Raw genomic sequence first — 72,089 nt, forward strand, 5'->3', positions numbered from 1 at the left:
CTTCTGGTTGCTTAAAAAAGAATTTGAAGCCCTGGTGGACGCACGAATGTACAGAAGCCAAAAAACTCCAAAACAAAGCCTGGGGTATCTTCCGGAGGTACCCGACGTACGATAACCTCATCTCCTTCAAAAAGGCGAAAGCGAAAGCTAGATATGTTCGTAGGCAAGCCGAGAAAATCTCCTGGCAAACCTACGTTTCATCCATAAACAGCTCGGTCACATCCAAACGAATGTGGGATCAGGTTCGTAAGTTCAATGGCAACTACGCTGCCTATACCATCCCCTTTCTTTCAACAACAGGTACTCAGACATCCCTACAGGAACAGGCAGACCTATTAGGGCTTCACTTTTACAACATATCTAGCTCAGCAAACTATTCAGAAACGTTCTTAAGGCACAAGCAATCTATAGAAAAACAAAAGCTTCCTACAGCAGGTTTCTTAGACTTGCCATACAATGCGCCTTTAACCATCCATGAACTGAACACAGTACTCTCTACAGGTAAAAAAACAGCTCCTGGTCCAGACACAATACATTATGCAATGCTCGCCCACCTGTCGCCAAAAACAGTCGAGGCCCTTCTGTTTTTCTTCAACGTTATTTGGCAAACTGGTCGAATGCCCACGGATTGGAAGAAGGCCATTATAATCCCATTCCTAAAAACGGGAAAAGATTCTACATTAGCAAACAGCTATAGGCCAATCGCACTTACAAGTTGTCTTGCAAAAACCTACGAGAGTGTCATTAACATCAGGCTTACGTACGTCCTCGAAACAGAAAACTCACTAGATATCCACCAGTGTGGGTACAAAAAAGGTTGTTCAACAATTGACCACCTAGTTCGGCTTGAAAACACAATACGAGAAGCTTTCTTACACAAACAACACTGCCTAGCAGTCTTTTTTGATCTTCAAAAAGCCTACGACACTACTTGGAGGTATGGTATTTACGAGACTTGGCGGATCTAGGAATCCGCGGCAGAATGCTTAACTGTCTCTCCGACTTTTTGTCCAACCGAACCTTCCAGGTCCGCCTTGGCGTGACACTCTCTCGTGTATTTACTCAAGAAAACGGTGTACCTCAGGGGTGCGTTCTGAGCACTACACTTTTTGTTGTGAAAATGAACTCTGTAAACAAAGTTATACCATCCACACTGATGCATTCTCTGTACGTTGATGACCTCCAGATTGCGTGCCGCGCGTCTAACATGGTGACATGTCAACGACAGATTCAAATCACGTTGAACAAACTAACACAATGGGCGGAGAAAAACGGCTTCTGTTTCTCCGGGGAAAAAACAGTTGCCGTAGTGTATTCTCAGAAAAGAGGCTTGCAGCCGGACCCAATTCTTGAACTGAATGAAACAGTCCTACCAGTTAAACAAGAGCACAAGTTTCTAGGAGTCATATTTGACAAGAAACTTAACTTTCTATCACACATTACCAGTCTAAAAATTAAGGCGACTAGGGCACTCAATGTCCTCAAAGTTCTGTCGCGGAAGCGGTGGGGCGCTGACCGTAAGTGCCTTCTGCACATATATCGTTCATTGGTGCGTAGCAAATTAGATTATGGAAGTGTAGTTTACGGTTCAGCGAGACAATCCTACCTCAAGAGACTCGACCCCGTACATAACAAAGGGATACGCTTGGCAACCGGTGCATACCGGACCTCGCCGCTTCCCAGCTTGTACTCCGAGAGTAACGAACCGGCACTGGACAGCAGACGAACGCAGCTAATGCTTACATATGTCCTAAGAGTTCGCTCATCGCCAAACCACATATGCTACAACATTATCACACACTGTGACAAACGACTCCATTACACAAACAAACCAACGCAATAAGGCCACTTATACTCAGATTCGAAGAAAAATGTCGCGAGTGTAACGTCCCTACAGATGCCCTTTCTGTTACTAAAAGGCCAAGAAGGCTGCCTCCCTGGAAAAACTTTACGCAATTCTTGACCTCTCATTGACACATCTCAAAAAACAAGGTACACCACGTGAACACATATTGCAAGAATTTCGCATCGTTCAAGAAAGGTACAGCACATACAAAGAATTTTACACTGATGGCTCCAAAGCGGCTAGCTATGTCGGTAGCAGTGTCGTCCAAGGTGCGTGGGAGAAACAGTCAGATTACCACAGTTTGTTTCAGTTTTTACTGCTGAATGTTATGCCTTGTGGATGGCAGTAAAAAGAATTGAAAGTGCTAGATACAAGAAAGCAATACTTTTTACGGATTCCTTGAGTGCATTGAAGGCCCTCCATATACGCTCTCAATACGAACCCTTCATCGGCGACATTTTAAGCGTATTATCGCGTCTAAGTGAAGGACAAAATATCCGGTTCTGCTGGGTCCCAGTCACGTCGGGATACCCGGAAATGAAAGGGCAGATCAGTGCGCAGCAGCAGCAAAGAACTTAAGTATCTCGCAAGTAAATGTTCCCGTTAGGGATAGTATCCGCGCAATCCGTACAGCGCTAACATCTAAATGGCAACGGGAATGGAATATGACAGGCAACAATAACTTCAACTAATCAAGCCATTCCTAAGTGAATGGAAGTCATGTTACCACCAAGAACGTTTTATCGAAGTAATCCTGTGCCGTCTTCGAATTGGTCACACGCACATCACCCATAATTACTTGTTAAAACAAGAAGAACAGCCAACATGTGATAAATGCGATGAACCTCTAACAGTGTTGCACATCTTGCTTACATGCGCACATTTGAAGCACATCGAAGAAAACATTTTACACCTTGTACAAGTTACGCATTCCACGTCACCCCATGTTCCTTCTAGGAGATGATGCGCTGATACCCCTAACTGACGTTGTCAACTTCCTGGATGACACCAAATTTCTAAATAAGTTATAAGAAGCACGCCATCGTATTTGTACGGTACAGATCTGCAAGATTCACGAACCTGTGTGGCCACAGCACGGCCTCTTGCGAGAGGTCAGTGCTGTGACAGCTTCTTTTGAACACAGCACTTGCCTCCTGGTCCTTGCGTACAAGGACACAGGTGAGGCGGGAGTGCTGGAGCGATCCCTTACATTTTTGACAAAATCACCTCACGCACATACCATACCCATTGACCACGCCATGTACCATGTCCATAATTTTAAAGTATATACATTACGCGATTGGTTTTAGGTCTCTCTACAGCCGCACAACATTATTCATTCTATTCCATTAGTCATCGTTAACCGCGCATTCATAGTCATGACCATTGTAAAGGAAAAATCACTTGGACGACGAAGCACAATTTTCCCTGACTGACGGATCTACTCCCTCAGAGAAAATAGTTTTTCAATCAGACTTTCACAGCACAATGTATGCCGAGCTAACTAGCGACGTTTTCTTTTGCTCTTTTTTCTCTCCTTTTTTTTTCACCATGTGGCTGGCGCAGCATAGCCTTAGTTGCTTTTGCGCCACTAAACCCAACATAACTAACTAAATTGTCTGCACATTCCACCTGCACATTTCGACAGCTGCGCAAAGCAGGTCCAAATTGCACGTTTCTGAATATGAGGCTGCCTCAGCAGCGTTAGTGGCCCGACTGTCACTGCGAAATGCGCAAAGTCACTGTCACTGGTACGCTGCGAAATGAAGTTAAATGAAGACAGATTCTTATGTAGTAGGTTCAATCTATCCAAACTCAATGTATCTCGCTCTCTCTTAGCCCCTAGTTAATACAAGGAGCAAAAACAAATAATGTACACAATCGTGTACATAGCGCCTCAAAGGGTTAATGTACCCTTTTTTTTTTATCTCATTTGTTCTCACTTTGACGTACCCTTAGTGAATCGTGTGTGGCCTGTGCGCACCTTCAAGCTGTGATCTTTACAAAGTACATGTGATGCATAGTGTTGCTTGATGTACCCTTAGTGATCGTGTGGGGCCTGTGCGTGACTTCTTCGAGCTGTGATCTTTACACAAAGTACAAACTGATGTGATATGCTGTTGTTTTCCTCACTACCTCATGTTGGTGCTATCCACTTCAGTGCAATAAAATGTTAGCACACCTGCTTGTCTTTTTGATGTGCAATTTTTGCACCTTTTTTCTGCATGTAGCCGTACCAGCATAGCCTGAGTCGTCTCAATGCTCTTCTGTATGTGGTGTGAAACGACAAAAGAAGCACTCTTAACATTAAATTTTCTTTGACATTCTGCACTATGTCATCAACACTGCTGATCGAAGGCTTGCCTTGGTCAGCTGTAATATTGGCAGAACATCAACAACAACATACACTTCAGCATTGCATTTTATTTAGCATCTACCACGGCAGTGTCATGAGTATTTATTTAGCAAAACGTTTTCTTGGGCTTGTTGGTTCATGACTTCTGAAGAAGTATCGTAGCACAAGAAGACACAAGGATGGACAGGTACAGCACCAGTCCCTTTGCACAATGGTTTTACCTTCAGAAATACTATTTATTCATATGCACTCGGGGACAGGCATTGCATAGTGGAGTGGGACATACTTAAAGCTCAACACAGGCTTTGTTCTGCTAATACAATGTTAGCTAAAAGTACGAGTATCACGATAAGCCAGAACAAGTCAGGCAATTCAATGAAAACACTGGAAGTGGGAAAGTATAACAGAGAGCTGAGCTAGTTGGTACGTGTTCATTCTAAAAGAGACAGGGCGTGCAAACACGGACACAAGAAAGAGATCAGGACACCACAAACGCCGGGAAAGTAATTGTACATAACACCAGTAAAAATAGAGGAGACGAGTTTTGCCTTCAAGAGTAGACCGCAGTAGCATAATTGGGCCCAGCTTTCATCACCTTCTTGGTGGTCACCTCAACCGTGTTACAAGGAAAGGAATGCCTGTACGCAAAACATAGGCCGTTTAAAACTATCCTAGAATGGCAACTACAAGAAAAGTTGCAAAGTGCCCACTATGCCATAACTGATGATTCTCTGAATTAGTGAAGTGCCCACTACGTGTCTGAAAGGTAATGCATATCTGCACGCTTTGTTGGGGCTCGTGATGATGGATTAATGATGCCTGAACGCTCTGTAATGGGTAGACCACTTGCTCTTTGTGCAATTCACACGATGCGACGCCTCGTGCGCTTCTACCATACAATATTACACGTCAATGTGGCTCCTCGCACTGTACAAAACCTATATGGTTTTCTTTTCCGAAACAGTTGCAAGCACTGGCATGGCTCTGTAGTCTAACATCTGCTTCCAACACTGGAGGCCTGGGTTAGGTTCCAGTTTGGACGCATGACTTTCTATTATTAACATCCGTCATAATTTTTCGCGGATAAAAAATGCTGATTTTTGCTCACACTGACTACAGGACTGACACAGTTCTCGGTTGAACCTTGTGAACTTAAAATCATGGAGGCTAAGGCAAGTTTGTAATACATGATTGAATAACTACACAGGGCCAAAGAACGAGGACACAGGAAAAGAGCAGACAATTATCTGCTCCTTTCTTGTATTCCCGTTCTTCGGCATTGTGAACTTGTTCCATCTTAACTTCAAAAATCAAGTCATTTTTCACATATTTTTGCTGCAACACCATTATCTCAATTCAATAGAAATAGAACTCTTAGTGATGAAGCCTATCAAACTATGCAGTTTGACCTGCCGCGATGGTCTATGGTTATGGTGCTTGACTGCTGACCTAAAGGTCACGGGATCGAATCTTGGTCGCAGCGGCTACATTTCTATGGAAGCAAAATGCTAGATGCCCATGTGCTTAGGTTACAGTGCACGTTAAGGAACTGCAGATGGTCCTGCAGTATTCCAGTACGGCATCTCTCATAATCACATTGTGGTTTCGGGATGTATAGCGCGAACAATTAAAATTAAACTCTGTAAGTTGTGGAACATTGCACGATAGAAACTGCAATGTCCATAAGCGCATTGAATGCACATTACTGTCGCCAGTGAATGGTCAATCCAGGTTACGTTACAGTGCGCGACTGGTATGGCAACAGTGTATTAAAGTAAAAGTTATCGAGCATACCTCGTAGAATTTCTCCATTCATGCTCATCGAACCTTACTCTTTCAATTAAAATAAAAACTCCTCCATAGACAACAAAATCACCATAGCGCAACTGCGATACACCCATCTGACCAAGCTGTTGATGATAATACTGGTGGTCCCTCTTTAGCTTTGGTACACCATCCCTGATTACGGAACAGAATTCTGTGTTCTCGAGGGCAGATGCCTTGTGATCACGTAACGAGTACGGACATTTGATTTCCACACCATGGGATTGTTCCACTGGATCATAAACAATCCTGTCTGGCGACGCACCCAACCAGGGAAAGGCTGGGTTCACCAGCAGTCCACAGCTGCTAACGATGGGAGCATGGCCCAGTCGGCGTAGAGCATCCTCATAGCGCTGGGCGGCAAGTGGTTCCATTTTGATGCCGTAACTGGAAAAATGTAATGTAAATAAACTTAGTATGAATATCTTTAACGTGAACATATTTGAATATCTATACAAGATGACAATAGAGTACTAACTTGATTGCAGCAACTCTAGATAGGTCTCTGGCAGTCGTGAGGTTCTGGAGGCCCTTTACAGTCCAATCCTTCCTATTTAGGACCACACCAAACTTTGAAGATGTTGTACGAAACCGTCGTTGCTGCTGCCATGTTGCACTGTTTGACTGCTGGCGGGTGTCTTTTTTGAGCACTTGGGCTTCCAAGGGTGTCACACATATCTCCTTTGTGTAGAATATCAGAGAGACATGAAAATTAGAACATTGCATGTTTCTTGCATACAGTGCACGCAGTGTTTTAATGAATGTTTTACACCTTAATATTCAGGGGGTTACTAAAGCTAATACTTTACTTAGACCTAATAAATGAAGTACAATCGCCCAAGCATCATTTTAGCTGAAATTTCACATCTGTCCTGATACCTAGTAAACGGATACCATGTGAATCTGCACACCTATGTACACCAAACAGGGGATCCAAGGCAATTAGGATATTAAAGACGATAGTCTTTCTTGGGGAACTTAAAGGGGCCCTGCAACACTTTTTGAGCAGGCTCAAAAAGCGCTGCCAATCGGTAGTCGAGGCTCCCGAGAACATTCGAGCCAAATATTATAGCGAAGCGAGCGGCCTGGAATTTACAATAAATTCTCAAAGTCAGCTGAAAATCGCCCCCTCTTCTCTCGACAAATGAGTATTAGTCCACAATATATGACGCGATTGTCGGCAGTTCCACAATTGGCTGATGTTATAATCACGATAACACCCTCATTATTACCTTCTTTGTTAATTTTGAGTTCAATAAGTAATATATATGTTTATATTGTGTTATGCCGTTAAGACACCGAACAAACATAATATCAGCACTTCCGGTCTCACCGACAGCTCGTCTGCTCGTAGTTGCGTGGTTGCGTTTTCTTCACCATGCGCAGTGCCGAAATCGTGAATATTACTGTGCTTTTCACCATTGCCGGTTGACGTTGAGAGTGGCAGCCGTTCGAGTGTTGCCTCGTCAGCTGGAAACTGCATCATCGGCACGTTCTCACGACCGACCGAGGCGGCGGTGCAGCATTTCTCCGATAACAATGCTGGCGCCGGTTAGTATAGGATACCTGTGTTCGCTGTATGGCGAGAGTCCCGTTCGCTGTCTGTTCAGTATGTCATCGAGCCTTACCTCGGCGTATCCTCCCCGTAGTCTCACGTTCCCGAGAAACCGCAACACAGCAACCAAGCAGACTGGCATTTTCACGGTAGCTGCAGACAGCCGGGGGATGGGTCCGCGCCGGCCCGATGCCCCACGATCCTTTATTCTAGTCTTTAGTTCTTTGTTGTCAGCCCGCGCTCGCTGTGCGCCCGCATTCGAAGAGCAAACAGCATCGAAGTAGCGCCACTGGGAGAAGGGTGCACGCAGCTTTGCTGTGTTGAATACGATCAAGCGCGAGCAGTGCGACGAGGCGGTGTATCGGAGTGTGGGTCGAAACTCATCTCAGCTGTCATTCGTTCCAAACGCGCACGCAGGTTTGCGTCCATGGTTGGCAGAGCGATGAAAACACTACGGCAGTTCGGGGTGCACACCCAACATTACCAAACCGACTCGCAGTTTTCAAGCACTCGCGATACACGGTGCGATGGGCTCCGCTCGACGACGACCACGCAAGCCGACCGGAAGTGGCGCCACAGACCACGTGGTTGCGCCGAGACGCCAGAGAAAAAAACGAAGAAAAAAAATGCCGCCAGCGCTGACGTAACTCTTCGGCGCCTCCTCGCACCTCCGCCCTCCCTCCCTTCACACGCCCCCGCGCAGCTTTCCGTGCGCTCGCGGCGTTCAGTGGAGGGAGAAAGCTGCGCAACGTGATCTCTATAATTTGGTAACACCACTTAGACTTGACGGATTCGAAAAATTTTGGCGGCATATGACTCGCGAAGAGTCATACGTCAATAATGAGACCATTCCAATATAACTAAGAAAGGTGTTGCAGGGCCCCTTTAAACGCAGAAATTTTGGTCTGTCTGTTTGTCTGCCACCCGATTCAGCCACCCGGCCAATGTTGAACCACTTCCTTACCTCCCACCCATCTTGAACTGGTACGGCTGTTCATACTTGTGAACGTTGTCGATCAAAAAGTAAATATTACGCATATCTGAGGCGCAACCTCACTAAGTATTAGGTGGTGTGTTCCTTTAATAGAAAATACATAGATACGCAATTTTAAAGACCCTAATTTCTTAAGCTGTGCTGAAAATGCGGCGCTATGCACGCCGACGAAAGCCGTCTGCCACGGAGGAAGGAAAGAACTTGCCTTCCTCCGTGCCCTCTGCGCAAGCTCATTGTTGTGTTTCGGTTTCGGTTCAGTATTGCACTGTACGAATGCCAGGGGCGCCGCTCTAGCATTCCTGTTTTACCCAGGCGACGTGTAGACAGATTTCTGTCGAAATGTTTACATTTAAGATAAAAGAGTGTGCGGAGAGTACTCGTTGAGTGCGGACGTTTTTTCTTCGGCGCTTCGCGCCAAACCGCGTGTTCGGGCTGGCCGGCGTCCCCGCCGGTCGCGTTGGTCATCGGCGGTCTTCGCCTGCTGCTGCGCCGGAACTACCAGCCCGCAACACAGCACTCATGTTTCCCGACGTATTGCCAGATGGCGTTCATATCTCACGCAGCCCCTCCTCTATCGTCTTTAGACGACATTTGCAGCGAAGCACGCAGATACGCGGCCAATTTTATATGTGATGACACAGTAGTGATACTTGGCTCAAAACTAATTTGCTCATGGGTTTGCAACCAACACACCGCACTTAAGAGATTCAATGCAATTACTAGCAAAAACATTGACCAGCCTCTGACCTGCATTATGCTGCTTGCCTGAAGGTGTGCCGGAGGATTCCAGGCTGCGCAGCTGTCAAAAAATGTCAGTCGGGATGGTTTCCTGGTAACACTCATCTGCTGGCTGCAGCCCTGCAAGGAGGACAGCGAAGCCGTGTGGCAGCAGGGACTGCTGGTAACTGTGGCGCTAAGGAGGACACCAGCCCGAACCGAGATTGCACCGTGTCGCCTTCGTCGGTCAGCAGGAGCGCTTTCGCGAAATCGTTGTCCGGGTCAAACGAAAGTAATTCCTGGGCGAACTTTAGCTTGACCTCCTTTTGCTTCTGCCGATTTCTAGGGCGTACACGGCGCTCCTTTGGCACGGCGAACTTTGGAGCGCTTATCCTTCCTTCACTTTGCGCCAGTCCTAGGACTGAAGAGGGCATCCTCTGATGTTTCTCCTGCGGGGAATCCTCCACTGCTGAGGCAAGTCCGTGCAGGAGAGCTCCGAAAATCCCTTCGACTGAAGCAGCATCGCAGTTCTTAGGACCGCAATCAGGTGGTTGCAGGCGAGCTTTCCTGCCGGGCACTCGCAGCTTCCGTCGATGATTCGTGTCGCATCCAGCGCAATCATCACGTTATACGGTGGCGCGTTCTTTTTTTTTTTTTACTGCGGTGACAGGGTGCCTTCAAGAAGACCCAGGCAGCGTTGTAAATAAAAACATGCTAAGCTTCTTCATCAAATACTTCAGACAAGAAAATCAACTGCTGCACTAACTCATCTGTATATTAAGTCTTCCTAATACTAAGCTTAAACAAAACAATGTCGTAAGATTTCCTTAAAATTCAAAGAACGGCAAAGCGTCTTATGACAGGTCGAAGATTGAGACTATCGCCTGTTTACATGCGGTGTAAACAATGTTCACCTGCTTTGGGTAACATTGGTCTTCAACGAAGACACGTCGACGTAGGACTCCACGTGGAAATTGTAGCTCCGTTCAAGGCTGCGCTTTGTAGTCGATCTTCTTTAGTAAAAATCCCGCACGTTCCGATTCGAGAGCGGAGGTAGCACGCAGTGCTCAGTTTCGTGGGAGTTTCACTTCTGCCGAGGTTTGCATCGAATGATAACAACGTCGGATCGCAAGTTTGTCACCTTGGATTTTTAAGAGCTCCCTTTGACAGCATAATGATACACACTAAACATTTTACACCCTTAAGGGTGTAAATCGGCTTGTCGCCAGACGGGCACCCTTAGGGCAAGTTCACACAGCCGTCAAACGCTCCGTCACGTCAACGTCACGGCGCCGATTTCCGTCAAGGGAGAGGGTTTCCGAGACGTTTTCTCCGAAAAAAACGGTTGACGGCGTCGTAGAGCAATGCTCTACGTTTCCGTCGCCGGCACGGGGACGGAGCCCCCCCCTAGAAAACGGACCAATCAGAAGTTTACGTTTGGAGTTCCCAGTTCTGAGAAGAGCCACGCGTCTAGCATACGGCCTCCGGGTCCGTGGCCTTGAAGCACTGAACGCGCGCCTGACTGAATGGGCCATAAAACGGGGGGCCAAGTGGTTGCTTTTGTGTGTGTGTGTGTGTTTGTGGTGCGAGGAGGAGCGCCCAGCGGAGTCGGGAGAGCGCCAGCGAAGCATTTGAGTTGCGTGGACAATTCCTATTTTGGTGCATCAGTCGTTCAACACTGCACAAAAACGTGCTGCTGTCGACGCTGCAACCGCCGTCGTCTGTTCGTACACTGCTACGTCGCGTCTGCTGTACGTTTTTTAAAGACGATAGTCTTTCTTGGGGAACTTAAACGCCGAAATTTTGGTCTGTCTTTCTGTCTGTCTGTCTTTCTGTTTGTCGGCACGTCCCTCGATTCAGCCACTCGGCCAAAGTTGAACCACTTGCCCAAGGGCCAGCCATCGTGAACGGCTGACTAGGTTCATACTTGTGTACATTGTTGATCAAAAGCAAACATTACGCATATCTGAGGCGCATCACTAGGTAAGTATTAGGTGGTGTTTTCCTTTAATAGAAATACATAGCTACGTAATTCTAGAGACCCTAGTTTCTTAGCTGCGCTGAAAATGCGACTGCGCCGAAACTTGGCTTCCTCCGTGCCCTCTGCACGAGCTCATTGTTGTGTTTCGGTTTCGGTTCAGTATTGCACTGTACTAATGCCATGGCCGCCGCTCTAACATTCCTGCTTTACCCGGGCGACGTGAATATAAAAGAGGGTGTGGAGAGTACTCGTTGAGTGCGGACGTTCTTCTGCTTCGGCGCTTCGCGCCAAACCACGTTGTTCGGGCTGGCTGGCGTCCCCGCCGGTCGCGTTGGTCACCGCCGGTCTTCGCCTGCTGCTGCGCCGGGACTACCAGCCCGCAACACAGCATTCACGTTTCCCGACGTATTGCCAGATGGCGTTCATATCTCACGCAGCGCCTCTTCTATCGTCTTTAGACAACATTTGCAGCGAAGCACGCAGATACGCGGCCAATTTTTTGACGTGACGGTGACACGACGTGTGGTTTGACGCCTGTGTGAACGAGCACTTAGGGTGTTATTGACAACACCCTTCAATTAGGGTGTTAATTTAACACCCTCGAGAAAGGGTGTTCAGCAAGAATTTTGTGGGGTGTTAGCTCTTATTAACACCCTTTTGTATGAGTGTTGGAAGGGTGTACACCATTCATTTCGCGTGATGTTTAATGGCCGAAACAGAAGCTTCAGGTGGCCACAAAGGGCGTCATGCATGTGTTCCTGTGGATATCATGAATTCGGGGTGTATTACCGAGTCTGTTTCCTTTGCACCAATGCGTACTCATATTGGTTTGTCAAAGGTCGTAGAAGGCTCGGTTGGAAAGACACCAAAGACACCCCGAATTAGTGAAATCTGCAGTGATCCATGCGTGAGCCTCGTGTGCACATCTGAAGCTTCAAATTCGGTCATCCCCCACTTGTGCTGTATATTAAGGATCATGAAATAAAAATATGTATATACAACATCATGTACGAGCATATGTTCAAAGCAATGCTTAATATGGCTTGCACATCCAGTCACACTGGTCTGCAAGACAACGCTTGATTTTCAAAAAAAAAATCTAAAATATTTATTGCCTGCTGTGATACAGAAGAGGTATGAAAAATTGGGAAAAAAACAGACACGGGTAATTATCATTTTTTACGCATAACAAAATTCGCATGTTATGTGCACTTTGACAACAAACAACGTAAGCTGATCGAACCTGCCATCAGGGTGCCTGATACTTGAAAACAATTTGTTTGTGTGTGAAAAAGAAATTTGAAAGAATGTAAACTTCAGTTTTTATGGCCTTGCAAAAAAACCACAATGGAAACGTTAACGAAGGCGAATAGCAAAACTCCAATTGTAAAAGAGTAACTGAATCCTACTATGCATTTTTTACATAACATTGTATTAAAGAAGCCATTGTGAAACCCCGCAGGGGCGTCTGCGCAAGCAGGCGTTGGTGTGTAGCGACACCACGGACCCGAGCTAACGGGGGGTTTCGACCCCTCCCACGCCTAGCCTGTGCGTGGCTTTGCCGTGTCCGGGGAAAAGGGGATCCTGGGGTTGAGCCGACGCCGGGTGATTGGACCTTTAAGGCCCCCCGGCAGAGGCAACACACCTCTTTGGCCCCGGCTTCACGTAGACGGCACCCCTGGGCTGACCCACCCAGGGGAAATCGGCAGTCGCCTTTTCCTGTCTCCTCTCTCCCTCACATCTTCGTCTTTCTCTCTCACATTTGCATCTTTTCTGTCCTCTCCTCTCTTCCATTTACTTCCGTTTTTTCTTGGCGGCGAGGGTTAACCTTGTGTATGTGCCCTCTCTTGGGCACATTATATTTGGTTATAGTAGCTGTGTACAGCTGGCGTTGGCATGCCTTATATCAATATAAGTGCTGTTGCGTCCCCATGTTGGGCTCCATGGTGGGCGGCTGACATGGCTGCCGAAATTATACACATCTATGGCCTCATTCTCCTTTCCACGATTGAACGATCGCCCTGTCACAAAGAGAGGGCGCACCGAAGACACCTTGAATGCTTGCTTAAACCAAAAGAAATTTTTCCACGCTTCCACGTCATCCACTGCCAAACACTCGAAAAGAATGCAAGAACAATCTCTCCCTTTGTTGTGTCCAAATGCCTCACCGAAACTCTCGGCCACGGTTACCAGGCAACTAGAATGGCTAGCGGAGACCTTCTCCTTGAAGTACAAAGTAAAATGCAATATGAAAAACTGTCCAAACTTGTTTCGTTGGGAACCACACCTGTCTCAGTCACCCCGCATCGCTTTCTGAACAGCTCGCGAGGTGTGGTGTCAGACCAAGACTTGATCGACCTCACAGAAAGTGAACTCCTCGAGGGCTGGAGCGACCAGCATGTGATCAATGTGCAGAGAATTAAATCAGGCGTGAAGATAAAGAAATCCAGACAAAACACCTCATTCTCACATTGCCACAAGCACACTGCCAGAACATGTCGAAACAGGATACTTGAAACTAAAGGTCAGACCCTACATCCCCAACCCGCGACGCTGCTTCAAGTGCCAGCGTTTCGGTCACGGCTCTCAGAGTTGCCGTGGCCGTCAAACCTGCGCCAAGTGCAGTTCACATGAACACCCTGCTGACAACTGTGTTGAATCTCCACACTGCGCAAACTGCGACGGTGGGCACCCCGCCTACTCTCGTGCATGTCCTTCGTGGAAAAAAGAAAAAGAAGTAATCACACTCAAGGTTACAGAAAACATCTCCTTCAGGAGGCGCGAAAACGCCTTTCTTTTGCGCAGGGACCTTCATTCGCGGACGTGGCACGCAAGGGGGCAGTGCCACAAAGGTTCGTGGCGGCCGCGCGTACCACGCAAAGTGGACGGGCGGCAGCGCCATCCGCCCCCTCAGCGGAAGCAGCCTCTGCTGCTCCGCAACCAAAGGGCATGCAGGCCTCTGTATCTGCAGGCCCAGGGCCTTCTGCTCAGGCAGAAAGCCCCAAACTCTGACACCCGTGCGCGTAAGCCGCGATCGGCATCCAGCGCCTCTGCCGAGGCGATGGAAACAACGGCAAGCCCAACGGCGTCTCAGGCGCCGAAGGAACGGCGTAGCTCCTTGGAGCGCGCCAAAAAAGAAAAAGCCCGCATCACAGGGCCTGGAAAGGGCTCTGTGACTTAAGGCAATAGTTCTTCCAGTACACACAGCACTAACTTACACCAAAATGGACACACAAATTATACAATGGAACGTTAGAGGTCTTCTAAGAAACCTTGACGATATCCAAGAGTTGCTACACGAACACTCGCCAAAAGTGCTGTGTGTACAAGAAACACACCTAAAAGCTAAGAACACCAATTTTCTACGCCACTATCTTATTTCGAAAGGACCGGGATGATGCTGTAGCGTCATCTGGTGGCGTAGCCGTTATAGTTAATGAAGGAGTAGCATGCACACGTTTACCACTACAAACGTCCCTCGAGGCAGTGGCTGTTCGAGCGGTTTCTTTTGAACAAACTCGTCACCATATGCTCTATCTACATACCTCCACACTACCACCTTCAGAAACATGAATTCCAATCACTAATAGATGAACTTCCTGAACCATATCTGGTACTTGGGGACTTTAATGCACATAGCTGTCTATGGGGTGACTCTCGCTGCGATGCGCGAGGTCGTCTTATTGAACGTTTCCTTTTCTCTTCCGACGCATGTCTTCTGAATCAAAAAGAGCCAACATATTATAGCCTCGCCAACAATACCTACTCGGCCATAGACCTCAGCATCACATCTCCATCACTTCTACCCCTCCTCAAATGGAAAGTCATTAATAATCCTTACGGAAGTGATCACTTTCCTGTAGTTCTCAGCACACCAATAGTAAATGAATGTCCTCCACAGGTTCCCAAATGGCAAATTGAGAAAGCAGATTGGGAACATTTTCGTAAAGTGGCTCTCCTAAGTTGGAACGACATGTGTGCTTTAAGCATGGATGAAGCTGTAGAATATTTACTGCTTTTTTGATTGATGCTGCAACTAAGTGTATACCACAAACAAGTGGACTGCCCGGCAAAAGACGTGTGCCGTGGTGGAACACTGAGTGCCGAAACGCGCGCAAAAAACAAAACAAGGCATGGAGGCTGCTTCGGGACTCCCCGACAGCTGAGAATCTGGACAGTTTTAAGAACATAAAGTCCCAAGGCAGGAGAACGCGCCGACAGGCAAGAAGGGAAAGTTGGCAGAAGTTTTTATCGGGTATCAATTCATATACACAGGAGGGCTAAAGTCTGGAACATGGTTAGTAGGGTAGCAGGCAGACAAGCACATTCACTTCCTCTAGTTAACACACAAGGCGACAGCTTGGAAGACCAGGCAAACTTCCTCGGCGCACACTTCGAACAGGTGTCGAGCTCGTCGCACTATACTGAAGCCTTCCAACGATACAAAACAAGAATCGAAAGACAGAAACTAGAGCGCAAATCCACAAATAACGAAGCATACAATGAACCTTTCTGCATAGCTGAGCTACAAGCATCGCTTAATTGCTGCAATAATTCCGCCCCAGGCTCCGACCGTGTTGTATATGAAATGTTGAAACACCTGCCGTCTGAAACCCAAAAAACCCTCCTTTCCTTGTATAATGCTGTTTGGCTTTCCGGCGAGATCCCCTCTGCCTGGAAAGAAGCTATTATTATTCCTATTTTAAAACAGGGCAAGGACCCATCCTCAGTTTCCAATTACAGGCCTATAGCCCTAACAAGCTGTCTGTGCAAGGTTTTCGAAAAGATGATAAACAGGCGACTCCTACACTTCCTTGAAACGACTGTCTACTTGACCCATACCAATGCGGGTTTCGAGAAGGTAGATCCACAACTGACCACCTGCTACGTATCGAGGCACAAATCCGTGATGCTTTCGTCCACAAACAATTCTTTCTATCTGTGTTCCTCGATATGGAAAAGGCCTATGATACCACATGGCGCTTTGGCATACTTCGAGACATCTCACATTTAGGTATACGAGGTAGGATGTTCACCATAATCGATAGTTACTTGTCCAATCGGACATTCCGTGTTCGAGTGGGCAATGTTTTGTCCCGAGTATTTGTCCAAGAGACAGGAGTTCCGCAAGGTGGTGTATTGAGCTGTACACTTTTTATTATCAAAATGAACTCGCTGCGACTGTACATCCCGCGTAACATGTTCTATTCTACGTACGTCGATGATGTGCAGATTGGCTCTAAGTCTTGTAATCTTGCTATGTGTGAGCGGCAGGTTCAGCTTGGTTTGAACAAGGTTTCTAAATGGGCAGAGGAAAACGGGTTCCGACTAAATCCACAGAAAAGCACGTGCATCTTATTCTCCAGAAAGAGAGGCACTCACCCCGATCCAGACATCAACCTGTATGGTCAACGTCTGTCGGTAAATACAGAACATAAATTCCTAGGGCTAATCTTAGACACGAAGCTTACCTTTATACCACATATCAAGTACATCAAAAACAAATGCATAAAAACCATGAATGTTCTGAAAGTGTTGTCACGCACTACCTGGGGAAGTGACAGAAAGTGCCTGATGAATCTCTATAGAAGCCTCATACGCACGCGCCTAGATTACGGGGCGATAACCTATCACTCTGCAACACCAAGCGCCTTGAAGATGCTTGACCCTGTCCATCATCTAGGCATTCGCCTTTCTACGGGTGCTTTTCGTACTAGCCCCGTAGAAAGCCTTTACGTTGAATCAAACGAGTGGTCGTTACACCTCCAGAGGTCCTACCTATCTTTTGTATATTTCCTCAAGGTGAACGCGAACAACGAACACCCGTTACACTCTACTATAAATGATTTGTCCAGTTCTGTCCTGTTTGAAAACCGTCCTGCCATGAGAAAGCCCTACGCACTTCGTGTGAGGGGCCTATCTGAAGAAATGGGTGTGCCACTTCTTGAACACCGTCTGGTGGCTCCCGCTGCATATCCCCCGCCGTGGCAGTGGACACTCGTAGACTGCGATATATCATTCATGGAAGTTACTAAGCACGCGCCTGCTGCACATATCCGTACACACTTCCTTGAACTCCAGCACAAGTACACTTTCCCAGAATTCTTTACCGATGCCTCGAAGTCTCACACTTCTGTGTCCTACGCAGCGGTTGGCCCATCCTTTTCAGATGTAGGCGTTCTGCACCCCAATACAAGTATTTTTACAGCTGAAGCATACGCGATATTTGCGGCCATCAAACATATTAAAGAAAATAAACTACAAAGTGCAGTGATATACACTGATTCGCTAAGCGTAGTGAAAGCTCTGAAAAATCTTAAAAAGCACAAGAACCCTGTCCTAGTCTCGGTTTACACAACTCTATGCACGGTCTACGCACTCAAACAGCATGTCGTAGTGTGCTGGGTGCCAGGGCACCGCGACATTAGAGGAAACGTCTTGGCGGACCAGCTAGCTGCTTCTGCCCACGAAAATGCTACCGCCGATACATCCATAGCTGTCCCTGCACTCGACCTAAAACCCTTCATTAAAAGAAAGCTCCGAGATCACTGGCAGCGGTCGTGGGACACGCAAACACAAAATAAACTTCATCTTATCAAGCCACATATCGCGTATTGGCCGTCAGTAACACAGTCACGCCGCACAGAAGTAACACTTACCAGGATAAGAATAGGACACACACACAGTACACACTCACACCTTCTATCTGGTGGTGATCCACCCATGTGTGAGAGATGTGGTGAAGCACTAACCGTAATTCACATTTTAATACAGTGTAAGGGACTAGAAACGCTTAGAAAACGACACTTCCTACTACCCTACCGGCAACAATTACCACTACACCCATCAATGTTCGTCGGTAGGGAAGCCGTTTTTAAACATCAGTCACTGTTCGCGTTTTTTAAAGACGTCGATAGTTTTCACGTCGTATACCCAGGGAATCCGTAGCACGACCTCTGAAAAGAGGTTGTTGCTACGGTAGCTATACTGGAGAAAGCACCTGCCTCCCTGCCTTTGATCTCAAAGGCCTTGAGGAGGCATTCGTGCTCCCACCATATCACTATTGTTTTACCATCATGACCACTTGCCATTCATTCTCCATGTCCATGCTTCACGTCGCTCTCATTATTTTATTACATATATGTTTTACCCGCCTTTAGCGCGAGGAATTTTAGGCCGCTATACAGCCAGGTAACATGACCATTGTTCAGTTTCGTTATCATGTCTTGGCGCTCTTTGGCCATCAAATGGCCCTTGCGCCAATAAGCACCATATATCATCATCAAAGCCATTGTGAAAAGCAGGCCAGTAGCCAGGAATTTTTTCGAGGGGGGGGGGGGGGGGGGAGGCATTTGCTGAAAGCCCTGAAAAACACCCATTTTCATATTTTTTTCGGTATAACACCCCCTCCATCAGAATTTCAGGAGGAGGGGGGCATGGCCCCCTCTGCCTCCTGGCTATATACGGGTCTTGTGAAAAGTATGTGATGCTTTGATACTGAATATAATGGAGAGGACGAAATAGTTTTCCAAGAATACAACTTTGCTTCAAAAAAGGTTTTCGAGCCAGTAGCGTAAGTTCAATGTAAATATTATGTTGAGTAGGTTGATCCCCTCAATTGAAATCTTGCACCAGCATTTCCACACTATATCACTTCTAAAATTTTTTCTAACATCAAACGCACAACTACAATATAAAAAATCACGTCAACTGTGGGGAGTTGTACAGTAAAACGACAGCTTTACGTCACTATACCAGTGTGTAAAGTTATGGTTTTCTTAAAATTCAGCACTGGAAAGAATGTGAAAACCACCTTTGCAGACATGTATCCAGGGGACACAAAGTGAAACAATTGTAATTGGCTGTCAGCCACCAAATTACCTAAGATTCAATACTGAACATTCTAGTGACTGCAGCAAGCGGGCACGTTTGTACGGAAAGTTGGGAGCAGTCTCTTTTCTAAACGGTTTCCACTAGGAAGAATTCCAGCATGTCCTGTGCTCGAGATATCTCGCTGCAGTTTGATGGCGGATTGCATATCACGCATGCAGGGCGGTGTGGAGCGGCGCAATCTTCCTCCGTGATGTGACGAGCAGTAATTGCTTGCTATCGCCAGCCGGTAGTAACAGCGTGGGGGGAGGGACTTTGCGCCAGCGCTCCAGTCTTGCTTGTGTAATAATGCAAATCGCAATGAAATTTTGCAGCAAGATATCTCGCAGCAGACATGCCAGAAGAATGCTTCCAAGTGGAAACTGCATAGAAAAGCGACTGCCTCAACTTTTCAATACAGAAATGCCCGCTTGCTGCAGTCACTAAGAAGTACTCTTCATTCAATCATAGTTAACTGGGCGGCTGACAGCGATAATTATTGTCTCACTTCTGTGACTCCATGGATACATAACTTATCAGCAAAGGTGATTATAACGTACCTCCCGGTGCTGAGATAAAAAAAAAGCAATAAAGCTGACTTCTGAACACCCTGTATTCTGCTCTTGATGAAGTGAAAAATCAACCCAAGATCAACCAGGAAGGAAGGAAACAGAAAAGCAGAAGGCAGGGAGGTTAATCAAACACTTCCGGTAGAGCACAACTGCACTTAGCCCCAGTAAATATAAATCACCAAACTTTAAATTTCTTGCATAAAGTTGTAGTAATGTAAGTTTAACGCCTCTTTCAAGTGGTACAAAATACTGAAATTATTGGGCGAACATTACTAGAGGTGACAGGAGTTGAAGCTTTGTTTCTGGGTACTGCGCTGCTTTTAGCGAAAACCTATACACAGAGGCACAGAAAGACATAACAGCTGCTGCTGCTGAAAAACATTTATTTACAGATGTTATTTACAGGGAGGGTGGGAGCGGTCCTTAAGGGCCGCCCCGTACAAACACTAGGTGGGCTCCCTCTTACGGGAGCCCATTGGCGATGGCCGCGGCCCGGGCCCGCTCGACCAAGGCCCGTTGGGCCGTCAGGTCAGAGCAGCCGAGCAGGGCTGCCTCCCAGTCCTCCCGCGAAAAGTTGGGTAATGGGGTAAGGTTTGGGGTTTTTTGGCAAGCCCACACCATGTGGAAAATGTCACAGGAATTTTCCTCACAAGCGGGCACTTCTTCCCGTGCAAGCGGGGTCAAAGTGTTTTAATAATTGCCGGCACAATAAAGTTTGGTATAAGGCGAAGGTGGATTCGCTCCTCCGCCTTCGTGAGACCTCTACAGGGTTTTGGATAGATATTATGGCCGGATTGATAAAATTGTGTGACCTCCTTAAAGGTGTAGGCGGATTGGGTTCGAGGTCCGGATCGGTATGGGACGAGGATGGTGCCCGGAGAGTGAGCGCGCGGGCAGCGGCATCGGCCGTCTCATTACCATCGAGGCCCGTGTGAGCCGGAGCCCATACGATCGTTCGGTGCGCGGGGGCACCTAGGTGGCTGCTGTTCTGCAAGATTTTATAGGCAAGGTACGGAATGCATCCCTGTTCTATATTGCGACAGGCACCCCTATTGGAAAAAGTCAAATGGTGGACATGGTGGAAACCACCATCCACCATTATAGTGGATTAATGTAGTGGGTGGATGGTGGACGGTGGTGGGTGGATAGTGGACGGTGGTGGATGGTGGACAAGGTGGGTGGATAGTGGACAGTAGTTTAGGTGGGCAGATGTGGACGGTAGCCTTGGTGGGTAGAAATTATGATGTAATAAAGGTACGTGGCAGGTACGGAGATGGCGGGCATATTGTCAATGAACTATTTCCCATTCAATGCTATTTCAGTTAGATTTCAAAACATATTTGCCTGTTACACAAGACATTCAGGTTAACCACAGAAAACCAATTGGTAACTCTCAGCTTTGGTTCCAAATGTGTTATCAGGCAAAACAGGCACCATAATACCATGTTTGCACTAAGCAAAAAACAGAATGGCTCAGTGAATAAGTTTATTCCCTTTTCTACATTTGTTGGCGTTATGCTTCCTCCATTGCCTCGACAAGCAGCTTCTGCAGAGAACCCTTGTAGGAAACCCTCACCACTACATCACGGTAGTTCCTCGGTGGCTATAATTGAAGCGGCTAAAAGAGGTTCATTTCTCCAAGCAACCTGAAAAAATATTTAAAAAGCACCATTAAAAAATATAAAGGATTTGTTTAGTAATCAATATATTGATGCGTCTTACACTGCTCCTTTCAATCAAATAATAGATACTATAGTGAGTCCTTGTTGCAAGTATGACATGTTGTTGGGCTAGTTGGTTCATAGATACGGCAGACACCTTTAAACTGGGCGAAGACAACACGTTAGAACACAGAATAAGCAGACACACACGAAGCGCACGGTGTGTGTGTTCTCTGCGCTTCGCTCGTCTTCGCGCAGTTTATACGTGTCTGCTGAACTTACGACTAAGTGAATTTTTAATTAATACAGTAACATTGCACTACAAATCACTACAGCTGGTGAGGTACTACCGGCTGTTACATTATTTTTTCGCGAGTTGCCGTAAGCGAAATAGCGCCGGCATTCTGTGCGGGGACAATTGCCCTCGCAACAGGCCAGCAGCGTTCACGTGATGGTAGCCCTTGAAATAAATCTTATTAAAACCACAAGTGGGTCAGTTCTCGCGGCAAATTACCTACCCCTCGCTAAATGAACGCGCGATTCGCTAGCCCGCGTTGAGCAAGAGAAAAAAAAAAACACACCGAAACCACAGCCTATAACTTTCAAACGTTGCACCAGCAAAAGAAATCAACATTGCACGATGCCAGCGGCCAGCCAACGGGGATACACAGCCGGCAGTTGACGCTATCGCTGGAGTGGCGAACCCCCACCCCCATTTCGCCTTCCCCAGAAGCCCACCTACCACATTACATCGTCCTTCAGGGGTGGTTTCTGAACAAATGCCCGTTATTTCCGACGTAAAAACTTATGAGTGCACAAGGGTGCTAGCAAATCAGTGTTCTTTATTGCATCACCAAATGCAACTTATCGCGCCTCACCTATTCCCAGTCACAGCACAACCCGGTGGCAGTAGCAATAAGTATTTAATTTGGTTATTACAAATGCAGTGACGATTGTTAAATACCTGTGTAAGACGAGCGCCTTTCTGTCGAAAATTTCATCTATGCTTTCAGTTTTACGGCGGGTAGTGCGCCGTCTCACATATCCAAGCACTCTGTAACAGTAGCGATTAAGCTGTTCTCAAACGTCAGGCGGGAGCAGCTTCAACACAACTGCAAAGACATTCAGCCCACCGTAGTCAATATCCCTTGGCAATACACACACAGCAATAATAATGCATAACGTGCACAGAGTAGCACTCAAGCCACCTACCTTTCTCAAGAAAACATGCAGCGTACACGTTGCGACGTCCGCCGGTCTTAAGGTGATGTGACGAGTCGGCGTTTGGCTGACAACCCCCGTTTGCATGCATCCGTCGGTCTAGAGGCATATGGTGAGTTCCCGAGTGCACGAACTGTCACGTCGATTCTCCATGCCACAGCGCGCGTTGCGAGAAACTATTCCGGCACTCTTCATCGTTGATCACCACAAAGGATCGTACTTGGCAAGCTGGCGCCTGCAGCTCACTTAGTCAGCCGTGTACCACGCATCATACTGATTCAAGATGTTCGGCCTAAGTCAATGACCGCAACATAAAACACAAAGCACGGGCCCGCACAAAAATCAACCGCAATCAGCACAAACACAATCACCACGCCATGACCACGTTGTATGCAGCGCGCCGCCATGTCAGGAAAGAAAAATCTGGGAGGACGACAGCGGCGACGCAAGTGGCCACGGCCTAAACAAATTTCACTTTCCGACGCTGCCGGACGTGACGTCATCGTCGCCATTGAGACAGCGCATATGGCGAACACGGCCTCAGAGGCGGGCAGTAGACCATTAATCCTCGGAGGCGAGGTTGTAAGGTGCTACCAGCGTCTCCGCATACTCGCAGCGAGGAGGGAGCTGGGAAGCAGCTGCTCGGCTCAGATAATAATAACTGCTGGGGTTTCACGACGTCTCAAAAGCACGATATGATTTTTGAGAGACGCCGTAGTGTGGGGGCTCCGGAAACTTCGACCACTTGGGCTCTTTACGTGCGCAATTGCACCTTGCCCCCGTCGAAATGAGGTTCTCGGCTCAAGCCGCAAATTGTCAATCTATTTACGCGAGGTGATTCGGTTGCAGCATGCATTTCACGGACCTTTTTCTCAACGTTTACATCCGTAGCGCACATGATGTTGATGTTTACTTTCAGCCTTATCATAAATGTGAGCGAGCAGCAAATTCAGCGCGAATGTTAAGCGCAACAGACGTGGTCTCGGGTAGGTACATCCCACGGAAGTCCAAAAAATTAACTGCTATGCAGTGATCACTAATTCTGCGTTTTCTTCGTGCTCGAATCAATATTCTCAGCCAGGAAAATCGTATTAAAATTTACTAATAATTAAGCAATACACTCTTGAGGCATTTTTTCGCGATCAATACAATAGGTGGACTGCAAACAAATGTAGCATTGAAAACGAAAGCTCAAAGGGCTCGACCACTCACCACAAAAATGTAGATTTATTCCTGTGAGTCAATAAGAAATAAAGAAAACGCATGCTCACAAGGGGTGTATTACAAATACAAAACAAGTTCGATCCTGTCTATTGAGTTTTACATTGCTCCATTAGGCATTACCAACTCGCCCAAAATGCTGTTCATTTGCACTGCAATAATATTTCACATTATACTATTCATAGTTGCCAACTGCTTTCGAGTATAATGATGGTGTTTGGCGCAGCTTCTCCAGCATGGTGCAGCATGGTACACCATCATTTTCCTCACCCACCATTCCCTCGCTGCTTTCCACCATTCGCGCCATAGTGGGCGCTGTCTCCTACCCCTACCCAGTATTTTGCTGCTACTCTCCACCATCGTCCACCATCCTTTCCACCTTACCCAGCTAACGTACACTTGCACCCACCACTCTCCACTATAACACCATGATTTCCATCATACCCAGCATTATTTCCACTATATCCACCACCTTTCCAGTATCCACCATGGTAGTTTTTTCCGATAGGGACCCCTTGAGTCGGTGATGATGACCCTTGAGTCCTGATCTGCGGCGGCTAGTGTGATGGCGATCTTCTCCGCGTGCGTAATGTTATGTCCACGGAAGGTGACTCCGTTTACAGCGGTGTTTTGGTGGACGACGCGCAGCCGTGTACCAACCCCCGTGGTGCGGGCCGGAGGCGTCCACGTAGAATACTCCGAATTTGTGGCCGTAGGTGTCGAGCCAAGGCTTCCGCCCGCGCGAGGCTTCGGCCACTGATCGTCTCAGGTCATGTTAGCCGGAAGAGGGCGCACGTGCAGGGAGTATCGCCAAATTTCTGGAATCTGTACGCGCTCTTCCGTATGTATTGAATGATTGATGTGTAGTCGGGCAAGGAGGCGGCGACCCGACGGTGTTTTAGAGAGTCTAGTATATTGGTTAGGCAAGTGCGCCTCTCGAAGCTCCTTGAAGGTGTTTCACCATTCCCACGCCCAGAAGGCGCTGTTTAGATGTGCTGACAGGAAGGTCGAGGGCGCGCTTGTATATTTGCGGGGAATGACTTCGAGTGCATTCTCGTCGAATTGCGTAGGTGGAGGTATGGAGCCGAGTACAGGACTCGGCTGGTTACGAATGCATGCGCCAGCCGCAAGGCGTCTTTGCAATCGCAAACCCCCGCGCTTGTTGGAACCCGGCGGACCATCCGGCCCACCTGGTCCCCCACCTTACGCAATTTGGCCAATGTTGTGTCTGCTCTGCGATTTTTATGTATAAAGAGCCCCAGTACTCTAATCTCGTCGCGTTCGGGTATGGGTCCGCTGTGAAGGGAGAGGTCAATTTTGTGGTGCACTTACGCGATGGGCGTATGTGCACGAATTCTGATTTGGACGGGAGCACTGAAGGCCGCAGCGACGGGCATAGTCATCCACGATGTCCGCCGCTTGCTGCAGGCTTGCCTCCATGTCTCCTGCCGGGCCGTGTGACGCCCATATGGGGATGTCGTCGGCATAGAGCGCATGCTGTATGCCTTCGACTTTCGCCAGCTGAGCGGGGAGTCTCATCAATTGCCAGATTGAATAGGAGGGGCGAGAGGACCGCTCCCTGCGGGGTCCCTCTCGTGCCTAATCGGTAGGGCCGTGTTCAGTGTCCTGAATTCGAATGTATGATTGTCGGTCAGTGAGGAATTGTTTAATATAGTTAAAGGTGTTGTGGCCGCAATCCACCTGTGAGAGATGCGTAGAATAATTTCGTGGGTCACGTTATCAGAGGGCCGCCTTCAGATCCAAAGCGAGCACAACTTTGTCATTCAGGGGATACTCTACTGGATCGAGGATCTCATGATCGAGTTGAAGCAAGACATCCTGCGCGGACCGGTGTGGGCGGAACCCGAACATGGTGTCTGCAAATGCATTTTTGGTCTCCAGGGAACGCGGACAACCTGTCGCGCACCATCGTCTCCATTTAATTTTCCCGCACAAGAAGGGAGATGGGGCGGAGGTTGTCCGTGTTAATGGCTTTGCCCGCTTTGGGTATGAAGGTGACCAGGGCGGTCTTCCACTCAATTGGTAGGGTTGTTTCCCCGATCCAAATGGAGTTGATGTTGCAAGGAGCATGGTGTAGGCCGAGTCAGGAGATGGGCAAAGAATTTCACGGTAATTTTATCCCGTCCCGGTGCCGTACCTCGCCTCATTTTTGCTAGGGCCGCCTTCAGGTCGTGTAACTGGAACAGTTGATCCAGCTCCGCGTTTCTCGGTACCTGCATACGAGTACGCCGGCCCTCGCGAGTCTTGCTGTGTGCATAGATATTGGTCTCGGAGTTTACATGCCAATTTTGCCGTGTCTCCGTCGAAGCTGTGAAACGCTCGTTGGAGATGCTTTTGTGTCTCTGTTCGAGTTGGGTCGGATCAATTTAGGCGCGGAAGAGGCGCCAGGTACTCCGGCTGGACATTTGTCGAGCGGCCGTGTTGCAACGGTCCACCCAGTTAGATTCAGCGAGCTGGGCCGCGTACTCTGCTGCTCGCTGGTTGAGCTCAGCGATGCGAATTTGAGCTGCCGATTGTGTTTTTGCCGGCGCTATCGGCGGACGAGGCTGCGCCGGGCCGCCCAGAGGTGAAGGAGGTGGTTATCTGCCGCCGGAGTCGCCTCCGAGAGTTTAATCTGTGTTTCTGTGGAGCGAAGAGTGGAAACCAGTTGCTGGGACCAAGCATGGTATCCTTGCTCCTCAATGGGTGTCGAATTGGCGTATATTTGCCGAAACTTTGGGTAATCGGGTAATTTTGCCTCTCCGTAGGGTCTTGCTAAAGGATGGGTGCGAATGGTGGTGTTGAGTATGCAGTGGTCGCTGCCGAGGGTCTCCTCGGTGTTGACCCAATCCGCATACTGGATGTTTTTTGTGAGGGTAAGGTCGGGACAGGTGTCCCGGGTCACGGAGTTACCCACGCGAGTTGGGTAGGCAGGGTCGGTGTGAAGAGTTAGGCCCAGCGTGGACATAAGTTCCGCCAACTTACGTCCACGTCTGTCCTCACGCGCATACCCCCGAAGTGTGCTGGGGGCATTAAAATTACCCACGATCACCAGAGGGTCCCTGCCTGCAGCCTTTAAGGCGCGGCTAAAAAGGTCTGCGAATGTGATGTTGGTTAGTGTCGGTGAGCAATAAATGTTTAGCACGTGCAGTGGCGGGTCCTGTTTACGCAGCGGAAGGAGTGTCACCATCACGTACGAGAAATCTGGCTTAAGGTCGAGATCAACTAGGTTGGCCGTATAACTTTTGTGAACGCAGATGCAGGATAAAGGGTCCTGCTGAAACGTAGTATAGTTTGTGAGTGTGGCAGCACTCCCTGGCTCCTGGAGGGCTACCACGGCAGGAAGGTTTTCAAATGCTGCGAGGAAAAGCCGGAGGTTGACCCGCTTGGTGTGAGCCTTAAAGCCCCGACGATTCCACGGGGTGATTTGGATCGGGGTGGCCGTATTGGATCGCGGGGGTTTCCGAATTCTAAGGTGCCCGCCATGGTCAGTGGAGTTAACGAGCGATTGTGGTGGCGGCGCTCCCGAGCCAGCACTCGCGGGGAGGGGGGTGTCCTCAATCCGGAGATGAAGCAGCTGCCGTCATCCTCAAATTCGATCTGTCGTCGAGGGCGTTTTAAGGCACCGGCCGGACACGTCCCTTAATTGGGCCGGCTCGTTTGTGAAACGCACAACTTGTTGGGCTATCAGGGTTTGGATGGTCTCTGTCATTTTAGCAATGGCGGCATTTACGGCCGCTGAGATTTGAGTTTCGAGGACAGTTATACGGCTGTCCATACGGACCTCAAGGGTGTTGACACGAGCCTCGAGTGCGGCTACCGCGTCCGTTGCCGCCGCCCCGGTTTCACTCTCCATTACCTTTACTGCGGGGGGGAGGGGGAGGGGAGATTAGTTGGGTCTGTTGGGCCTCGGCTGCCGCTAGTCTTTTCTGTAACGCTTCGATTTGTGCCTGGAGCTTGGCAATAATATTTGCTCCGCGTTAGGTGATGAAGATGGGATGATAGGGGGGGATGAGGAGGCAGCTCTACCGGCACCACCCACCTGGTTTCAGTTTTTGACGGCGTTGGCCCATGACCCGGCCTCGCCGCATGGTTGCGCCGTCGGCTACTTCCCGGTTCCGCCATGCGGTGGGGTCGACGGCTGCTTCCCGATTCCTCCAGTAGGAGAAGCAGGCTTGTCTGTCTTGGCGACCTCTGGGCAGACGAGAACGGGTTCAGCCTTAACCCGCAAAAAAGTACTTGCGTATTATTCTCAAGAAAGAGAGGCCTCCATCCCGATCCGGACATTGAGCTGCATGGTCAGCGGCTACCTGTGAAAACGGAGTATAAATTCCTCGGCGTAATTCTAGACACGAAACTAAACTTCATATCACACATAAAGTATATAAAGACAAGTGCTTAAAAACCATGAATATTTTAAGGTATTGTCACGCACTACGTGGGGTAGTGACAAGAAGTGTCTGATGAATCTTTATAAAAGCCTCATACGCACGCGCCTAGATTATGGGGCGATAATATATCAGTCTGCGACACCAAGCGCGCTGAAGATGCTTGACCCTGTCCACCACTCGGGTATTCGTCTTTCTACGGGTGCTTTTCGCACCAGCCCCGTGGAAAGCCTCTACGTCGAATCGAACGAGTGGTCGCTCCACCTGCAGCGATCCTACATGTCGTTTCTATACTATCTCAAAGTGAACGCAGACAAGGAACACCCCTCACACCCTACAATAAATGATTTATCCAGTTCTGCCCTTTTCGACCACCGTCCCTCGGTGCGACAGCCCTACTCACTTCGTGTGAGGGGCTTAGCTGAGGAACGGGTGTGCCACTTTTCGAACACTGTCTATTGGCTCCCGCTGCACAACTACCGCCGTGGCGGTGGCAGCTTATAGACTGCGATCTTTCCTTCATGGAAGTAACGAAACACGCGCCTATTGCGCATATCCGTACATACTTCCTTGAACTACAACACAAATACACTTGTGCAGAATTCTTTACAGACGCCTCAAAGTCCGATACTTCTGTGTCTTACGCAGCCGTTGGGCCATCCTTTATGGATTCCGGTATTCTACAACCCTGAATCAAGTATCTTCACGGCAGAAGCTTACGCGATACTTGCGGCCGTTAAACACATTCATCAATTAAACTACAAAAGGCAGTTATTTACACAGATTCTCTAAGCGTGGTAAAAGCTTTAAAAACTCTGAAAAGACACAAAAACCCCATCTTTGTCTCGCTGTATTCTCTTTAAGCACGATCTACGCACTTGAACAACATGTCGTAGTGTGCTGGGTGCCAGGGCACCGCGAGATTCAAGGCAACGTGTTAGCGGACCAGCTAGCAGCATCTGCCCACGAAACAGTCACAATACATCCTTAGCTATTCCCCCATTAGACCTAAAACACTTCCTGAAAAGAAAGCTCAGAGCCTTTTGCAGACCACATGGGATACGCATACACGAAATAAGCTACACGTTGTCAAACCGCATCTGGGTAATTGGCCGCCAGTATCGAAATCACGCCACACAGAAGTTACACTCTGCAGACTTAGGATTGGTCACACATACAGTACACACACACACCTTCTGTCCGGTGGCGAGCCACCTTTGTGTGATAGATGTGGCCAGCCACTCACTGTCCTTCACATCCTTATCCGTGCAAGGAACTCGACGCTATCAGAAAAAAGCACTTTTCATTTCCCTACCAACAGCAATTTCCACTTCATCCTTCAATGTTCATAGGTAGGGACCCGCTTTTTACATACCAGTCATTGTCTGCATTTTTAAAACGATGTACAGAGTTTTCATGTCATATATCAAGGTGATCCGTAGCACGGCCTCTAAACAGAGGTCGCTGCTGCGGTGAATACGTTAAAGATAGCACTGCCTCGCGGCCCTTGGACTAAAGGGCATTGACGAGGCAGTGGTGCTGATGTCATATCTTCATAGTTTTATTCTTGCGACCACTGTCATTAATTCCACTGCACATATTTCACGTCACTCTCATGATTTTAATATATATATATGTTTTACCCGCCTTTAGCGCGAGGAATTTTAAGGCCCCTTTACAGCTACTTACCGCAACCATTGCTCACATCCTTTGTCTCATGAACTGGCGCTCTTTGGCCATCAATTGGCCCTTGCGCCATTAAACACCACATATCATCATGTCTTGGCGACCTCCCGGCGCTGTGGCTCACTGGGAGTCTGATGTTTGCGTCGTTTCTTGGACGCCCTTTTGGACTTAGCGCCCTGTTGTGCGGCCACCTTGGAATTACGGTACTTGGCCGTACACGCACGAGTTTGTAGCGTGTGCTCCACCACACACAGAACAGACGGGTACACATTTATGAGGGGCCCGCACCCCTTCCTCCACAAGCGGAACCTGCTGTCCACACAGGCCACATGTATCCGGTCTTTGGTTGGGACAAGTGTCCATCCGATGGCCGACGACACCGCACTTTCCGCAGGCCGGGATGGTCCGGTAGTGGGGTTTGACGGGGATCAGCATTGTGTCGTAGTGAACAAAGCGTGGCTTCTCCTTGCCAGCGAAGGTCACGCGCCTTGTTCGGCGTTCCAAATTTACGCACCTCGACGATGGTGCCAGACCTCCAGCGTACGCTCTCTCGGAGCGTCTCCGTCGTGTCTGTGTTGCGGACTACGACGGCTCCATGGCAGACATTGCTACCATCTTGTCGCAGGTACCCGTTGAGCAGAACCTGCCCGTGCTCGATGTTTACCGCGAAGTCCCCGATGATTTTGTCCGCCGTGTCAGGGTCCGGGGTGTGAATAACGATCAGATATTGATCTCTCGATGGAATAACTGTCAACGTCTCAGTTCGCTCGGGCCCGAGGTATGCCTTAACGCGGTCCCGTACCAGTTCTCTGAGAAAGCATCATGCAATGAGATGCACTCTCGTGGTTTTACGACAATTACATAGTCGTCCGGATTCGGTTTTGGAAACGGGCGAGGCTTCCATTTAGTGAAAACCTTGCCCTTGCGTCCCACAGCGCGCGAAGCGAGAGGCTGCGTCTTGTCAACTGGCGTGCCGGATGCTGGGGCAGCGGCGTACGCCGCCTTCTTAGCGTTGGCTTGCGAGCGGCGTTCAACCGCGTCGTTGAGAGCTTGGCTCCGAAACCTCGGTGAAGAAGCAGAATTTGGCGTTTCGGAAGTCGTAATCGTCTCCCACGTCATGGCATGTGGGTCGTATCCACGCTGGGTATAGTGAACTAGAACAAGCTGGTTCTAGTTCACTATAGCGCTGGGTGAGCGTAGCGTCCATGTTGCCTCGGAAAGCCGGCCCCACGCCGCCCGGCGTCGGCGTCGCTGTTTGGCTTAACGGCGTCGCCTGCGTGGTCGGATGATGATCGGCCGTAAAGTTGTTAAAAACCGGCCCACCTGGATGACACTGGTATCCACGTGTTGCCTGCGAGTCGCCGATACGATTGATGCTGGTCTTGACGGGGTACCGCGAAATTGCCCGTGGTTCCAGCCGAAAATCAGAGGACGTGCTGCGCTTCGGCCGAAGCGCAGCACGTCCTACATCATCGCGCGCTTGCAGCGCCCTCCACATAACAGCGCTCTGTTGCTCTGTCCATAAGTGTTTCAGTGCATACATCACATTCTGTGCTATGATTTGCAGTGATACTAATGCAGCAACATTACGGTTCTTAAAGCATAACTTGTCGTGAATGTTGCACATAATTTTCAAGAGAAACAGTTTCGCCACAGAGTGCAAGCTGAACATCAGAATTAAAATTCACCAGCACAATATTTACCCAGCAATTAAAATAATGAATTCCTATTAAGATGTCTTGAAGAGTAAAAAAATCTAAAACATTCTTACTGTGCTCAAAAACTAACAACAGACCTTTGCATTATATCAACACTAAAAATATAATCTAAGCAAACAGATGCCGAAGATCGCCCGTTGTACTAAAAATTGGAAAACTGAAAGAGGCGTTTTCATCCAGCAAGGCGTTTCATCGTCCTTAACAGAGAATGTTCATGTTTGACCTCGAGGTAGGGGAAATCCGCAAAACCGCAAGTAGATGTACTTGGAACCACTGGAACACCACTGTCCAGTTAATGCAGCATATGACACCTCTAAAATACCACTGTCAGTAGATGGAGCACAAGGGATTGCAAGAATGTCACCCTGCATTGAAAAATAAAAAAGCATTGTGAGTGTGTACTGCATATGCACCCTCGTACTACAGCGCAAACACAATGGTAAACATGTGTTCGCTATTTATTGTGTCCTTGTGTGTTCGCGCACTAATACAACTTCCTCAGACCCTGTTCACAACTGTATATCGCTCATTAATGTCCTGTACACTGCAGAAAATTGTGTGGCAGTGTGATGGCACGCATAATCAGTTCGGCAGGGAACGAACGGCAAAGGGAACAAAGCCGACGCTATGGGCGCTGCTGGTCTCCCTGTGCATTAGAAAAAGAAGGCGCACACAGTGGTGAAGTTTTCTACAGGTGCTTCTGTTTTACGATCTGGAAAAAAATTGTTTATATGGAGCACCTACTAGCTATGTGGTCACCCTAGGCGAACTATTGTGCTGTAATAACTTTCATATACGCAGCAAATGAAACCAACAGACAATTAATAAGTAATAACTTCTAAGTAATAACGCTATAGAGGTCGAAAGGGGAGGATCAACCGGTTGGAAAACGTAAACTGCACGTGTCAAAGATCATGATGTGTGTGTGTGTTTGTGCGTGTGGGAAGCGACACCCGAAAGAGCACAACGCGGAGAAAACACGAACAAGCAGCGACAGCGAGTGTTCCGTTTACTTCAGTTTTTTTCAGATTTTTCCTGTTAAGTGTGCAGCTTAACACAGGCGTTATGAGTCCCCAAGGAGCCCAGCTGTCGACCCTGTTGCATTATAAAACCTAGGTAGGTGTCCCGCCGCATTGTGCGAGCTCATGCACACATTCACTTACATCCGAGTATTACACACGCGCTTTGTGATAGTGACAAAATGGCTGTGCGCAGCGGCCCACAGCCAAATGTAACAGGAAGCGCGTAGAGCCGCCACCCGACACCGCGGACGGCGCACTTTCAAGGCTGAAACGTTTCGCTTCACGAAGACAGAACAAGGCGCGGATTCGAAGCGCGGCCGGCGCGACAGCAAACAACGAAAGGACGAGAGTTCAGAACAGCGCGTGCTGCGCCTGCGCTATGTTCGTCGCAGGTGGCAGCGGCCGCCAGCTTCCATGTTCTATTTAGCAGTGAACCGCTCAGTACATACAATGACACCTGACACAAACGCTGAGCACAACAATATCAAAGAAGAAACAGGTACTCGCCTGGAACATTCGTGATGACAAGGATCCCATGCCGCCAACAATGGCGTCACAATGGCACGGCTGAATCTCGACGTATCCATTTTCGACAGCGTATACAGCCACTTTCCCTGAGAATACGCATGGCTAACGCACAACGTAGGGGCGACATCTTAGATCACACCACGCGCATATCAATCACAGCTGCACAACGTATAAATTATCACATCCCTGCACGCGAACAAAAACCAAACTATTCGCCGCGAGATCGGGCTATAGGTGGCAGCACCGTCGCCGCGTTTGTATAGGCGGTCGGCGGCGCGTATACAAATGTACGCAGCGGCGCTTCGCCGTAGGCGGTTTGAGTCGATTGTTGGCGAGTAAAGCGCGTTGACTGCAGCCTAATGGTGATGTATGTGCCCTCCATTGCCACATCAATGCACGCAACCGTCCTAACGTACCTATTAATTGTGAGAGAAGTGCAATCTGCCAATCAATGGGGTACTGGCCTTCAGTCACATTCGTGTTTTGCCTATACACCAGAGCCGCCTGTCTCGCACCCAGGCTGCTGGCGAGCCGAGCGGATACTCTCGCACCCAGACGCCGGGCTGACCGGGGCTGCCAATGCGCGCGCGGGCTGCACCAAGTAAACAGGGCAAGGTGCAGTTCTGACGCTTTAAAGTGCGAAAAAGTACACGTTCACGCCGCTTCAGCGTATAAGAGCTCGTCTGGGCACTACTGCGTCGTCTTTGGATGCCAAAACAAGCAGCGCAACAAGAGTATATTAGCGTTGTCTGCGACGATTACGACGCGCCACGGAAATAGTGCCGGTGCGGTGTTTTCAGCTTCGCCGCGAGTGGATAACTGTGATTCAAGCAAAAAACTAGGAGCCGAGTGAAAATGCGCGAGTAAGTACACTAACTGCGTGTATTCTGCAGTGTGATGCCCACCTATTTCATTTTGCGAACCTAATTTGCGTGACACGCAGCTGGGTTGAAGGCAGGCGCGAGCTTTGTGTGGGGGTGCACTTCATACCTTTGAGCGTTTCCTTTGACGAAAATCTAGTGCAAGGTAGTGCTTTCAAGCACAAGCAATCAGCATGCTTTGCCACTTTCAACGTAGTATTAAGCTTTAGTGCTTTTGATGGCATCCACGCCTTCGAGATTTCGTCTTCAAAAGCTGGCCATAATTTCTGGCCAGATTTTCTGGCCAGCTGGCCAGAATTTCGTGCTTTCATTTCAGTGTTTCATATTCCCAAATTTATTTGGACACGAGGCATCCAGCTGCACATAATACATATATTGGCACGTAAGTAAACAGTACTCGCGCCAGCGTCCTTTACGTCGCAGGCGTAGCTAACCGGCTTAACTAAGAGTAGCACAGTTTCGCTTGTAAAGCACCATCGTTACAAGAATAAAATAGCTCAGGTAGCTTCCAAAAGGGATCGCTGAACGATACTTCAGGTTATACTCTCTGATAGCACGCTTTTGTGAGCGCCCGTGGAACAAAAATTACGTTCCGCGAAACTACCCGTAAAGCGTACTCTAATTATTACGCGATGCATGCTGAAATGATGAGCCGCGAGCTGCACTGCAATCACGATTCACGCGTACTACAGCGAGAACGTTTTTTTACGAATGTAGCAGCGTACGTATCTGACGAGGTTGCTTCCGCAGCCCACTCAGCACGTACGGTATACATTGTGGACTTGCATGAGGAAGATGTTCTTGATGTTCCAATAAAATCAGCGAAAATGTCCAGGCTAGAAAAAACGCGAAACGCGCTCTCCGACGGGCTGAGTTTCGGAAGTTTCACGTTTGCTCTGTGTAGCGTCTGCTCGCGTGGCAGCCCGCGCATGTTGTTTCGTCGCGTGTGCGATAGATGGCGCGACGCGCGATGCAAATATGGCGATGCGCATGGAATTCGCTGTGTTCTGGTCTATACCACAACATAAACTGCGTTGCGCGACTGAGCCAATGAATTATTTAGTTCTTGCTCTAGCGGCTACAAAGAAAGAACCTGTATTTCTGCGTAATTAGATGAAGTAGAACTTTGTGCACTCTGCTTTTCTGTTTGCATGAATACGCGTACTGCTGTTGAAATGCGCGGCTTCAGGTCTTTTTTTACCGCTAACCATGCTCGACATACGCTAGTTCATGCTTTGCGGTATCGCAAGGATTTCCAAATTGCCAACACATCACGAGATGGCGTCGCTAAAACTCTACATTCACACCTCGACATTTAGTACTTTTTTTTCGTTTAGGACGACGCCGAATGAACTATGTGACGTGCTTGAACGAGAAAGCGGTACCCACATTGAAATGATTTTGGCGAATGGACGGTACGGCGGTTAGACCTAGCGCCATACCAACACGGGCATGTACTCACTTAAGTTATTAGAGTGCATACAAGTCTCGTAACGCGAAATGCTTATCTATATCGTGTATATATATCGTATAGCCTCGTTTTCCTTACCATACTTTACAGCTGCTACATTCAGTTTGTTGCTGTGGTAGCATATTTTCTTCACCAAGCTTATTGGTGGGGTTTCAATACGTGCAGTGCACACTGACTTTAATGTTGACGCAGTAATTCGTCCAGCTCTGTAGAGGAACCATCTCTGATTGAGACTGTTTTCGGGTACGGTGGTTAATCGATGCTATTGCAGCCTCGGATATTTCCATCTTGAAAGCAGAACATCTCTCTTCAAGACTTTTAACGTCCATTACTGAGGCACTAGGGCTGTACAAGTCAAGGAGATACGATGCACTACACTGTGTCACCTCAGAAACATACAGGTCGCTGTACTTTGGATCGCCGGCAGCTACTGAAGGGCGAACTCCACTGGCAATTATTTCATCGAGAAGTGCGGTCAGCTCTCCCGGTGTTGGTGCTGGCGCCTTCTTGCTTGGCTTCTGCTTGACTAACGCAGGTGCTCCACACATTAGCTGTCAGTGTCTCATGTCAGCTGATGAGAAGTCCATTGCGGAAATTGGAGCCGCTTTAACTGTGCGCTTATGTGGTGGTAACCACTTGTTGCTGCCGTCGGTGCAGGACTTGGACTTCTCGATTCCAAGCCCCATCTCCATGTAAAAAAGCAGTGCCGCTACGTGCGAACAGGCTTCACCCAGCCCAGCCATGCACATACAACGGGCACAGACAACACTGCCATCACGGCTCATCAGTAACCAAGCTGTCAGAGGCGGCACCGACAAAGCTTGGGAGTGGTTTACTTCACCAAGAATTATCATTTCATCGTTTCCTTTGTGTTTTATCAATGGTTCCTTCACCCAACCGCTGACGACAATATTGTATGCTTCCAGAGCCTTCTTGTTTTTTATCTGTTTCCTCGTGACGAAGGTCGACCTCGTCACTAAGAATTCGTAGATGTCAGAGAAGTCGACGTCAGGCCACTCATTTGATCCCACAACAGAGTCGCCCGAACTCAACTGAAAAGGATCGCCACCGCACCTGGCTACTTTGGCTTCGAAGCGTTGAACGTCGTCCTCATGCAGTGTAGTTGCGTAGTCCTTCTTGTCCGTTCGTGGTTTAGCACTCATTGTCACTGAACAGTCCGTATGTAAATAAGCCTGAAGACGGCAGCGCACGGACTAACACACACGCGCAACACAACAAACACCACACACGCGTACACACCCGGGCACACGTGCTGAAATCACGGCAGCGCAGCCACTCCCACGATTTCCGAACGAGAATGTCGTTGCAAATTCACCCAGACGCACATACGCGCGTACCAGCGTCCTCGCAAAATCACCCGCAAAGAAAACGAGTCTAGGATAATGCCGTGACACGCGCACACAGACTCGCACAGCGCAGCTCGTTCAGTTGCAGCATTCCAACGACAGCAAAACGACACTCCCGAAAATCGACGTAGGACTAGGTGAAACGTTTCGTTGCCGATGGTCCAGCCACCGTGTTGTCTCCAGCGTTGGCGTCTCGGCGTGCAGTTCACACTCGCAGAGTAGTCAGAAAGTGCGTGCGCTTGTGAGAAGCCGCACGCCCGCGGTGTCCGAAGTAATCTCGCAGTGATCGCGAAATCAAAAGTCCATTCAGACACACGCGATTCGCGCACACAAAGTCGTCGGAAAGTCTGTGGCCGCGATTACATCAGTAAGCGCTCGACGACAACACCACACGCCTGCGATGTCCTAAGCAAGCTTGCAGTGATCGCAAAGTCAACAGTCTACTTTGACCCCGCGGAAAGAAAACAGCGAACGCGGCGGGTGCTGTCTCTAGTGCAGCCGCCAGTCAGCTCAATACAACAAAATGGCGCGCGCTGGCTCAGGGCAGGCTCGTGACGTCACGTGAATACTCCCTATTGGCCTAGAGGCCCACTACTGGAAACGCCGGCGCCACCGTCGGCGTGACGTGCTTGGCAGGATCACGTGGTCTCAGCGGCCGCGTCGGCTGCTTGTGGAGCGCTGCCGCGTGCTTTGAAAACGAGTTTCAAGTCCCACATGCGCTGCGGTCTGTTCAAATTCGGAAGTTTTCTCTCATTTTCTACTCAATTGAAACCATTATAATAGAGTGGCTGCCTCCGAAGGCGACGAACACGGGGCTTTACTGCTCGGTGCTGCAGTGCCGCGCTTCCGCAACGGAGCCCAGTGTCAGCCTGCACCGGTAACCGCGGGACAAGAAACTGCGTGAGGCATGGGTTGTAAAGCTAAGAACCGGCAAGTAGCCATCGGCTACGAGTCTTGTGTGCAACAGGCACTTCCGCGACGAAGACTCTCGTTACTGCGTCGGGCCTGCGATGTTCGGTGAGTAGCAGACAGCGCGCACTGGGACGATGGCTCGCGCGCGCTTCCCGCCGGCAAATGATGCTTAAAAAACTCACAGGGTCCCTCATGCATTAGCCAAAGATGACTAGAAGGCGAAAGCCATCTTCTTCTTGTCAGTAGTTGTACTGATTCTCCCGCGCCCCCCTTCAAAAGCGTTCTGCACCTAACGCGGTCTTGCACGGCCTCCGTGACCGATCACGGAGACAATGCAAAGTGACCATGACGTGTGAATACGTCATCATGTGACATCATAATGACGCTACATATTTTGGCGATCTGTGACGTCATGATGACGTCGTATGGTGACACCATCACGTGACGATTATTTTTTGCATCGCTCGTGTTGACGCCGCCGACGCGGGAAGCCGACGGGCAATCTTCCTATTTGATGAGGCATCTAGGGTTTTCGCCTTCATAAGCTACATAAATTTTGCATTGCTTCATAAGCTACATAAGTTTTGCATTGCCTCTGTGATCGGCCCACCGGTGACGGAGGCAATGCAAAGGGACCATGTCGTGTGAATACGTCATCATGTGACATCACGTTATGTCACGTCGTGGTGATGTCATAATGAAGTTACAAATTTAGGAGATCTGTGACGTCATGATGACGTCTAATGGTGACATCATCGCGTGACGATTATTTTTTGCGTCACTCGTCTTGACGCTGACGACGGTCAATCTTCCCGTTTGAAGAGGCATCAAGGCTTTCGCCTTCATAAGCTACGCGACGTTTGCTGGTGGACTAGCGTGAGTCAAACATAAATTTATGTTGGCAATAACATTTCTTCAGTCCAGCTTGCGTTCCCCTGACACAAACAAAATGTGCTAAAAAGCCCAAATTTATTTGTGCCACTCTCAAACTCACGTTAGGCCTCTCCAACCCCATGTATGTTCTTGGAGCCTCATTTATTTACGTGGGAAAGATGCCACCCTGTTGGCGTTAGACAGGACACTGCTGCCAAAATTACTGGGGTACTTGCCAAATAATTACTATCCTGTTTTGCGGCTGCTGGTTGCTGCAATAACTTCTATTTTATTCACCGCTATTTCAATAATAATATAATAATATCTGGTGTTTAACGTCCCAAAACCAAGATATGATTATGAGAGACGCCGTAATGGAGGGCTCCGGAAATTTCGCTCACCTGGGGCCGCTATTTCAAGTTCATGTGGGTCCTAGTTCACAGCCGACGTTTGCAGAATAAGTCCGGCAAACATTACTGTATTTTCTTTGTTTGGTCTATGAATATGTTGATGACAGAGAGCGGCAAGTTCGCTGGAATGCAAAGGGATCGATAATTAAGGAGCATTAAAAAAAAATCCGGCAGATCCCACGTACCGTGGGAGTCGATGTTATGCAAAGCATGCGGTGGGTAGGTATAGGTGACTGTGGCGTAGCTTTTTTTACTGAGCGACACGTTACAAAATGACGCTAAAGATATGTATAAGTTTTAAACGCACATATATATATGTTGAAGAGCCGCATATGTGTTTTATAAGAAGTATTTTACGGTTGGGTAACGCTGCCAATGGCAACGTGGGTATTGCCAACACCAGAAGAGGTAAGCTGATATGTAGTGCTTATACGTGTCCCGAGAACGCACGCACGTTTCACGAACCCGTGTGCATATGTACAAGAAGTTCTTCACAGTGCTTGAACAAGGGTATCATCACCGTGATCAGTGAGCACCAGCAGCTGGTCATGACTTGTTATTGGATCCGGTCGTGATCGTGGTGACGAGGGGTCCATGTGTAGTGAAGTATGTGGTATAGTAGAGCTCTTGAAATTCGTGGATGGCATGGTCATTTCGTCGACAAATTGTCTGTCGACCGAGCCGGCGACACGTTGGAACCTGAAGCCACGCTTCGCGTTGGTGAGGTATAGGCCGTCGAGGCTGGTAGGCCAGGATAGTGCTACGTAGACCAACATCAGTGGATGGTGTTTGTCGTATTCGGAGACTCCTGGGCGTATGTGGCCTACGTAGCCTAGTCTACAAAGCGGCTGTCAATCAATCTGGCATCATCCTTGGTCAGCATCAGGTCATCGCCCAGCCTCGTAAGAAATGAAGGGGACACTGCGTCGTTCTGGTGAACGAAGTTCACTTTACGTTGCGGTGATGTCGACATCATATGTAACTTTCGTTAATGTATTCCTCCAGGGTCGAGCAATGCTTCAATATAGCTTGCTGAATCATAGTAATACTAACGTAATGTTTATTAGACTGCTATAAAAGCGGAGCCAACACTGGAACTACAGACGTTAATCTGATATGACGCCCGTATCGTAGGAGTACACATCGTAGGAGCATCATGTAGTGTTCATTGCTTTCTTGTAAAATTAGATAGGCAGCACCACAACCACAATTGACGTTGCACCGATATTACGCATGCGTAGGCTGTTTTTCCATACCAGTTTATAGACCTGGCGTGGCTCAGTGGTAGAATGCCTGATTGCCACACAGAATGCTTGAGTTCGATTCCTGCTGGGATCCTAATTTTCATTCTCTCCATTCGGCAAGTCAACGCGGCCGATGTTGGTTTTTCTTAACGCTCTCGCATTTGTGTTACCAATGTCTGTTCTCGCCGTTCCCGGGTAGATATAAACTGTCAATCACCTGTGGCGCATACCCGTACACCGCGGCCCGTGGTAAACGGGTATGTGTCACAGTGTCCAGTGGAAACGGTTTGACGGCGTACGCGACAGGATTTTAACGTTATTCATGTCATGACCGGGAAATCATGTTCGTCAAATCCTCTTACCCTCCCATGCAAATTTTGGTCTACACCATGTTAAGGAGGCGATCATGAAAGCACCCAGACGTAGGCGGCTAGATAGATAGATAGATAGATACGTAGATAGAAACGCTCAAAGTGCCAGAGGTTCGCTAAGAAATGCTTCGCATTTAAAAGGCGTCGCATTTGCTCACGTTTTGTGTGAGCACCAAACGAAACGAATGCACTGAATAAAGAAACAGAAGCAGCGGCATTTGCCGCTGAGAAGACCGATCAATACGCAGTGCGAGACAACTTGTCAAATGACATTGAAACGTACACGAATTTAGACCGAAAAAAAAAACACTGAATCGTCGGGACGGGACATCACAAAGTTGCCATGCGCACCGAAGCCGTAGTTCTAACGAAATTGTTTTTGAATTGCTCCGATATCGTCCGCGCAACAGTAGTTGTTTGTTTACTCACAAATTCTCATATTTTGCGGCCTAACGTTCACAGAGCGCTGCCAAAACTCGCTCGTAGCAAAAGCGAAACCATCAGTACGAACATACATGCAGACACTCATACATGCAGATGCACCGTCAGTCGTCGCGAACTTGTGCGATCGCTGGCTTGAGGCTTCTTTCTGTTATGCTCCGTTTGGTTACACAGGCAGTCGACTCTAACGAGATATTTCGCATAGTTTGCACTCAGCGAGTGACTACCTTTCACGCAAGAGGCCGGTTCAGGGGTCTCCAACGCGGTGACCGCGTGAAGCGGGTGCTCGGTTTTCTGGAAAGAGACAGCGACTGTAGACTGTCTTGTGCTTTCAGTTCGTCGAAAATGATTATTTTGACAGTAAAGAACACAGTTCCTTTCGAAAGTACTTACAGAAATGCCCTGGAGGGCTTCCGCGAGGTGTTTTCATAGAGTGCCGATAGCAAAACCTATGGGGAGCGCGCCGGCGGTAACCTACCTATACTCGGCGACAACTTTCCTTGACAGCACTGTGGAAGCTACAGAACCGAAGTGCATGCCTGCTACCGCGCCAAGAAATAGTACTTACGTTTACTGATAATTTTCTCGTTTTTCTTGCTGAAATAAATGTTGCTTTATTTATTATGAGACTGAAACAGTTGCGGGAAGTCGTAGGTAAAATACAGTTATTGTTCACCTCGCAAGAATGCCTTCCTTTTCTTTCCATTTCTTAGACAGCACCACCTTTTCAGCATGCCCGTTTTCCAAAGTAAACATGGCGTCCGTGACGTAGTGGATCAGTGTGCGGCCGCAAACTCACCATTTAGTTCTCCAAGAAAAATGTACTCGTAATACGACACTACAATGTACTCTGAACAATCGAAATGTCTCTCCCGTTCACATTCCCTTCACATTATTCGTGAATATGTTTTCTAAACGCGTTAACGATGCGAGCGAGCAAAACCGAAATCAGCCGCAAGCTGCCGTACTACTTGCGGAGCAACACGAATGTGCGGAAGCCCCGCCTCCGTAGCCTTCGCTCCAATGTCAAGATCAGTTGTCGTCGAGTATAGCACGCAATAGAGGCGCGTCCGATAGAGGGCGACTCCGGAACTCCTCGGCGGCCAATACCGCACGACGACGAACAACCACAGCCAAGCGCGAACGGAGCATAGCGGCATAGCGCGGCCGGCGCGGCTTCCTAGAGTTAATGTATATGCTACCTTAGGTAGCATATACAGTGACTCTACGGCTTCCAGGCTAACAGCACCTCACGTGATTCTATGCGCCATCACGTGACTGCCGATCTTTTTCATCGCCAGGAGCGCTAGGAGCAAAGGAGGGAGCGCACAGCCTTGGCTTCCGAGATGGACGGTGCGCTATCTCGGAGGCGATGGCATAGTTTGTAAGAATGGCAGACTGGGCTTGTTGGTTTAGCAAATTTGAAGTGTAAGGCGCGGCAGGAATTTTTTTCGGGGGGCGGGGGGGGGGGCACTTGCTTGAAAGCCTTGACTATAGACGAATTCCACCGGACATACGTCACGAAAATGCGGTGGCGCTGTCGTCGGGCGTTTAGTTTCGCGCGGTAGGCAAAAGCCGCCGTGCCTACCGCAGTTGCTGCTGTGTTTTCGCTGGTGTGTGCGCTGTTTGTCGTCGTGCAAAGAAGAATAAACGCTGTAACGACGAGCAGTGCCACAGTTATTTGCGCAGGAAGGCACGAGAAGGCTGGAATAAGCTTTTTTTTATTAGCTGTTTACGAAGACCGTCGCAAATTAGCGGCAGCTGTAAAACGCGAAAACTTGTCTCCGACGCCGGCTCATCGGTTATGTTTTCGGGCGGCTTACCCAGCAGAAAGGATTAGCTTAGTGAAGCGTTTGTCAATGTAATGTGCAGCACCGCATTTCTTGGCATAAGCCTTGTGTGGAGGCATAGCGAGCACGTTCACCTCAAAGCACGTTAACGTTGTGGATAGCATTAGACACTTTTAGTTGGGCGTACGTATCGAGCCCACGTACGCAGCACTGCCACGGGAGAGAACTGCGCATGTGCAGTACGTAACGCATCGATTCCAGAGATGCGCGCGTACGCCCGATAAAAAACGCGGCGTGCGTAAACGTGACCAGGCGAAGCGTACGCGGCGTGACGCTCTCGCGATATCTCGATTGATATAGGAACAAGATAGCAAAACGGCAGCGATGGCGTCGAACGCAGAGAGCAACAAAGCCGGCCAAAATCGAGTTTATTTTACTTTGAGCGACGATATCGCGCTGCTAGCGGAAATACAAACTAGCGATCCGTTTAGGCACCCGGAGCAGTGCGAAGAGATAGCTTGGCGCCTCAGGGAAGCCCTGAAAAAACCTTTTACAGCGCGCTGTGTGCGCGAGCGCCTGAACCTGTTGCTGGCACGGTACTCGGAGAATGATCAGCGAAACCAAAAAAAGTAAGTCCGGATGGTTGTTTCCGAGCACGGTACAAAATAGGATGCGTTAGTCGTTGTGCGACCAAACACACGGTAAAAGCGCACGCACATGCAAAACCTCGCGTAACTGAACAAACCGACGTAGACCATGGATCCAAAAACGATTCGCCTTGGCTTGGATGCTAGTGGCCATTATGACGGCTGCTACTACGCGAGGGCGCTAAAAAGCACCCAAAAGCTGTTTTATTTCTAATAACATACGTCCAGTTGAACCAAACGTATCTCGGTACGGCAATACGGGGAACTAAAAGTGTCGTTGAGCGCTTCGCATGCAGCGTACGCAACGTATCGTGCCGCGTACGTGGGCTCGTTACGTACGCCCAACTAAAAGTGTCTATTGTCATATGCGGAGAATTCTTCACGGTTGCCATTGTTGATATCTTTTTCCATTGTTGATATAAGGCTTAAACGCGCCAAAAGGATTTCGTTGTACTCGCGTGAACTAAAGTGTGGCTCGGTCATGGCGCATTTGTTTCTTTCTGCTTGGGCACGGTTCATTAACGGAGCCGCGACTTCAACTATGCTTTTCCAAATCTTATGCGGCTGCGATGAGACACCTGGCAAAAGTGTATCGTGCAAGGCTGTTCTGGCAGCGGTGCGCTTCACGATATGTCCATGTCTGTCAGAATTCACAGAAAAACAACACTCGGGAAACTTGCCGAGTCTGTTTACGGGCTGTACGCATTTCGCGGTCTCGACTTGAGCGTACGGACGGAGCCGCGGCCCGCGGTGGGCAGACCTGACAGGTACGTAACCACCTTGTCCACATGGTGTAGTTGCATCATCGCAAGCGTGTCACGGATGAAAGTGTCGCCGAGATCGCCGTTGCATTAGTTAACAAATAAAACATACACGTGTGACCTATACTGTCGCAACGGCGATGATCATTCGCAAATGAGTCACATTCCCGCCATCAAGATACCTCATGTTTCTATGAGGTTCTCAGAGCAAGAGCAGCACGTCAACATGATGTTCATTTCAGAGTCCCTCTTACAACCATTGCAACTTCCTCTGTTGCGGCCGCCGCTTGTAAGCATGCGGGAGGCGCCCCGACGCGCGGTGCTCGGAGGCAACTTTTGCACCTGCTGCGCCAGTTGTCACGTGATCATAGAGGGCGGTAGCGCGCTTCAAGCTGGACCGGCTACGCGGAGCCTGCGCGCCGTGACGTCGCTACAAGGGCGCTAAATATATCGACGGCGCCTACCGCTGTTTACAAACATGGAGCAGGTCTATTTGAGAAAAAACGCCGATTTTCACTATTTATTTTTGGTAAAACACCATGTATCATAAAAATTTCGGGGGGGGGGGGGGGGGGCTGGCTACGGGTCTGAATCGGAAATATATCTTGTTGGTCCATTGACGGAAACTGTACACTGCTTTACGAGGTGTCAGAATTCATTCCCTCTGATCACACTGTGCGACGCTGAGTTAACTCTCTTTATATGGTTTGCCGCCCTCTCTGACGGCGTTGATGCGACGACGCCGAGGGACGCAACGCCAGAAAACGCCGGCAAAAACGCTGTATATGTTTCGGCCTTTAGCATAGGAACAAATCGGACGTGCGGACGTACGGCCCGTGCCACTTCCACCAGATGAAGTCATGGGCTGCACTGAAATGGATATGAGACCAAAATAATTTCCCAAATCATGGAAAGTGCTATGTACTCGCCAACTAATTATTTGGTGGGGGTGTGAAAGGTTATCTTTCAGCTCAGTTACCGTGCATCAACGATGCTTTGCGACATCCTGTGGATGCTACATATAAGGTGCGTATTTGGGCCGGTTGGTACATGTTCAACGATACGAGAAACAGCGCGACACACGGGACAGTGAAAGAGATGCTACATAAAACTGATTGAACTAGAATTGACGTATGAGCTGAACGACACTCGGAGCAGGGTGTCTACCAACCTGGAAAACCTGGAAAAGTCAGGGAATTTGAACACGTCTGGAAAAGTCAGGGAATTTCTGAAAAATCTGGCCAGGTCATGGAAACTGACTGTAGTCTTTGAGATCTTCACGAAAATATTCATTAGCATTGATCAAAGCTTAAAAAATCACTCCTTCAGCCACACAGAACAGCTAAGCAGAAGTATAGTAAAAAAAAAAAGCGGTGCTTAGCTGGTGCTTCTACAGATCACATGGACATAGATCACTTTCCGAGTACAACGTTACTCTCGCGCATCAAATTGTGCATGTTTGTCTTTGCTGCGATCTCGGCTCATCTTGAGGGTCTTCTGGTTAGGCTATAAGTGCCATCAGTACAAGGCAAGGTTTACAGAATATGCGAGCTGTAATAATTTTAACGCGATAGCGTTAGAGAGCTCGTGTCGCAGAAATTCCGGTGTCGGTGTCGGCACCGTTGGTTGTGAGCGAAAAATCGAGAAAGAATCAAATAAAATAAAGAATAAAATCTTCGGTCCCATTGAGGATCGAACCCGGGCCGTTCACGCGGCAAGCAGGTGTCCTACCACAAAGCCACGATGTTACTTGCGGCAGCTTCGGAAAAAAACACTACATAAATGCTATGTAGTGGAAGGAGTCTCCTTAACGCATTTTGTTCGGCAGGTGTCACGACGAAAACGAGCCCATTCGGCGATTTGTAGGCGCATTCGGGAGGCCATCAAACTACGTTGAAAAAGGCCGGCATAGTGCAGCCATCGCCGCTAAAAACACACACGAACTTTCAAACAGCTCTAAAAATGGACAACTATCTCCATCTAGCGGAAAACGTATCAAGCCAACGCCGGGTTTCTAGAGGCGGCCTTGATCAAGCAAACAGCAAACGCTAGATAATGTGCTGCCATCTGTAAGGCATTGTGAGACTCTTCATGTCCTCTGAGATGGCAAGCGCGCGGCGTGTATCTTGAGGCCATGCGACTCTTGCTTTAGATCAAAGACCTGTACCATTCGCGCGCGCGCGCGTGTCTGTGTGCGTGTGTGTGTAACAATACACATTAATAAGTGGGCACTTAGTTGTTGAAGTGCGCGCTAGGGGCCGTATTTCGCTATCGCGTTCAACTCTTAAAGGCGAAGCTTAAGGGCCCCCAATTTTTTTACTGCAAAGTGTAGTTTACAGGTGTGTAAATTAGACTGGGATACAAAAACCGTAGTAGAGTAAATATGGTTATCCAGATTGGATCCAATCCAATCCACATCTCAAGCTGCCTGGGCTGCAGCCATATTGCCATTCTACTTGCGATGCAGTGAGCATGTAGTGAGTTGCTATGCCTCCCGCAAAGAAGTGTTAATTTCAACCTGACTGGGTGAATGCGGAAATATCCGAGCACGCCTCATCGATTAGAGTAGTGCCGAACGACACAAGTAAGGCTCAGTGTGCAGCATGCAAGAAGACTTTTACGCTCAGCAATATGGGCATCGGTGCTGTCTCCATTCACGCTGTGAGCAAAAAACACCTAGATGCTGTGAGTGTGGTGCAAAGTGCTTCTCAGACAAACATCCGCGCGTTTTTCAGTTCGTCCGGGTGGTTCGTCCGGTGCTGGTATTTGTGAAGCGTGTATGATAGCAAGGGCGATAGCAGCCTCTTCTGCCGTGCCGCTGTCCAGGGTGTTAAGCGTAGCCGATACCGTTACAGAATCCGTATTGTCCACTACGACCAGACACATGGCCCGTTTCTTTATAGATATCGGGTCACGCCAGTGTAAAGGACTGGTGCGTTAGATGTGCCGTCACCTACGACTCCCATTAGAGCTTGAACTCTTGCCCGTCTCCGGCCTTTATGTCGATCAGGGTGCATTTGTGGGTGGAACACTGCAAGTTCTCGTGAAAAGCTATTGCTGTTTGTGCAGATTGTGCTTTGCCTTTCACGAGGAAATTCTGCCGTGGTGCGGGGATTTTCAGTGAACAAGGAATGTCCTCTGGAAAATATGATGGAGAAGTCACTTGTAGCACAAAGGTTGGTGTACAATGAGGTGTCTGCAGCAGGTGGTGTTGCTGAAGTTGACGTAACAGACAAGATGATGGACATGGTTCGAAGTGCCAACGTCAGATGGAAAGAAGACTTGGAGAGGAAAAAGAAGGAATGGTTGGACGTATTGGATGCTGAAAGAAAAAAATAAGAGGACTCCGACTCTTGTGAAAGAGCTGAAAGAGCTCTTGTGAAAAAGCTCAAAGAAGCAAGAACTGATGGAAGACGCACAGCTTCAGGTCTCCATGCTGCAGCAAGAGATTGAATCTTTGAAACAGTAAAGGCATCGCCGATGCAAATAAAGAAGCTTTTCTGCTTGTCGATGGACAACTATTGTGCCTTTTAATATTTTATTCATTGTAAAGGATGCTTTCAGCCAAGTGAATGCAATAAAGCAGCATGGTTGCCATTTTATATGAGCGCCTCATAATTTGTTGTTACCACTCAAGAGTTTGTTTCCAGTGCGCAGTTTCTTGGTAGACACCCTTTGGTAGACACCCTGTCGGAGGCAGTAAGTACCGAACCTGACTTACGGATTTGCCGCACTAGTAGGCCGCCAGTGAGTAGCGCCATCGCTGCTGCACGGGACCGCACGTTTAACGAGGTGATGGTTTGCAAACATATTACGCCATCGTCATTACTTGCGCAGTCAGGAACGCGGAGTTATGTCTCCAACGGAACACAAGCATTTAACATCCCATTCAGCAGCGGTTGTGTCACAGCCATGCTGAGACTCTGGCCGTGTGCAATTCACTTCACTCGTATGTTGCAGGTTCGATCAGCACGATCGAAACGTGAATATCGAAAATAACGCACACGTATAGTTTTCGCAATGTCGAATAACTCGGCGTTGCGAAATTCTTCGAACAACAATGTCGTTCGGAATTCTACCGGTGAAGTACAGAAGTTAGCCGAGAGGAGTGGATTGTGGCCGTGACTGCACGTCCCATTGCTCTAAGCATTTCGCTTCGCTGGTCGAGCTCGAGCGTGTTGGCGGCATGCGGCGCTCCATAATATCCACAATAATTGTGCTACATGCAATGCACGAAGAACTACGCTTTTATTTTCATCTCGCTCAAGGATATTATACATTAAATAGAATCAAAGTGACTTACGAGCGTGAAAGAACAGTACGTGAAGTACAACTCGCTCCTCGTGAGTTAGCAGCTGATCGTTCATCGTCTCTGTCACTCTCGGTACTTTCACAGCCTTCTACGTCCAGTAAGAAATCCTCGTCGTCAAGTTGGTTTCCTTCAACATCACTGCTGAAAGCAATCTGAAGAATTTTCTCCGCTGAACGACTTCGACCACTCCGCGTCACCATGTTAAGAATTAGAGAGACGTCTGGCGCGAAGAACATTTTGCTCTCAGACCGATCAACAAGCAAATCGCTTGCAGTGTGTTGCCAGCTATCAACAAAAGTACAAAAACAAGCGGCGCAGCACTGGCTATGAAACCAACACACTGGTGAAGGTCGGCGTTGAGAGCGTTCGCTCCACGAAAGGCATGGAGTGGACGCGGAAACGTCGCTCGCACAATTCGTAACAGCGCTTTCCTGACAAAGCATACAGGCCCTATTTTAATGTGTCGCCAACTTGAGATTGTTTAGTTATAGAAGAGCACATCGCGAGCCCGCGCGACCTCCCGCGTACAATGTTATGGGATTCATGCACTACAAAAAACACTGGCAAATATGCGAGTGAAACAGGGTGAGTTGCGACTGAAAATGTCAGACAATAACATTTAACTAACGTGGCTACGTGGCTACAGAAAACCTCGCGAAGCTGATATGTGTACGCTGTGGGCTATCATTAAAAGCGCGAGTTGCCACGTATTTTCACGAAAACTTCGCGTCTCGCAAAAACGAATCAGATTTCTCGTGTCACGGAGGGCCCGGTTTGTTCACCGGTGCAGGAAACATGTAAAATAGTACTGTTCCTTGATTGCCAACGCGTGAAAACTGAGACTAGCACAGCCGAACAAGGGAGCTACTACGTAGTGCTGCCATTTTGTCGTCTACTAACCCTCCTCTAGAGGATGCTCCTAAATTCGGCTTGGCGGCGCGGAATTTAGGAGCATCCTCTCGAGGAGGGTTAGTAGACGACAAAATGGCAGCACTACGTAGTAGCTCCCCCGCAGGGGCGTCTGGAAACAGGCGTTTGGTGTGTAGCGACACCACGGACCCGAGCTAACGGGGGGTTTCGACCCCTCCCACGCCTAGCCGTGCGTGGCTTTGCCGTGTCCGGGGAAAAGGGGATCCTGGGGGTTGAGCCGACGCTGGGTGATTGGACCTTTAAGGCCCCCCGGCAGAGGTAACACACCCCTTTGGCCCCGGCTTCACGTAGACGGCACCCCTGGGCTGACCCACCCAGGGGAAACCGGCAGTCGCCTTTTCCTGTCTCTCTCTCTCTCGCCTCATCTTCGTCTTTCTCTCTCACTTTTAAACTTTCCTGTCTACTTCTCCCTTCTCGTTACTTCCGATTTTTCCTGGCGGCAAGGGTTAACCGTGTGTGGCTCCCAACCTTGGGTAGACCATATTAGGTTATAGTGACGGCGTACTGCTGGCGTTGCGCAGACTTTTCGTATGTTCTGCCACGTCCCCCTGTTGGGCTCCGTGGTGGGTGGTAGGCGCCGTTGCCGAACAAGCGACTTTTTCCATGGGACCCTCGAACCCCTCTTCCACCGATCGTGCCCCAAAAAGGGTACGCACCGATGCATCCCAATTCTTCTGGTCCAAAAACAATGACAATTTTCCGAAATACCACGTGGTTCACTGTGAACAAACATCTGAAAAAGCTAGAGCCATTTCACCTTTTCTTGTTGCTAAGTGCTTGAAAGACACCATAGGAACGGGATATAAGGCCACAAGGATGGCAAGCGGGGACCTACTCCTCGAATTAAAAGACAAGCAACAGTACATTAATTTGTCACATCTAGTCGCGTTTGGAAACATCCCCGTCTCTGTGAGCGCGCACAGGACCATGAACACTGTCAAAGGTGTAGTGTCCGATGAGGACCTCATTGGCCTCAGCGAGGAAGAACTACTAGATGGATGGAAAGATTCAAATGTCACTCATGTCCAAAGGATCAAGATAAGGCGCGACAACACCGAAATACTGACCAAGCATTTGATACTTACTTTTGCCTCCAGCACACTACCCGAAAACATTGAAACCGGCTACGTCAAGCTTGCTGTACGACCTTTCATACCAAACCCGCGGCGATGCTTTAAATGTCAAAGATTTGGTCACGCGTCTCAAAGCTGCCGAGGGCAGCTGACCTGTGCAAAATGCGGAACGACGGGTCATTCTGTTGATGACTGCGCTGGTGATGGGACTCACTGCGCGAACTGTGAAGGTGATCACCCTGCGTACTCCAGGGCCTGCCCGGCCTGGAAGAAAGAGAAAGAAATACTCACGATAAAAGTAAAAGAAAACATAACGTTCCGAGAAGCACGACAGCGAGTTTCATCGTCATTTCCAGCAAGAACATCTTTTGCCGAAGTGGTGCGACGGGGGGCAGCACCACAACGGCCTATCGCGTTTGCCCGGACCACTCGCAGCGTGCCGAGGCAAACGCCACCCGCCCCCATGGTGGGAGCAGCGAAGGCTGCCCCGCCTACTCTGAATCTGACCACACCGGCGGCCACTACAAGCTCCGGCACCGTAGAGGCCAAGGAGAGCACATCGCCCTCCGGCTCGGTGGCGTCCAAGACTTCGTCACACCAGGCGAAGTCCCCACCTGCCAAGCCAGAGATCCCGGCGACTCCAGGGTCGTCGGGTCTCACGACCACGCCTCGCCAGGCGAGGTCGGACAAACAAGCCAGTAGCTCGCATACGCGGGCGTCCAGTGCCTCAAACGAGGCAATGGACACAACTCCGGTGCCTCTGGTACCGAAAGAGCGGCGTAGCTCCCTGGAGCGCGCTAAGAAAACCAAAAAGCCGATAATGGGGCCCGACGACGGCCCTGCTGCCTGAGCTCTAAATTTCGACCTAAACAACACCCACTTCCTTCTCGTACACACAGCACTACCTGACATCCAATATGGAAGCACAAATTATACAATGGAACGTGAGAGGACTGCTTAGAAATCTCGACGATGTCCAAGAACTCTTACACAAACATACACCAAAGGTGCTGTGTGTACAAGAAACACACTTAAAATCCAAACACACGAACTTTCTACGCAGCTACATTATTTTCCGGAAGGACCGGGATGATGCCATCGTGCCATCCGGGGGTGTAGCGGTTATAGTTAATCAAGGAGTAGCATGCACACATTTACCTCTTCGAACTTCCCTTGAGGCAGTGGCTGTTCGAGCGGTTCTTTTGAACAAACTCGTCACCATTTGCTCTCTCTATATACCTCCACATTACCAGCTGCAAAAACATGAATTTCAGTCTTTAATAGATGAGCTCCCTGAACCTTACCTTGTACTTGGGGACTTTAATGCGCATAGCTGTCTATGGGGTGACTCCCGCTGCGATGCGCGAGGTCGTCTAATTGAACAGTTCCTTTTCTCTTCTGGCACGTGTCTCTTGAATAAAAAAGAGCCAACATACTATAGCCTTGCGAACAATACCTACTCGTCCATAGACCTCAGCATCACATCTCCATCACTTCTGCCCCTTCTAACATGGAAAGTCATTAATGATCCCTATGGAAGTGACCATTTTCCTATAGTTCTGAGCACCCCAATAGTTAATGGATGTCCTCCACAGGTTCCCAAATGGCAAATTGACAAAGCCGATTGGGAACAGTTTCGTAAAATGGCTCTCTTAAGTTGGACCAACATGCATGCTTTGAGCATAGATGAAGCTGTAGACTACTTTACAGTTTTTTTGATTGATGCCGCAATGAAGTGTATCCCACAAACAGCTGGACTGCCCGGCAAACGACGTGTGCCATGGTGGAACACTGAGTGTCGAAACGCGCGCAAAAAACAAAATAAAGCATGGAGGCTGCTTCGGGACTCGCCGACAGCCGAGAATCTGGACAGCTTTAAAAACATAAAGTCACAAGGCAGGAGAACTCGCCGACAGGCAAGAAGACAAAGTTGGCAGAAATTTTTATCGGGAATTAACTCATACACACAGGAGGCTAAAGTCTGGAACATGGTTAGTAGGGTAGCAGGCCGACAAGCGCATTCACTTCCCCTAGTAAACACACAAGGTGACAGCTTGGAAGACCAGGCGAACTTCCTAGGTGCACACTTCGAACAGGTATCGAGCTCGTCACACTACACGGAAGCTTTCCAACGACACAAAGCAAAAATCGAACAACAGAAACTAGAGCGCAAATCCACAAAACACGAGGAAGCATACAATGAACCTTTCGGCTTAGCTGAGCTACAGGCATCGCTGAACTCATGCAATAAATCCGCCCCAGGTTCCGACCGTGTTGTATATGAAATGTTGAAACACCTGCCTTCTGAAACCCAAAAAACCCTCCTTTCCCTGTACAATGCTGTTTGGTTTCCGGCGAGATCCCCTCGGCCTGGAAAGAAGCCATCATAATTCCGATTCTGAAGCAGGGTAAGGACCCATCCTTAGTTTCCAGTTACAGGCCAATAGCCCTAACAAGTTGTCTGTGCAAAGTTTTTGAAAAAATGATAAATCGGCGGCTCCTACATTTCCTCGAAGCCAGCAAATCACTTGACCCATACCAGTGCGGTTTTCGAGAGGGTAGATCTACCTCTGACCACCTTATCCGTATCGAGGCACAAATTCGCGACGCTTTTGTTCACAAGCAATTCTTCCTTTCGGTGTTCCTCGATATGGAAAAGGCCTACGACACCACATGGCGATTTGGAATATTAAGAGACCTATCCCACTTAGGTGTCCGAGGAAAGATGCTGACCATAATCGAAAGCTATTTGTCCAATCGCACGTTCCGTGTTCGAGTGGGTAATGTCTTGTCCCGAACATTTGTCCAGGAAACTGGAGTGCCGCAAGGTGGTGTCCTGAGTTGCACACTTTTTATTATAAAAATGAATTCCCTACGTCTGTGTATTCCACGGAATATGTTTTATTGCACATATGTCGACGACGTGCAGATCGGTTATAAATCTTGCAACCTTTCAATGTGCGAGCGGCAGGTGCAACTTGGTTTAAACAAGGTAACCAAATGGGCAGACGAGAACGGGTTCAGCCTTAACCCGCAAAAAAGTACTTGCGTATTATTCTCAAGAAAGAGAGGCCTACATCCCGATCCAGACATTGATCTGCATGGTCAGCGGCTACCTGTGAAAACGGAGTATAAATTCCTCGGCGTAATTCTAGACGCGAAACTTACCTTCATATCACACATAAAGTATATAAAGAACAAGTGCATAAAAACCATGAACATTCTAAAGGTATTGTCACGCACTACGTGGGGTAGTGACAAGAAGTGCCTGTTGAATCTCTATAAAAGCCTCATACGCACGCGTCTAGATTATGGGGCGATAATTTATCAGTCTGCGACACCAAGCGCGTTGAAGATGCTTGACCCTGTCCACCACTCGGGCATTCGTATTTCTACGGGTGCTTTTCGCACCAGCCCCGTGGAAAGCCTCTACGTCGAATCGAACGAGTGGGCGCTCCACCTGCAGCGATCTTACATGTCGTTTCTATACTATCTCAAAGTGAACGCAGACAACGAACACCCCTCACACCCCACAATTAATGATATATCTAGTTCTGCCCTTTTCGACCACCGTCCTTCGGTGCGACAGCCCTACTCACTTCGTGTGAGGGGCTTAGCTGAGGAAACGGGTGTGCCACTTTCCGAACACTGTCTATTGGCTCCCGCTGCACAACTACCGCCGTGGCGGTGGCAGCTTATCGACTGCGATCTTTCTTTCATGGAAGTAACGAAACACGCGCCTATTGCACATATCCGTACATACTTCCTTGAACTACAACACAAATACACTTGTGCAGAATTCTTTACAGACGCCTCAAAGTCCAATACTTCTGTGTCTTACGCAGCCGTTGGGCCATCCTTTACGGATTCCGGTATTCTACACCCTGAATCAAGTATCTTCACGGCAGAAGCTTACGCGATACTTGCGGCCGTTAAACACATTCAACAATTAAAACTACAAAAGGCAGTGATTTACACAGATTCTCTAAGCGTGGTAAAAGCTTTAAAAACTCTGAAAAGACACAGAAACCCCGTCTTTGTCTCGCTGTATTCTCGCTTAAGCACGATCTACGCACTCGAACAACATGTCGTAGTGTGCTGGGTGCCAGGGCACCGCGAGATTCAAGGCAACGTGTTGGCGGACCAGCTAGCAGCATCCGCCCACGAAAACAGTCACAATAGATCCTTAGGTATTCCCCCACTAGACTTAAAACACTTCCTGAAAAGAAAGCTCAGAGCCTTTTGGCAGACCACATGGGATATGCATACACGAAATAAGCTACACGTTGTCAAACCGCATCTAGGTAATTGGCCGCCAATATCAAAATCACGCCACACAGAAGTTACACTCTGCAGACTTAGGATCGGTCACACATACAGTACACACACACACCTTCTGTCCGGTGGCGAACCACCTTTGTGTGATAGATGTGGGCAGCCACTCACTGTCCTTCACGTCCTCATCCAGTGCAAGGAACTCGATGCTATAAGAAAAAAACACTTTTCATTACCCTACCGACAGCAATTTCCACTTCATCCTTCAATGTTCATCGGTAGGGACCCGCTTTTTACATATCAGTCACTGTCTGCTTTTTTAAACGATGTACAGAGTTTTCATGTCATATATCAAGGTGAACCGTAGCACGGCCTCTAAGCGGAGGTCGCTGCTGCGGGGAATACATTAAAGATAGCACTTGCCTCGCGGCCCTTGGGCTCAAGGGCATTGACGAGGCATTCGTGCTGATGTCATATCTTCAGTTTTATTCTTGCGACCACTTGTCATTCATTCCACTACACATATTTCACGTCACTCTCATTATTTTAATGTATATATATATATGTTTTACCCGCCTTTAGCGCGAGGAATTTTAAAGCCCTTATACAGCTACTTAGCGCAACCATTGTTCTCATCCTTTGTCCCATGAACTGGCGCTCTTTGGCCATCTCTTGGCCCTTGCGCCAATAAACACCACATATCATCATACGTAGTAGCTCCCTTGTTCGGCTGTGCTAGTCTCAGTTTTCACGCGTTGGCAATCAAGGAACAGTACTATTTTACATGTGGGCCTGTGAGCCTGTGGGCATTGCGAATACTGACCGGATTACCAGTGTTATTATACCACGGAGGAAGGAAAGAGAGGAGAGGGCATGCCCAGCCGGCGCGCTGCGGGAAAAGTGTGGAGGAAATGACGTCATGGCGGCCATATTCACTGGGCACAATGGCGGCGTTTTGTTATTGATGTGGTGCGGTGCGGCATCGGTCCGGCGGTTCAGCGGCGGTGTGCGCGTTTTCGTGGGCCTCGCACCTAACCGTGGCGTGCTGCAGTTGTACGACAGCATCCATTCTTTGTGCCGCATTGTTAGCTACGCGGTGTTCTCCCGGTGGTGGCTGTAACCAGAATTCTGAACTAGAAAGCGTGGAACGAGCGCGCGTATACGTACTTACTTTGGATTTGCAGTGTCCAGCAAAATCATGCTGAAGAGCCATCATAGAAGATAGCAACTGTGCTCCAGAATCTGTTCAATGAATGCCTTGCAGGTCAGTGACAGTTATGCGGTGTTGGTAATTATGACAGCGAACGATGCATTTGCGGCCCGCAGGTCCTTATTCAAGACTGTAATTGAATCTTGTTTTTCATGTTTTTTCATTCAGGTAATGCTGATAGTAATGCTGAAGACTAGTAGATAGCTCGGCAAAAACAGTGGAACTCACTCAAGACTCACTAAAGAACTATATCTTGTGCTTTGGGCTCGCTCAGACTCGCCAAACTTTTTTCCTGAGCCTAACTTACTCGGACTCACACTCATGAAAATTTTCTTCAACCGGACTCACTCGGACTCACTAAAATATTACTCACGCAGACTTACTCAGACTCACGGCTCGACTCTGAGTGAGTGGACTCATGAGTGAGTTCGCCAACCTGTAGTAAGAAGTGGTGTGCAATATGAATACCAATACAATAGGGAGTACACACAAGTGTTAGACTTCTGTGGGCTTAATTCTGAGAGAAGGGCACATGATCATTTCAGTGTAATGAACATAAAGTGTACCCAAAACAGTTTTGGTGCATTACACCCATTCAGGTGTGGGATGCCATAGTCATTTCATCCAATTATAAACATATCCATTGATTAATTGTGCATTGAAACGAGAGGCAAGCACAGAACATCTCAGTATACTCAGCTGCATTTAGACGTTAGGGCATCACACATAAGAGCATCATCACACATAAGAAACATTGATTTGGACTACAAAAGCAGATAGCAGAGACATAGGGAAGATAGAAAAAACGATATTGTTACATAGCCAATTAAATGTTCGAATGGAATGCTATTGCCCTTTAAACTAGGTCAGTTTTGTGAACATTTGGCGCACGTGACTGCTGTGAAAACTTTGCGTTGTCTGCTTACCGACATGATATAGGCGCACATTCAAGTAAGACTCTGCGACACTTCTTAAAAGATGGACATAGTGATTCTCCAGTGGTGAATTATCAAACATGTGTGTGTGCAGTTCTGCAAAGAGTTGTTTATGCTGCAGTGATTCAAGAACTTGGAGTACAAGGTCCTGCAAGAGTGATCTTGATGCTAACATCTTCATGTGCACAGCCCATCGAAGAAGAGATTCTGATTTCTTGCAAATTTCAAGGACACTTTTAGATGGGTAGTGAAGCGCCCCCCTGCTTTTCCTTTGAATGAATGCAGTGTCTGCTGCACCTGAAGTGCTAAACAATACTTCACTACAATGGGCACACATCAACTTTGAGCCCAGCTTGTTTGCCACATAGCCAGCAATGTAGGCAACAGCCCGACTTCCAAAATCACTTATGTGTTCGAATGATGCACAGTAATCATGTTCGCTGACTACATAACTATGCTCAACGGTCTCTTCAGACAAGAGCTGCCTCCTCTGAATGGTGGCATTCAGCAGTTCTGTTGCTGAATGCCTCTTGGTTGAGCTGCATGACAGTATAGTTATGCGGTCCAGCACTTGACAATTGCCAGAAACAACATCAGACAGTTCATTTTGGACGATCACTTTTTTAAATGCTGCTTGAAATTGTTAGGATGTCGGGTTGTCGTTGTGCCCTCCATGTGCTCTAATTAAGCCAAAAAATAATTCCAAATGATCCTGGCAAATTTTATGCCCAGGAATGTACTTTAGTATCTTCTTTTTACAAATGAGAAAATCATACATGGCTAACAGACTGTTCATGCATATTATGAAGCCCAAAAGCCAGTTTTCCGCCCCGTTTCTATTAAATTTCTTCTGTTTGCAGGCTCTTTCTAGAGGGAAAGGTATCGTATTGTGCTGTCAAACAATTCTTTGATGTTATTTACATTCTCTTCATTGACTGGTTTTTTCCACCCTCCCTGATGCATGCTGCGGGAATTGAGTATGTCAAAGAGGTTATTAATAATCACTAAAAATTCCTCAGTTGCCTCCGAATTTGCGAATCCTCTCAAGCACATTACCCTACATTCAGCAATTGCTGTTGCCACGGATAGGCTCATCACCTGGGCTGCCAGGCGGACCTTCATTGGTTGCCTTTGCCACTCGATGTGAGCCCTTCGCAACTTATTTGCCAGATGCACTCCCTCCTTATCTTGCAAGTCATGAAGTGCTTCTATGTGCGCCCACGATACAACTTTTCCATCCTGGTTAATAAAATATTTGTGGTGTGCAAAGGCATTTCTCACCAGCTTTAGCATGTGGCAGGGATCAAGAAAACCTGCAACTGGTTCGTTAGTAGCTGGGTGCTTGAAGGTTGTTTGAAGGTTCTGAATATCTGCAAAATTGCAACCTAATTCTTGAAGCATTGCAATGTTAGCTGGCGCACCATCGCATGTCAGAGAAACAATCATGGCCCCTGCTTCATGAGCTGTCAGCAAGCTCTGCCTAACTAAGTTCGCTCGCTGCTCACCTACAAGCCCATCAACTAGGAAGTAGCCAAGAGGAACTTTCCAATGGCCATTAATGGAGACAGCCATTATCACGAAGGCGGCTTTTGCCTGTGGCAAGCAGTCACCTTCGGTTCCTGCGCCCATGTCTACATAGCCTTCAAAGTGACCACTTTGCCACTGTACCTGCTGTCTAATTGACATCTCGTCAACTATGAGGCTGCACACAGCTTGATGTCCTCGACTGCTAGTTTCTAAGCATTTCAATTTTAATGCAGTCACAGCCTCTTTAGAGAATCCCGCTTTTCCTTCAACACTCTCATACCATTTTCTTAATGTTCTAGGGTGTGGCAGGCATGTGTCAAAGACTTCCCTTACATATTGATATGCCCGAGGAGAGTAGAAGTTCAAGGTAAGAGCAAAAGCCCTTAGCTCAGGTGAATACTTTCGGGGGTGTTATCCTGTCTGTTTTGCGATCTGTCGTTTCAAAAGATGCTGATTTGCTGCACCCAGAGTGTGAAGCACTGAAACCTGCTCTCTGAGCAAAATGTTTTCTTTGGTTAGTGTTTTCAAAACTGATTTCAATTCGGCATTTTGTTTTTTAAGGCGCCTCTTGGACTGCTGAAATCTTTTGATTGCTTTCCTTGATCTTTGCTGCTCTGAGGCAAGTCTTGCTGTGCGAGCTCGCAAAAAAGCCTTTTCAGGGGTGTCGACCTACAATGCAAAACCAGATAGAACAAAACACTAACTTGTCAGGTGGTAACGTGCGTCACTTGTGAAAGGCTGAAACACTTCTAATAACAATATGACTGAGCCAGGGAATTTGGACATTGAGTCATAATTTTTCCTTATTCCTACTCCTTCTGTTGACACTTGCACTTATGGTATTTAAAACATTCAAATGTAGGACAACCTTGTACTATCATATCTTGGTCGCCTCTAAAAAGACCTCATCGATATTAGCCAACCATTTTCTATAACTTGGAGCGCAGGTCATTCGTCATTTAATATTGCAGTCATCAATTGATTTGTATGTCATGCAGATAAACATGGCATGTACAGTTTGCATGCGTTGCTTTGATCAAATTATGACCCTTTCTTGTCTTGTTATTTTATTAGTTTACTGAACTAAATATTGGGACTGGTTGTGCTACTCTTGATGTATACACGTGCATTGCTTTGGTCTGATAGCTTGCATTTGTTCATCTTCTTTACCTTTGCCTGCTTTCTTTTTCTTGGTGTTTCAAATGGTGCCAGCATGTCTTCTGGCCTTTGTAATTCCTGTGGAAGTAGATGATACCATCTTAATAAAAAAACGGTTATTTGTAATTCTGACAATGCTGATATTCACAGGGGCTTGCATAGCCAGTTTTAAGAGGTACTGCTGCACACTTAATAGCATTTTGAACTATAATTGAACTATTAAAATAATTGAACTATACTGCTTCTCGAAAAATTGAGGTGGGCTAGTACATGCATTGCTTCTTATCAGGACACTGCAACCACACAACTAAAGGGAAAGTGCATATTATGTTAGTAAAGCCTCAGCTAGAGAAGGTATCACTTGGTATATCATTCAACATTTATGTCACGTGGAAGTGTGTGTTTACCTGCTCATGGGCCGGCTCCCATTGAATACCAGCAACTTGGCCCGATGGACCTGGTGTGGCGATGCTGGCCTGTGCTTCACTCTCCTCACCAATATCCATGGGAGTCTTTTAGAAAGAGCACGTGTTAGAAATTTTTACTTCTACATCAACTGTAACATCAGTTTACTTATAAGAGAGGACAAGCATGCCTGATGAGTAGAACAGAGGTGAATTTTCACCTGTACAAGTGCTGGCTCGATGAAATGACTGGCCCCCGCAGGGGCGTCTGCGCAAGCAGGCGTTTGGTGTGTAACGACACCACGGACCCGAGCTAACGGGGGGGTTTTGACCCCCTCCCACGCCTCGCCGTGCGTGGCTTTGCCGTGTCCGGGGAAAAGGGGATCCTGGGGGTTGAGCCGACGCCGGGTGATTGGACCTTTAAGGCCCCCCGGCAGAGGCAACACACCCCTTTGGCCCCGGCTTCACGTAGACGGCACCCCTGGGCTGACCCACCTAGGGGAAATCGGCTGTCGCCTTTTCCTGTCTCTCTCTCCCCTCATCTTCGTCTTTCTCTCTCAATTTAAATCTTTCCTGTCCTCTCCTCCCTTCCATTTACTTCCAATTTTCTAGGCGGCAAGGGTTAACCTTGTGTGGATATCCAGTCTTGGTTACTCCATATTGGGTTATAGCAGCGTTGTACGGCTGGCGATGGCAGGATTTGCTCAGCATCTCTTGCCACGTCCCCTTGTTGGGCTCGGTGGTGGGCGGCCCGCACCGCTGCCGAAATGTAAGATAACTGCTATGTTAAGCGCACATTCCTTTACACCTGATCGTCACCCGAAAAGGTTACGCACCGAAGCAACCACGAAATTTTTTTCAAATGCCAATGAACAGTTTCCCAAATACCACGTAATACACAGTGAACAGTCTGATGGAAAAGCCAGAACTATCTCACCATTTTTGGTAGCAAGAAACCTCACAGAGCAACTGGGACCGGGCTACAAGGCCTCGAAAATGGCTAGTGGCGACCTATTAATAGAGCTGAGAGACAAGAAGCAGTATCAAATGCTCCCAAACCTGACATCTTTTGGAAACATCCCTATCACAGTCACCCCACATAGATCTATGAATACCACTCGCGGCGTCGTTTCTGACGATGACCTCCTGAACCTAAGTGACGCTGAGCTTCTCGACGGATGGAAAGAGCAAAACGTAGTAAATGTGCAACGAATAAAGATAAGAAGGGACAACACAGAAAAACCGACAAAGCACATTATACTCACATTTGGATCAAGCGAACTGCCAGAGCACATAGAAACAGGCTACACTAAACTACGAGTTCGGCCGTACGTACCGAACCCGCGAAGGTGTTTTAAATGTCAAAAGTACGGCCATGGATCCCTTGTGTGTAAAGGGCAATCCACATGTGCGAAATGTGCCTCGAAAGACCACACTTCTGATAACTGTAATTCTCCATGTCATTGTGCCAACTGCGGTGGTGACCACCCAGCGTACTCACGAGCTTGTGCTGCATGGAAAAAAGAAAAAGATATCATCTCATTGAAAGTAAGAGAGAATATCTCCTTCAGGGAAGCCAGGAGGAGATGTTCACCATTTCATGGTACAACCTATGCCGATGTGGCGCGTCAGGGGGCAGCGTCGCACCGGCCTCCGCCACTTGCCGGGCCCGCGCAGAGCGAGCCGCAGGCTGTGGCGCCTGCCCCCAAGGCGGCAGTAGTTCAACCTACTCCGCCAACTAGCGTAGAGAGCCCCGCGACTCCAGGGTCGTCGGGTCTGAGGGCCTCACCTCACCAGGCGAGGTCCGAAACTCGAACCAACAGCTCGCAAGTGCGGGCATCCAGTGCCTCCCAGGAGGCAATGGAAACCACATCGGTACCTCTGGTACCGAAAGACCGGCGCAGGTCTCTCGACCGCGCCAAGAAAACAAAAAAGCAAATAACGGGGCCTGTCGACGGTCCTGCTTCTTGAAGCAAGTAATCTCACATCAACACCCTACACTTCCCTAGTGCTGAACGCAGAACACCTACATTTTCCTCAATATGTCCACACAAATAATGCAATGGAATGCCAGAGGCCTTTTTCATAACCTAGATTATGTCAAAGATTTACTAAATGATTATCAGCCAAGAGTGTTCTGTGTTCAAGAAACGCACTTAAAATCGAGCCACCAGAACTTCCTAAATCAATACGTGGTTTTTCGGAAAGATCGGAATAGTGGCAATTCCTCGTCAGGAGGCGTGGCAATCATTCTGCAAAAGTCAGTTGCATGCCAGCACATTGCGCTACAAAGCTCATTCGAGGTTGTGGCTGTTCGGGCTATTTTATTCGATCACCTGGTAACTGTTTGCTCCATGTATATATCCCCCGACGAAAGGTTCGACAAAATAGAGTTTGAAAAGATGGTTGATCAGCTACCGGAACCTTATGTGATAATAGGAGATTTTAATGCTCATAGTACGTTATGGGGTGATTCGAGATGCGATGCGAGAGGTCGCGCAATAGAAAATTTTCTGCTTTTATCTGGAGCCTGTCTATTCAACAAGGCAGAACCAACGTACTACAGCACCACTCACAATACATATTCATGCATAGATTTAGCTATTGGATCACCGTCACTTTTACCATACCTAGAATGGAAAGTTATTAATAACCCATATGGGAGTGACCATTTTCCTACTCTTTTAGAAACTAGACAATGGCATGACAGACCAGCTTACCCCAAAAAATGGAACTTGCGCGGTGCAGACTGGGTTAAATTTAGAGAGCTATGTACACTACGCCTCGAAGAAGTGGACCACCTAGGTGTAGAAGAGCTGGCTAGCTATATCTCCGAATATATCCTCACTTCTGCTAAAAAGTGCATTCCTCTGTCTAGCACAAATAAAACTAATGCAAAACCATGGTGGAATGAGGATTGTGAAAATGCAAAGAAACGCCAGAACAAAGCATGGAGCATTTTCTCTCAGTACCCAACAGTCGAAAACTTGATACACTTCAAAAGCTGCAAAGCTAACGGCAGGCGCATTCGCCGTATAGCCAAAAGGGAAAGCTGGACACGCTATATATCCTCAATAAACTCTTACACAGATGCCCGCAAGCTGTATAATAGGGTCCATAAACTCAAAGGACAATACCCAAATCCCTTCCCTATGGTCAATGACTCCGGTAACACAATAGAAGAACAAGCAAACACTCTTGGCGAACACTTTGAGAAAGTATCAAGCTCAGAAAATTATACCGAGAAGTTCATGCACCATAAACGCATAGCTGAAAGTGTACCTCTGCGTCCGAACAGGCCTCTATCAGATGGATATAACCAACCACTAACACTCCATGAACTCAAGCTCGCTCTAGATTCTTGTGGAAGTTCAGCGCCTGGTTCTGACACAATTACCTATGAAATGATCGAAAATCTCTCCAACGAAACCCTAAACTGCCTTTTAGGCCTTTACAACAAAATTTTCGATACTGGCAACATACCCTCTGCTTGGAAAGAGGCAATTGTCCTTCCAATCCTAAAGCACGGTAAAGATCCTTCCTCTGTGAATAGTTACAGGCCTATTGCACTGACAAGCTGCCTACTCAAAGTATTTGAAAAAATGATCAACCGCCGTTTAATCCATTATCTGGAATATAACGGCATATTGGATCCTTGCCAATCTGGCTTCCGAAGAGCTAGGTCCACAACTGATAATCTTGTCCTGCTTGAGTCATATGTACGTGATGCCTTTGTACACAACCAATACTGCCTTTCTGTTTTCTTTGATCTCGAGAAGGCGTATGACACTGCCTGGCGATACGGAATCCTGCAAGACTTATCGTCCTTCGGAATATGTGGTAGGTTGATTAACATCCTAAGAGACTACCTATCTGAAAGGAAGTTTCGTGTAAGAATAGGATGTGTATTATCGCGCACATTTCTTCAAGAAAATGGAGTACCGCAAGGAGGAGTACTGAGCTGCACACTTTTTATAGTCAAAATGAACTCTCTTCGTCATGTAATACCGTCTGCGATATCATATTCAGTCTATGTGGACGACATTCAAATCAGTTTCAAATCCTGCAACTTGACCATACGCGAGCGCCAGATACAGCTAGGTGTTAACCGACTTTCGAAATGGGCTGATGAAAATGGGTTTAAGTTTAACACCGGTAAGACTACCGCTGTATTGTTCTCCAGGCGAAGAGGGATACATCCTGACCCTAGCATAATAATGAATGGACAAAGCCTAAACATTGCTAAAGAACAAAAATTCCTCGGTGTAATCTTCGATGCTAAGCTCACCTTCATTCAACATATAAAACAACTGAAACTAAAATGCCTTAAGACTATGAACCTTTTAAAGATTTTATCCCATCAATCGTGGGGGACAGACAGATATTGTCTCATAGCTCTGTTTAGAAGCCTGGTTGTGTCACGCATAGATTATGGATGCATAGTATACCAGTCAGCATCAAAGACCGCACTCAAGCTATTGGACCCTGTGTACCACTTAGGCATCCGCCTGGCCCTTGGTGCCTTCCGTACCAGCCCTGTACAAAGCCTTTATGCAGAGTCGGATCAGTGGCCTCTGGACTATCAGCGCACATATCTAGGTGTCACCTATGCAATCCGAATCATGTCCCTGAAGCAGCACCCATGCAAAGCGCTTATAAATGATGTGTCTACAAAACAGCTATATGTAAACCGGCCCTCAATCGCCCCGCCGTTTCCATTGGCAATAAAACCTGTTGCAGAAAAACTTGAAATTAATTTCGCGGATTTGCAGAAAATTGACCATGCTGAAGTCGCTGCCCCTTGGAAGCAGCGTCCGGTCACTTGTGACTGGTCCTTTAAAGACTTAAAAAAGAAAACTTGTCCAAATGCGCTAATAGAGCAACATTTTTTGGCCCTTGAGCACAAATATCGTTCAACCGCCTTCTTCTCTGATGGATCAAAGTCTTCAACATCTGTATCCTGTGCAGCCTACGGCCAAAACTTCTCCAGCACCAAGACCTTACATACACATACCAGCATTTTTACGGCTGAAGCGTTTGGAATACTGCTAATTATTGAGCACATTATACAACACAAGATACAAAGGTCTATAGTGTACACAGATTCCTTAAGCGTAGTTACAGCCTTGTCCTGTGGCAAGCACAGCAAAAACACTGTTTTCAACAAGCTTCTTAATACTATCAATGCAGCCTATAACTTAAACCTTTCTATAGTTCTATGCTGGGTGCCAGGTCACTCTGGGATCGCAGGCAATGAAATAGTGGACAAGAATGCCCGAGAAGCAGCTAGTCGGCACACTATAGATGTAAATTCTGTTCCTGGTGTGGACCTAAAACCTGTTGTACGGAGAGCGCTACGTAGACACTGGCAAGCTGAATGGGACAAACAAGTCGACAACAAGCTCCATCTAGTAAAACCGCAAATAACAAAACCTATCCCACAAAAACTGAACAGATTCACCGAAGTCACCCTAGCACGGCTCAGGATAGGCCACACCTATGCCACACATAAACACCTCCTGACAGGCAGTGATCCACCGACTTGCATGCACTGTGCAGAGAATCTAACCATTCTGCATGTCCTAATTGAATGTCCCGCGCTTCACCAAGAGCGACTGACCCATTTTAGGGAACTTTACCGCTATCATATTCCACCTCATCCCGCGCTATTCTTATCACTCGACCCAATGTTTAACCATAAGCGACTTCTTAAATACCTAGAGAAAATCAAGTTTTTAGAAACGGTATCATTCCATCCTAGTCACCAGGCTGGGCCTCACATGTGAGGTACAGCCTGTTGCCGTGCGTGACGAAATACGTCCGAGCCCTCGCAGTTCTTGCGCAGGCAAGAATTCGGCAGTGAGGTACTTGGACCTTGCTGACTCATTTACCGTGAGAACCTGCAGCCAACGATATCAAGGCCTGGTAATGGAATAGATATTCATTTTAGGACACCGTAGTTATATGTTTTATAGGTATGCCCTTGTACAGCAATTATAATAACCAGTGATTTTAAATAACTAAACTGAAACTATGACACTTGTACTGGCGCTCTTTGGCCTTAGATGCCCTTGCGCCAATAAAACGTAATAATAATAATGAAATGACTGGCACTTAGGTTGGAGGGATCTGGGTCAGGTAAAGTGATTGGATCTGCACTTTCATGCTGTATATCCATGGCTTCCTAAAAGCAAGAATACCTATGCTATTCAGTGGTTTGCTCTTCAGCAAAGTGTTCAAAGTAGTGAGCTAATGAGCTTAATAATAAAAAAAACGAGAGGGGAAAAGTGATGTGCACCTGTTGGAGTGTGGACTGCCCGTGGAAGCCTGCAGCTAAGTCAGGCGATGCAGGTGTGGAGAGGCAAGCTTGGAGGCCTTCATGAGAAGTTGCAGCAACCTGAAAGTGATATATCACTGCTAGTTAAAAATGCCTTCATGAAAAGCTGTACAAAGCATTACAGATGAAGCGAGGCATTGAAGCTGGAGGAATGAGTGCAATATAACTGTCATTCCCACAGTTTCTGCATATTGCTTTACTTGCATTGCATTGTACAAATACACATTGAATTCTAATGCACCAAGTACAACCACAATATTTTATTGTTGAGTGGCTGCTTCAAGCATAACTTGGCCTGTAAGCATATTATAATGATCAAGTGAAGTGTTTACCTGTGCAAGCAGCAGCAAGCCTTCAGCGCAACCTTGCATAAACTGAGGGGAATCAAAGGATGAATCGGTGCTTGCTGCATCAGGTGCTCTATCACCTTGTTGTACTGGATGAGGTAGCTGGGGGATTAAAAACTTAGTATTACAATTGTAGATCGGATGTAAAAAATAAAACAAGAAAAGAAATAACAATGGCACAGGGGTTGCATTACTTCATATCAATATAAATTAACCATGTATACGTGATACAAGAGGCACTTACAAAACTCTTGCTTTTGATTACCACGTTTATATCTAAATTTCTAGATGCTGGTTATGAAATTGGTACCTTAAGTTTTTTTTTGCACCCCACCAATTCGTGCACAGAGTACTAACAGGTATGAGTATGTGCTGTTAAATTTTAAGAGAAAAACATAATTTCGTCAGTGATGTCAAAAGAAGGAAGCCTGAATAGATATGAACTGGTGCATGATAATTTGTTTATTTATTTAATTGCTTATTTATTTATTTTGAATTATAACATTTATTGTATGTCAATTCTTTTTACCATCATTTACCACTATAATGCTAGCGACATACAGGTATCAAGATCGTTTACCAGAGAGAGAAAAATATAAATCGTGAACTATGTATAAGAGAACGGAAATCGGTTCCAAAGTTCATTCATTCTCACCAAGAGAGTAGGAACTGCATGCTCTCGTAGGCGGACTTTGAACGCGGACGTGCGATCAAAATGCTCCTCTAAGAAATGCTTCGAACAAACATGAGCTTCCTTTGCAGGTTCCCGGCGAATATGCGGGGGCCAAATTGCTTCTATCCAGTTTGTCCGACGAACGGCATCTTTGGGAAACCTGATAATGGATGGTTACACAACATATGTATTGCACAGTAATGTATACACGCAGCATAACATGTTATATTATAAATCTACAGAACGATTGCCACTATGCGAATTCGCTTGGCCTCTACTCTAACGCGTCCACCGAATAAGTAAATTTACTTACAAATGGTAGGAGGTGGCTGGTACTCCTTGTGAGCCGCGCGACTTGCATCCTGGCACACAACAGCTGGGCATTGCGGCTGTGACCGCGCACACAGCGACGTGCTCGCAGTGGAGCTTCGAGGGATAGTGCCAACGCAGTAAGACGTGCCGCTCGTACTATTCGAAATCCTCAGGTGTACACAATCATATCCTGCTTTCGTTAAGAAAGGAGGAATGCTGTGTTTGTTTACGGGCGCTGTTTGAACCGGGCGGGCATCCTTGAAGGCTGTGTCCGCGCGTGAACCACCCCTTCCCCACCACGCAAGGCGCTTAGACGGGTCCCCGATAAGGGAAACAGAAACAAGCGCCTTCTCTTTTCTCTAATAAACAGGCAATTATCCCGGAGACCTTTTTCCCCTCGCCTTCCGTCGGCTGGCTTTCTCTGCCATCCTTGGCGGCTGTGTCCGCGCGTGAACCACCACTTCACCACCAAGCAAGGCGCTTAGCTATGTTCCCGATAAGGGAGACAGAAACAAGCGCCTTCTCTCTCCTGTTCTCAAATAACTAGCCACTTATCCCGGAGACATCTTCCCTCGCATTCGGCTGGCTTTCCCCGCCGTCCTTGGCAGCTGTGTCCGCGCGTGATCCATCCGGGAGACCTTTTCCCGCGCATTCCTTCGGCTGGCTTTCCCAGCTTTCGTCCTAACGCGATCCTCGCCTTTAAGTTCTCCGTAGGTACCAGTGCGCGTGATCCACACCAGAGACATCTTCTCACGCACCTTCAGTTGGTGTTCGCTGCTTCGTCCTAATGAAATCCTGGCCTTTGGGATATCCGTTGAAAACAGTACGCTTCGGACATAAGGGAAGCGAAAACAAGGAGGCCGCCGCAACCTCAACGGGCTGTCACGTATACATGCTCCACCGACGCCGATTTTAGTGGCATAACTACGGGCCTCCGGGTTTATTGCAGAGAAGACATGTTTTTGTATCGCCGTGCCTAGCTCACAGCCTGGCCGAAAGTTCCATAAAGCCCAAAGAGAAGCGTAAAAGAAAAGCGATCTGAAAGAAGCTGTACAAATGTCGGCGCCTGGTTCGTTGCGCGGCAATGAATTGGCTGGTCCGACATAACATCTTTATTTTCACAAGAAACTGTTCAAATAAAAAAAAAACTTAACGTGCAACTAGCGGAGTTTATTGTAAACGGCGGCAGTGCAAGAGTACAATACCCAGACGGAGAGATTTCGTCAGCCGTATCGCGGCAGAACAGCGCGTTAAAATCCGTTCAGTTGGTTTCGGATAGCACCGGCGCGCGCGCCGCGCAGCCCACGTGCTTTTCGAGCCGGAGAGAGAGTCGTGCCTTTCGCTTCACATTCGGATGTAAACAAGAGAGGAGAATTTGCCCAGTCAATATGGCCGACTTCCGGCTTCACCACGGCTTCGCAACGAGTGACGTCAGGGCCTCTCCTCAGTATATTCCTTCCTCCATGTATTATACCATGTATGTAGACCTTCTCTGAAGAATTGCATCTGATTGCAAATTGTTCTTGGTTATCAGGGCCCATACCAGATTGTTCACTTCCTACATTGAATAAATAATACTACTGCATGCAAATAAAATAACTGCGCCATGGATAAAAGAGCATGTTCTTTGTATTAAGAACATTGACATGCAAGTCACGAAAATTAGCGAATATGCAACAAACACTCACTTTTTTTAAGTGAGCAGGATGGATGAACATCAGAGGCATCATCAGTTTCACTGTCCGAAAAAAGCACTGTCTTTCGCTTTCGTAGGCGGTTTTTTCTCAGCACCTGATCCTTCACTGTCTAGGTGTAATGTGACAAGGGCATCTGGAAGGCACCCTTTGGCGCGCTCAGATGTGCTTGGGACAAGAAACAATGTCTAAGCGCCAGCGATGTAATCGTTCTTATCTTTAACAATGGGAATGTACAAAGCGCTACTTCATAAGCATTACCGTGCAGTAAGTTGCGAACGCCTAGAAAAATAGTCCTGCTTGGTCACATAAATGTTGCAGACATCTTCCTAAGCGCACATTAAAGGTTAAAAATGTCGGTATTTAAAAGATATCAGTGCTTTACAAACGCACAGTGATAAGGCAACCTTGTGTTATGTTTTGTGGGGATTGAGGCTTGCCCGTCGCCATTGCGCGGGTTTTTCGCCTATTTCTGCCATCCTCATGTCCGATCATGTCGCTCCCCTCCTCCGCCGTCCTACGGCGCTGGGCGAGCGGGGGTGACGTTAACCCTCCTCACCCCGGCGCCGGATCTCGACGGTGGCGCCGCGTGCGGGTCTCGCGTGCTCGCGTCTCGCGAGACGTTTTGCGCGGCGGGCGAGGGAGACACTCTCTGGACCTCGTAGGGTAAGCACGCATTTTCTTTCCCGTCCGTCGGCTCCTTTGTTTGGGCTCGCTCGGACGGAGTTCGCCAACGGTGCCTTGCGCCAGCGGCGAGCGCTTACCTTACGTTGTCCTTTTCCGAACGCTAGGCTGAAGAGCGGTGCGGTGCATTCGCGCGTGGTCTTACTACGCCGAAACCGTACCTATCGAAGCCAACGCGAGCGGAGTTTGCCCTTACTCGAGCGATCGGGCCCTGTGGTCGCAGATCGTAAGAGTACGCAGCATAGTCGCGAGGGTCCGTTTCCCTCAGCGGCGTGTCGCCGTGAGCCCTTTTGCCCGCGGAGACGTGCTCGCGGCACCCTTTGTGTTGTACTTTCGCCCGTGGCGTGGTTAAGCCTGGTTTGCTTCTCCCGCCGCCTTTGGGAGCGGGCGTTGTACTGCGTTTTGTGGTGTTGCCGCAGGCAATAAAGTGTTGCGGATTTCGAGAGCAGTACTGTGTACTTGCCGCGCTACGCTCGGCGCCTTGTTTGCGCTCGAACGCACGTGTGCAGCGGCGCGCTAGTTCACGCGAGGCGACGGCAGACGCGGCCCTGTGGCTCGCTAAGTCCGAACCCACGCTAGTGGCCGTACTCCTGTGAGATACGTGCACACTACAGTTTTCACTTTAAAAGATCGAAAAAACAAGGTTCTCACTTTTGATTCCAGGTATTATTGCGTTCTAGCATTCCCAGTCATCCTCTACAGGCGCTGCTGACAGGATCATGCGGTCAACTTTTTTATTGTGTGGGTGGTCAAAAACAAGTTGCATCATAAGCGTCCCCCCCTCACCCAATTTTTGGGCACCACGTACGTACTACCTCCGTCAATGAATTCCACAATGTGTAACCTGCAGGAAGAAATTGCATTTAATAGCACCAATAAGACATATATAAGACAAACATCAAATAGAGAGACGAAGCAGACAGTGTGAGGCAATAGGTAAATATGCTCGTGAGCTATTTCTCAACCAACCAGATGTTGGGGTTCTCACAACTGAACAGCAAATGCCTACAACACTGTGCATGTTACTTTGCATGTTACATGTTTTCTCGCGGTGTATAGCTGGGCACTGTAATAACTAACAGTGTCGCTGATAAAAAAATTAGATGCTGTGCTGCTTCCCTTGGCTGCAGTGCAAGAGTTAAAAAAAAACGGAAGCTTGGGCTCCTTAAGCAAAGCTTTTATGTGCGTACATAAACAAAGGATGCAAAGAAAATGCTTCAACATGTTCACATCAAACGATCGTGCTTACGCTTGAAAAACGCCGGACTTGGTGCACACCATTTCTGTAGAACATTTGTTGCAGGCAGGCGGAAGCGTGCTACAGAGTTCAAGTTTTGTAACTCACCACGTCACAGCCACATACATTTCACATGTACAGTTTTGCATTCCCACCTGGGAAACATCGTACAACTTCACAGTCACACTTACAATGCATTAACATGATCCTAATGATACACAAGGGTTTTCGAATGCCATAGCAGCGCCTACAACTGGAGCACGAAAAACAATGTGAAAGTAGGTGAAACAATGAAAGCAATAATCATTTTCCTTGAAAGGCAAGGGATGTACTTTGCAGGCAATCCCAGAAAATAGATATTTCAAATGCCCAGAACCGCCGCATCAAGAAAGTCAGAAGAGGTGAAACAGTGGGGAAAAAATTTCCCCTAAAAGGGCAAAAGCTGGCTTTTGTAGACAATGTCAGAAAATAAAAATGCTTAAAATGGCCTGCCACGAGCTGAGACTTCAAAAATGGACAGTAACCATCACCTGCAAGGGTGAGTGTAGAAGTCTCCTTCGTTCTTGCACAGTGTACCAACGATGAGTATCTGAGACCCAGAATAAAGAAAATTCCTGACAAGAACAATCCTGTATTCACTAAGTGAGAGACAGT

General features: G+C 47.9%; 1 long non-coding RNA gene and 1 pseudogene across 1 annotated transcript; both read right to left on the reverse strand.

Annotated features, from left to right (window-relative positions):
• Positions 1–27,904: 27,904 nt before the first annotated feature.
• LOC125757423 (uncharacterized) lies at positions 27,905–31,010 on the reverse strand (annotated as a pseudogene).
• Positions 31,011–59,161: 28,151 nt separating this feature from the next.
• On the reverse strand, positions 59,162–60,196 carry LOC125757283 (uncharacterized). The gene is made up of 3 exons (XR_007415208.1): positions 60,155–60,196; positions 59,760–59,825; positions 59,162–59,258 (listed from the first exon to the last, which is right to left on the reverse strand). It is a non-coding gene; the product is annotated as an uncharacterized LOC125757283 (long non-coding RNA).
• Positions 60,197–72,089: the final 11,893 nt, after the last annotated feature.

The sequence above is a fragment of the Rhipicephalus sanguineus genome, chromosome 2 (genome assembly GCF_013339695.2).
Source record: "Rhipicephalus sanguineus isolate Rsan-2018 chromosome 2, BIME_Rsan_1.4, whole genome shotgun sequence".
Taxonomy (NCBI): Eukaryota; Metazoa; Arthropoda; class Arachnida; order Ixodida; family Ixodidae; genus Rhipicephalus; species Rhipicephalus sanguineus.